The 71199-nt window shown below is 47.6% G+C and overlaps 1 protein-coding gene and 1 long non-coding RNA gene across 5 annotated transcripts; both read right to left on the bottom strand.

Annotated features, from left to right (window-relative positions):
* Window positions 1-15000: 15000 nt before the first annotated feature.
* Window positions 15001-39679, bottom strand: LBH (LBH regulator of Wnt signaling pathway). 3 transcript variants are annotated; one of them, XM_040496424.1, is made up of 3 exons: window positions 39424-39672; window positions 36694-36796; window positions 15001-15323 (listed from the first exon to the last, which is right to left on the bottom strand). In XM_040496424.1, exons 1-3 carry the CDS (start codon window positions 39447-39449, stop codon window positions 15135-15137), a joined length of 318 nt encoding a protein of 105 aa, XP_040352358.1. In that variant the 5' UTR covers window positions 39450-39672; the 3' UTR covers window positions 15001-15134. The 3 variants fall into 3 exon arrangements, with proteins under 3 accessions (XP_040352358.1, XP_040352359.1, XP_040352360.1); XM_040496425.1 differs by lacking the exon at window positions 39424-39672 and adding an exon at window positions 37122-37156; XM_040496426.1 differs by lacking the exon at window positions 15001-15323 and adding an exon at window positions 24991-25672 and having other exon boundaries at window positions 39424-39679.
* A 7859-nt stretch (window positions 39680-47538) lies between these two features.
* On the bottom strand, window positions 47539-55440 carry LOC121044304 (uncharacterized). 2 transcript variants are annotated; one of them, XR_005797244.1, is made up of 3 exons: window positions 55329-55440; window positions 54959-55074; window positions 47539-47957 (listed from the first exon to the last, which is right to left on the bottom strand). It is a non-coding gene; the product is annotated as an uncharacterized LOC121044304 (long non-coding RNA). The 2 variants fall into 2 exon arrangements; XR_005797243.1 differs by lacking the exon at window positions 47539-47957 and having other exon boundaries at window positions 54769-55074.
* Window positions 55441-71199: the final 15759 nt, after the last annotated feature.

The raw sequence follows: 71199 nt of genomic DNA, 5'->3' as shown, positions 1-71199 counted from the left end.
GAGGTCAGGTTACCCAGCAGGCCCTGATGGTGGGTACTTTGTGCTGAACTTGGCCTGATCTGGCTTCCTGGCTTGGGAATAAGGTCTTGGTATCTGAGCAGAAAGGAGAGCTCTGGGGGCATTAAGACCTGGGATGGAGGCCCACAGGCCCCGGTGTGGGAGCTAGTCTTCCCATGAGCAAAAACCCTATTTGCCAAGATGAATCTTACAAAACACCCCTAAAGGGGTGAGGCGGGACAGGGGAGTCCCGGGATGGAAGGACACTTCACAAATTCACCACAGAGTTTCTTCTGATAACAAGTCTATCCAACAAGTGTGATTTTGGTTCCAGGGACACCCTGGCTCTCAAGGGGATCCTGTGAATTCTCTGGAGTTGGCAAGCAATTTGTTGGTATTTGTGGGGAAAAAGCCTATAGGTCCCATCGGATTCCCAAAGGAGCCCGTGACCCAAAAACTACTTTTAAAACCACTGTTCCTGTGAATTTAGGATCTGTTCTTAGAGACCAGTATTGGACCTGTACCCAGTTTTCAGGGGGTAAAGGGATTCCTCTAAATGGGGTGTTGGGCTACACACATCAGGCAGGAGAGGGATGACGCTTTAGGAAGGGTCACTGCTTCATCTTCCTAGTTTCTTAAGTGAAACAGTTGGTTTTTAAACAAGCAAATTTTACATCGGTGCACGAATGCTGGCCCCAAGCGACAGGACGTCTCCTTGTTGACCATGATCTCCTCCTCCTTCCTCCTAGCTTCTGTGTGTGTAAATTGACATGCCCAAGTCCCCAGTCAGACCAGAGTATTGAGCCCACAAAAGAATGACCCCCCCCCCGCCCCAAGCCCCACTGATCCCAGTATATTTTAAGCCCCAAACAGAGTCCTAGGTGATCTGTAGGGACTCTGGGCCAGGCTGGCAAGCATCAGGCAAACGCCAGCTTGTGTGGCCCTGCTTGTCCCTGCACGGGAGGCAGTAAGGGGAAGGGTCATAAGGCGTGGGTAATTTAAAGGCTCTGAAGAGTGACTCAGACATTCCAATGGGGCTTTTCTTTTTCCTCTTTGTTGATGTGTGAAATGCAATTGCAGTCACTTTTTCCAACGAGTTGATAAACCACGATTATCTGTGGCAGCTTGTGAGCCAGGGCCATCGTGAACAACTCCACATGCCAACATTTTTCTCTCTCCCGCCCCCAACACCTAAGATAACCACCCAAGGCTAAGGCCAGAGGTATCTTGGTCCCAGGAATTGTAACAAAGGTGCAGGGTGCAAGTGGTCACAGGCAGTTGTCTGAAAAGAGTGGTCCCATGGAGGGTTGCAAGCTTGTGAGCTCAGGCCCGTCCCACCCCCATTCCTCTGTCACCTGGCATAAAGGAAGAGCAGACAAACAGCTTGTTGTGCATCAGAGAGGAGGTCATCAAGGAAGGGAAAGACCTACATCGTTTGGTGAGCACCTTCTGTGGGTCAGGAGCTGAGCTGACTGTCCCCTTCCCTCCATGTGTGTCATTTCATGTAATCCTCGTGACAGTAGAGGACTACTTGAACCTGAACGCATACCAAATGCCAGATATTGTACATACCCGATCTTTACAGCAATTACCCCAACTGCTTATGGTCTCCCTCCAGTTTACCCAGGAGCAAACTGAAGCACAGAGAATTAAATCACAGGGTCAGCAAGTGAATGGCGGGAGAGTAAGGGTCTTGAACCAGGTCTAACTCTGAAAGCCATCCTTTTGCCCCACACAAGGCTGCCTCCCATCAAGAGCTGGCCTTGTTGGCCCATGATGGCCCATATGCCCAGCTATGGCCACAGAATTGAGCCTTCCAGGGATTTCACACAATGTAGCGGCTCTTGGTTTCCTCCTTCCAAAGAGACACAGGCTTCCAAAGAGAACCTCCTGTCCTCGTCAACTGGTTCCTAATCAACAGACCCGCTAGGCAATGGCAATGGACAAGAGGAGCTGGGGAGCCCTGCTGGGTGTCACTGAGTCTGCTGTACAGTCTGTCTGCCCCCAGATGAGGAGACAGGATGATGGACCCTCAGATCGGCACTGGTTTGCCAGGGGCATAGCCCTCACCTCTGGTGGGGGAGGTTCTCTTCGGTGGCAGGACTGTTGGGGGACCTCCTCTGCACCCCCCCCCCAGCCAGAACCCCAGAGCCTAAACCTGGCTGGCGGCCATTGGGTAAAGGATTGAGAAGTGAGCCAGGACTGGGGTGGATCTTCTGCAGGCTGTTTAAAGACCTTCTAGCCGGTGGGCACTTCTCACTTCTGGTGGGAAGCCACACTGTAGTCCCGGGCTGTGGTGGTGCAGCCAGCCTGGGGTGGGGTAGTAACAGTGGTGAGAGATGGAAGTGATGTTTGGGAAGGAAGTTCTGCTGAGGGTCTGACTGCGCAGGGAAAGGAATCAGAGGACTTGGCTGTGAACAAGAGATAGGAGACAGAGAGTTTTTTCAGTGGACTTTCTGGAGCACCTGGCGGGCTCAGTCAATTAAGCATCTGACTTTGGCTCAGGTCATGATCTCAGGCTTCCTAAGTTCGAGCCCCGTGTCAGGCTCTGTGCTGTCAGTGCAGAATCTGCTTCAGGTCCTCTGTCCCTCTTGTTCACACTTTCTCAAAAATAAACATCAGGGGCGCCTGGGTGGCTCAGTCGGTTAAGCGTCCGACTTCGGTTCAGGCCATGATCTCACAGTTTGTGGGTTTGAGCCCTGCGTCGGGCTCTGTGCTGACTGCTCAGAGCCTGAAGCCTGCTTCAGACTCTGTGTCTCCCTCTCCCTCTGCCCCTCCCCTGCTCTCGCTCTGACTCTCTCTGACTTTCAATAATAAATAAACATTAAAAAAATTTTTTTAAATAAACATTAAAAAATAAAATTAAAAAATAAAACGGACTCTTCTAGTTCAGTTTGTACTAAAGACTGGGTGAGGTTTGCACTCCCCAAGGTGAGTTTTATTTAGACCCAAAAGCTTAACATTCACAAGTTTAAAAAGAGGTAGAGAGGGAGGGATAGACACTTTACCCCCAAAAAGCCTTGGTGCCGTGAAGTTAAAACTGCCACTAATACTGTGGGACTCTGAGCTACTTTCTCATCATTAAATTGAGACCAACACTCCTCAAAGTGGGCTTTGATTTGTGTGTGGCTGGGGAGGGGGGGCTAGTTCAGGAGTCACTTCAATATTAAATCCACTGGAATTAACAGTCTTTTCTTTTGACTGCTTTTAGAATTTTCTTTTGGTCTCAGTTCTAGGTTTTATTTATTGTATCTTATTTGACAGAGAGAGAGCATGAGCAGAGGAGAGGGGCAGAGAGAGAGAGAGAGACAGAGACAGAGACAGAGAGAGAGACAGAGAGACAATCTCAAGCCACAACCCTGGGATCAGGACCTAAGCCAAAATCAAGACTCTGATGCTCAATCCACTGAGCCACCCAGGAGCCCCATCAGTTGTTCTTTATTTTAATTTGTTGCGTCTAGGTGTGTATTTCTCTTCAACTTTTGAGCAAGGGGTGGGGGGTGGGGTGGCGGTCCAGGAGTCTTCTCGAATTTGTGGGACATTGTAGTTAATCATTTGTGACACATTCTCATCCATTTCCTTTTGCTGGACATTGTAACGCTTTCATGTTTTCTCATCTGCTTCTGAAGCCCCAACTGGATGTGTACCAGATACTCTAGCTCTGCTCTGTCTCTACCCAGGGTTTTCATACTTTTTTCACCTCTTTATCCTCAAAGTTGTGGAGGACGATGTTTGGCACATAGAAAGCACATGATAAACCATTACACCCTTTCCCAGTAAAGGTGGGCAAACATAATTATTTGGGCAGGTGGGGGAGCCTTCTATTTAAAAGACAAACTGGAGGAAAAAGAAAGAAAAATGAATCACTGCAAAGTATATTTATATGAAGAATGAGGATTTTTGAATGGTCCTCTATACCTTTGCTACTCAAGGCGGTTTTCCTGGGCTGACAGCATTGGCCTCACTCAGCAGCTCATTAGAAATGTAGAATCTCGGGGCGCCTGTGTGGCTCAGTCAGTTAAGCGTCTGACTTCAGCTCACGGTTCCTGAGTTCCAGCCCCGCATCAGGCTCCATTTCTCTCTCTCTCTGCCCTCCACCAGCCCCCACCCGCCCACCACTTGCTCTCCCTCTCTCTCTCAAAAATAAATACACATTTAAAAAAGAAAGAAATGCAGACTCTCTGGCCACCCAGGACCTCCTGAATCAGAATCTGCGTTTAATAAGAGCCCCAGAAAATGCGTTCACACTGTAAAGGTTGACAAGAGCTTCTCCCTCACAAACTTGGCTGAGGGTATTAGAATCGCCTGAGGAATTTCTGAAACTACTGGCACCTGGGTCTCATTCCCAGCGACCCTGACTTCACCGGTCTGGGGTGAGTCCTGGGCATGGAGAGGTTTTTTGGTTTTTATTTGTTTTTTAAGCTCCCCTGGTGATTCTAATGGGCAGCAAGCCCTGAGGCAGCAAGCCCTGAGGGGCAACTGGGCCGGGAGAAGCAAAAGAAACAGAGGTTTCCCTGCCTTTCCCAGCCAGCAGGAGTCTGTCCTGGGTTTCCCCAACCCCCGCCCTAAGGAGGCCACAGGTCTTAGAGGAAGGAATTTGCCCTGGGATTCTGGGTTCTAATCCAGTTCTGCCTCCCCTCCACAGGCTATGTTCCTGAGCCCAGTAACCGCCAGTCAAATGTAGGACTAAGTGAAAAATCCCCTTTTGATTCCTGGTGTCCTTACTGGAAAATGAGGCTACTTACTCCCTCTAGCCATAAGATCTGCTGAAGGGGGCCTCTCCCAGTCCACACCCCAAGCATCTTCAATAGGGAAGGTGTGTGTGCCCCTAGAGGGTACAGAGCACATGATTCCATTGACATGAAGGCGGCAGGAGTCAGAAGAGTGGTTACCCTTCGGAGGGGTAATGGGCAGCCAAGGGGGCACTCAGAAGCCTTCTGGGGTGTGATAGCATTCTAGATCTAGACCCGGCTGGTGGTTTAATGGTTGTATAAACCTTCGCTGAGCTATTCATCTGGGAATTGAACACTTTATGTAAATTATACCCCAATTAAAAACAAAGAGCAAGTAATGCTCACAGCAGGCCCCGGGGGAATCAAAAGTTCAAATCGCTTGACCGCCAGGAGCTGATGATATCAGCTAGTTTGGGAGCTTAAAGCAGAAACTGGGGAGAGGGGGAGAGAATGAGAGGCAGAGACCGGGATAGACGTGGACAGAGAAGGTGCTTCTGGGAATAAGTTGGCCCAAATTCCAGGCAGTCAAATTAGTCCTAGGAGAAAAGGGTGGGGTTTGGCCTCTAAGTAGGGTGACCGGTTTGCCCAGGACTCCTGGTTTTAGCACTGGAAGTTCTGTATGCTGGGAAACGTCTCAGGCCAAGGCAGGGGGGACTGGCCTGGCTCTGGGCTGGCAGAGCCCAGGGAGAAGCCCCCTGCACCCAGAGTCCCCCGAGTCATTCAGGAGGAGCCGGTGATGGGTTAGGTAGATAGGCTCTCTCCTCTTCGGCCAGAGGTGGCTGTGAATCCACCGAGTCCGAGAGATGGCGGCGGCCACCTCCTCCGAGGCCCTTCCGAGTTCCCCCATCTGCATTATATCCCCACAGTCTCCACCCTCACAGGGCCCATCAGGCTACTTTGCAATTGTTTATTTGCTTATTGGTGTTTTTCTTGGCTTTGAGCCCCTGGGGGGTATGGGTGAGGCTTCCTTGCCTTTGCACGCTGTATTCTAGCTCTGCTCAGGGCCCCTGCACCAGTGCCTGGGGGCGGGGGCGGGGGGGGGGGGGAGAGCTTTTAATCTTTTTGTGCCACGGATCCTCCCCGCAGCTTTGAAGAAGTTTTAATCCTCAGAAGAATGCTTCCAATGCATAAAATAAGATGGGGAGGGTCACAAATCTATTATTCGGAGATACTGTTATCAACAGATTTCTTTAAATGCCTTCGTGATGGAGTCTTAACCCTCGTCCTTCAGTAATGCTCAAACAGAACCCAGAGGCAGGTGTGATGTCGAGAAGCCATGACTACAGATGGTGTTGCGGGATCCCTGCCGCCCCTGGGCCCTGGAGGGGAGAAGACACGGGATTTCCACTGGTGCCCATCCGAGGTGCCGCTGGCCCGGCTGCGGGTTGCCGCCTACATTCCTACTAGAGGGAACCCCAGTTTCACTTAGTTAATGAAAATACAGGGGTATATTTTTGCCCCATCCAAATCCACGTGTGCCCCTGAGTTCTACCCATAGACTTTAGGTTAAGAAGTACTGGGTGAGTGAAGGCAAGTCAGATGTAAACTGTGGAGTGCAGTGCCCCTTGAATGTTGCTAGTGCTTGAGGGACGTGGGTGCTTCTGGGATGGGCAGGGGAGGTGGAGAAGCAGGCTAAAGCCCGCTGATTAGCTGGCAAACTCTGAGGCCAAAAGCAAACAGGGGAGCCTAGTCTCCGCAGCTCAGAGCTGGCTGCAGGCTCTCAGTAAGCTTTGTGGTAGTAAAATAACATTTGGGGAGACCCTGGCCACCTCCCTCCATTCCCCAGGGTGTGGGAGGACACAGGGCTGGTAGAGCCAGTCTCTGCAGCCTGGAGAGAGGCCTTTGGGGAACAGCGGGAGGTGCTTTGGGGTCAGCCCCATGTCAGACCACCGCCTGGCTAAGGCAGAGGCTTTGAGGGCTGCTGGGAAGGTCTTGTCCATCCCTTACAGTTCCCTCCCTGAACACCCCCCTGAGGAAGACAAGCTTCAGGTAAACCCTTCTCTTTTGGGGCAAAAGTCCACCTCGAGGGAGGTGGTACATTCAGACCTCAAGGTCTTAGCAGGAGTGATTTTTTTTTATATCACTCTGTGCAAGAGTGCAGGGGACCAAAGACCCGGGGTCGGGGGTGGGGGGGGGGCAAGCAGCCCCACTCCTGGCACCGGCCCAAGTGACCGCCAGCTGGAAAACTGCCTTCTAATTAGCAATCAGGAAATCAAGGCAAAGCACAGCGCCAAGCAGCATGACCCCAGCCACAGCCTGGTGACATTTCCACCCTGTAGACGGCATGCCCCTGCCCTGCACGGTGGGGCTGCAGACCCCATGAGTTATTTTTATCTAATGCTGCTATTGTTGGTCATTGAGTAGCTGCTGTGGTGGGTTCCAGCAGCCGTGAGCTTGCAGCAAGGGTTTCCTGTGCAGCTTCCTCCTCCTCCCTCTTGAGAGGCTCCCTCCCTCCACCAAGGCTCTCTGGCAACCTGAGGGCTCCTTGGAGCCTAACCCTGGCCTTGGAGGCTGCCAAGGGCCTGTGGCCTGCCCTGGCTCCTCCCCCGAAGCCCCACTGCCTCTGCAGAGAAGGGGGTAAAGCTGTTACTTCCAGTTATCTCTCTCACACTCCAAAGCTCTAGAAGATAAAAGCACTGCTTTCTAGCAAGCCAGGTTCTCCAAGTCAGTGGCTCTCAGAATGTTTTAACTGTGACTTACAGCAAGAAAAAGATTTTTCATGACCTGGTACACACATCGTAGCTATGTAGAAATGAAAGTTTTCAGAGAATAACAACCTTCTATGTTTGCTGCACTCTGGTTTTTACCCCCCCTGTACTGTTCTGGGTTTTCCTAGTTAGGATTCTGGTTGCAACCCACAAATAAATCGATTTCACAACCCAGGAAGGATTCATGATTCCGTTTGAAAAATGCTGTAGCAGATCGCGCTTTCTGGAGCTAGTGCTCTTTTCTGAACGAAGGAAGGGCCCTGGAGTGTAAAGAGGTCTTCTGAACTAGGCACCGTCCTGGTTTGGAGTTCTATTCATTTTGCAGAAAAGGAAGCCAAGGCTCCACCAGCCTGAGTAGCTTGCCCACAAATCAGCCACCGGGGAACATGGCAAATGTTACAAACCAGGACTCCCCCCCCCACCCCCACCCCTCAGGAAGCCAGCTCTTACACATTTACCAGTGCACCCTTGATTCCAACCCTGTTCTTTCTGGTTCCAAAGTCAGTGTTATTTCAAAGCCTGCTGACCTCAGCTTCCTCATCTGTAAATAACATTAAAAATGCCCACTTCATGGGAAAAATTATATTCCCGGAGTACATTCTGGTAAGAGGGACAGTGACTGGAAGGGAACAAAAATGCAAATAATTATCTGCCTCTGTGATGGATTTGACGTGAGGTCCCAAACTCCACCGTCTTGTGTAATTTCCATCACTGCTAAATGGAGTTTGCATAGAAAACAAAAAATCTCTCTATAAAAACTCATGCTTTGCAAAACTGTTGAGAATTAGAAGAAATGAAGGTAAATCTGTAGCCCGGTGCTCTGTAAATGGCAGCCAATGTTCGACAAGAGGGAATCCACGTTTTTCTAATTGGAAATAGCAAAGGAAGTATTGCAAATGAATTGCATTTCAAAGTAGGACCTTCTTTGCAGGTAGAAGGGAGTATTTTGACAAATATTCTGATGCATAAACTATAGCGACACACATAGCCTACATTAGTCACTAATTTTCAAAATTCTAGAATAAAGGCTTACAGCCTCGCATTTATTCAGTCCGGCACAATGGTGCCCCTCTATCTGACAGCGGCCTTGGCCTGTCTGGAACTCTCTCCCATTTGTGGCCACCCTGCTCTCCCAGGGCCACACAGGAGTCTGTATCGTCATCCTCATCATATTTATAATAATAACTGCTCTATCAGTTTCCCACGGTGGCTGTCACAAATTACTACAAATTGTATGACTTAACACAAATGTATTATCTTACCGCTTTAGAAGTCAGAGGTCTGAAATAGGTGTCACTGGGCTAAAATCAAGATGTTGGCAGGGCCATGTACCTTCCCGAGGTTTCAGGGAGAACCGTTTCCTGGCCTTTTCCATTCTCTAGGGGCCCCTGCATTTCTTGGTGAGCAGACCCTCCTCCTCAAAGCCGGCAGCATTTCACCTATGGACTTCTCTCTGGCACTCACTTTTCTGCTTCCTCGTTTCATTATAAGGACCCTTGTGATTAGATTGGGCTCACCTGGGTCATCCAGGGTCTCCCAAGCCAGTCAGCTGATTAGCAGCCTCAGTTCCATCTACAGCCCTAATTGCCACTTTTCCCACGGAACCTAGCATATTCACAGTTTCCTGAGATTGGGATGTGATCATCTTTATTCTGCCCACCACAACGTTTCATATTTTGAGTACTTACTACGTACCTGGTACGGTTCTAAGCATGTTACTTATAAAAATGCATTTAAATTTTGCCATAACTCTAAGAAGTAGGTATCCATTTCATAGATGAGGAAAGTGAGGCACAGAGAGGGAAAGTAAATTGCCCAGGCTACACAGCTAGTAAGAGGCAGGGCTGAGGTACAGATTCAGGAGTCTGGTCTCAGAGCCCATTTTCTTAAGCTATAACCACCTTTTAGCCACCGAAGGACAGATGTACAAATCAAATGCTACTTAATTTAATCCTCATTTGGTGATCCAGGCGCCCTTATGGGATGTGATAGTGCCTCAGGTCAATTAATACTGACTGTACTTTGCCGCTGGTTGAACAATTTTGGATGGGCTGACCAGTGGATTTCCAGGGGCTAAGATGTTTGACAAGTCTGCTTCCTTGCCCAGTGGGCCTCTCACAATGGCCAATAGTGATTCTAAACTCTGCTCTGTGGTATCTGACCTCAGCTACTTCTCTTTCTCTCCACTTCAGCCATTGTAGCTTCACAGACATTCCTCAAAAAAAAAAAAAAAAAAAAAAACACCACAAAAACAAAAACAATAACAACAACAACAAAAAAGTTAATTTCTACCACAGGGCCTTTGCACTTGCTAGCATCCCACCTGGACTCTCTTTCCAGTCTACACAAGACTCAACCATCACTTCAAACAGGTCTCTGACCAAGGATCAAAAAGGAGCCACGCATCAGGCCCACCTTGGTGGGTCTTCCCTCTCCTCTCCAATATTTTGTTGGAAAAAAGACATTAAAATTTTCTTCTTTTCCCTGCTTTCCCCCTTCATGGTGGTGAACAAAAGGGGCAGACTAAGGGAGTTATATTTGTAGGTAGGGAGGTGTCTTCACCTTGAGGTTCCCCTTGGCTCTGCAGTGTACAAATGACCCAGAGCAAAAAGCAGGGGACAGAAGCCAGGGGCTAGTTTCTTAACTGCCAGCTCTTTAAGGGGAAGAGAGAAAAAAGTCTTGACTTACGGGGCACCTGCCGAGTACTCAGTCTTCACATCTCTGTGCAAGATGTACTAGAAAAGAACACTGTGGATACTGGATATTAAGAAATTGACCCAGAATTACATTTTTTTTAATGTTTATTTATTATATTTTGAGAGAGAGAGAGACAGAGTGTGAGCCAGGGAGGGGCAGAGAGAGAGAGAGACACAGAATCTGAAGCAGGCTCCAGGCTCTGAGCTGTCAGCACAGAGCCCGACACGGGGATCAAACCCACGAACTGTGAGATCATGACCTGAGCCGAAGTTGGACACTTAACCGCTTGAGCCACCCAAGCACCCTGGCCCCGAATTACATATAGAGGGGCTGAGTAGGACTTGAACACAAGCCCGCCTGAGTAACACAGGAAAGTTGCTCTTCCTTTAGGGAGAGAGGAGGTGAACTGGGATAAGGGGGGGACAATATTGAAGCAATTGGCCAACCACAGGAAAAAAAAACTTTTTTTTTTTCCTGAATGAGTAATTATTGTATTTAGAAACTCACAAGGAGACAATGGGAAACAGAAGTGAAGCCTTTGTTTCTGTCCCTAAGGGATATTTGCATATGGATACGCAATTGTTTCAGCACCACTTGTAGAAAAGGCTCCCTTCTCCACTGAGCTGTCTCAGCAGCTTTGTCAAAAATTAATCGACTATACTTGTGTCTGTTTCTGGACTCCCTAGTCTGTTCTATGGATCTATTTGTCTATCTTGATGCTAATACTACACTGTTTTGATTACTGTAGCTTTGTAGTAAGGTTTGAAGTTGAGATTTGGATCATCTAACTTGCTTCTTTTTCAAAGTTGTTTTGGCTTTGCATTTCCATATGAATTTCAGAATTCAGATTGTGGATTTCTGCAAATAAAGCTTGCTGTATTTTGACTGAGTTGAATTTATAGAACAATTTGGAGACAACTGCCGTCTTAACATAGAATCCTCAGATCCATGGAACATGGTATACCTCTCTGTTGATGGAGGTCTAATTTAATCTTTCTCAGCAGCGTTTTGTAGTTTTCTTTGAACAGCTTTTGCACATCTTTTGCCAAATGTATTCCTATACTTTATATTTTTATGCTAATGTACGTGTACTTTAAATTTAAATTTCTAATTGTTCATTGCTAGTATCCTGAAGTATAGTTGAGTTTTGTAAATTGATCTTAGATCCTGCAAGCATGATGAACTCACATGTCAGTTCTAGTAGGTTTCTTTTGGGGGGGGGGGCGTTGATTGAATAAGATTTTTCTATGTAAATGATGTTATCTGTGAATTAAACCATTTTATGAGGGGCTACCTTCAAGGAGGCTGTGTTCTAATACATTGCATCTCAGGCTATTAGAAGGAAATAGAGGGACAATCCAGGATGAAGATGATAGAGGGCTGCAAGTTATTCTCAGGACAGCAGATGCACAAATCTCATGGTTGTATTTAGGCTGGGGCTAAAACGGATCCATAGTCTATCAATACTGGCGGACACTCTCAGCATAGATCACTTGATTATCTATAGTCCCCATGGTTATGAGCCCAGTTGTGGGCCGAGTGAAGGCAAAAATATCCAGCTTTATGTTGGAAAAGTGTCAGAAAACCCTTCCCACAAAGCGCCACCTCCCCTCACTGCCACCTCCATGAATCCTCCTTCCCGATCTCTGGGCCTTCCATCCTGTCCCCTCCAACCCCATCTCCAAAGAGCCAGACTGTGTAAAAATGTAAATGAAACCATTCTATGCCCTGTACAGAGAAGAAAATCCAACCTCTTTCCCCAGGTGTTAACAGCCTTCCTGGAACTATTTCCCTGCTCCCACTAGTTAAGCTCATTCCCAGCCTTCTCTCTGATGGAAGCACTCTCTCCGTGCACCTCACCCCCTTCTTCAGGTGTCCGTCTTGGCCCTCCCAACAGATACTCTCGGGGCATCGTGTTTTCCCGCCCTTGAACTCACCACACTTACCATTTTACACTAAAGCAGGGCAGTGAGGGCTGCCCTTGTGTTTACTCCCATCTCTTAATGATGCTTGTCAATCATAGGCACTCGATGCATGTTTTGAATGACCACCAGAGCTTTTAGCGGCATTTATGTCCATCCTTCACCCCCAGTCTTTGTGGATGACCTTACAAGGTACCCTGGGTGTTTCTCTTTCCTTAGAAAGGTGGCATAAAACTGGGGCTGTGTGCTAAAAGCTCCCCATGATTCTAAGCAAAACGAATGCTCGGACCTTGTCCTAGCCACTGAAATCCAAGTCTCTGGGGGTAGAACCCAGGTAGTTGCACTTTTAAAAAGCTTTCCTGGTGATTCTGACGTGCATCCAAAGTTGAGGACCACGGGCACAGAAGGAAAGGCTGCTTTCATTCAGCCAGGTGACAAGAACCATGGGTGGGTTCACCCCGGAAGGGCCAGTGGGCAAGATACGGAAGGGACCCCAGTGGAGCTCCTCTGAACTCAGCCTCTCACAAGAGCTGCATGCTGGTGACGTGCTCTGCCCATTCCAATGGAAGAAAGAAGGAAACCAGACCAGAGTGGAAAGCATTTTCAAACTTTATTTACAACTGTCACAGTGACAAAAAGTAGTTTGGAAAAAAAAAAAATGCTAGTTTCTCCCTGAGCCTCAAAAAAGAACAGATAGAAGTTACAGGAGGTTCATCTTACAACAGGCATTTTTACTGAAATACTAGGGTTTTTTTTTTTAATACGATCAGTTAGAAATACACACAAGTTACTTAACAAAAAAAAAAAAAAAAAACCAAAAAAAAAACACCCAAAAAACAAAAAACAAAAAAACAAAACAACAGGAGGCCAGATAGGAGCTCAGCCACTTGTCTAAGAGTGGCTGGGTCCCTCCAACAGGCTCGCCTCGGCAGGCCCTGGACTTTAGTTGTCAGCCCCTGGCCTGCTCAGACTCCAAACGGTCGTACAAAGGTATCTAGCGACCAGCAAAATAATAAGACACCCCCATAAACACACATATACACAAAGTAGATTTGTTATGCAGTTTACAAGCACGTTCCTAGCACACGGCAAGACCAGGACAGATGAGAGAAAGGAGCAGATGAAAGGGACACAGAAACACAGGATTTTAAAAGGCAAGGCCCCATCCACAAAGGGAGGCAGGTGCGGGATGAGGGAGGGAGGACTCTCTGCAGCCAGAACAGGACCAGTGGGAGCATGAGGGATGCCCTGGCAGTGCGGGCTGCAGGCCTCGCCCATTCCCGAGGAGCTGGAAGAAGTTATTGCCATCGGTGTGTGTGACACAAGCAGACAACACAGGGGGCAGGGCGCGGGGGGCAGGGGCTGGACGTCGGCTTCCCAGAACCAAATCCTGCTGAGGTGTTAACCGCGCACCCTCATCCCCCTGCACCCGCTCCCCGGAACCACGCTAGCCTTGAGGTATTAAATACAGCTCTATATACAAGTCCCAAACTGCGGTCCACCCAGACCCACTGGAGAGCTGCAGGGTGCCTCTGCTGGCCGTTTGGCCTCCAGGAGGATTTCGAGCTCACCTCTTGGCTGCACACTCATGCTGTGAGCTACAGGAGGTTTGAAGAGTGTGCCCTGCAGCCTGCTGCTCCAGATGGTTCTTAACCATAAGAAGCTCTAAGTCCAAGGCTAGCTTTCTCGCACAACTGTGCCCTTGCAGGGGACAGGGGAGAGGTGGGAGGGATGAGGGCCAATGCCTAGTGCTCCCTCATCATCATCAGCGTGCCATCCACCCACCGGCATCCGGAACATCGCGAGGACAAGCCAGGGATCTCATGACACCTTCAGTTTCAAACTGCTGCAAGAGAGCCCTGTTACCCCCATCGGCTAAATCTCAGATTTGGAATCTCCATTCAAGTTCATCTCCCCAACAGGAAACAGAAGGAGCCTCTCCTGCTCTCCACTCGCTCCCACCAAAAAAAAAAAAACAAAACAAAAAAAACAGGCCAGGAGCCCACATGGGAGTGGGTACCTCTGCTGGTCAGGCTGGCTGAGATTGGGAACCACCTCTGCCTGACTGCTATGCCCAGGGGCTGGGGAGGGGTGGGTGTCAAGGAGAAGGCGGGCCGGCCTGGTCCCGCAGCTCTGTGCCTCTCTCAGAACGGAGCAGGCCTGGGGGAGCAGGGGGCAGGGACCTTCGCGTCCAAGAGTCCACCCCAGTCCTTCCACAAGGGTGGGACGCGCTCCCTCTAGTCCCAAAGGGCTGGGCTGGCAGTGGGGGGGAGGGGCGTGCGCAAAAGGGAAAAGCTCAAGAGCGCTGCCTCTTAAGAAACTTCCAGATTACAGCGGGTATGTGAGCCGGCCAGGCCACGGTTGGAGGGAGGGTGGAGGAGGAGCCGGGAGTCCTTTCTGCCCACGCCTCACCTCCGGCCGGCTTTGCAGGCAGCCGGTTTCTACTGCTTTTCTTTTCTGCCTCCCGTTAACAGACCAACACAGCCAAAATAAAAGCAAAGGCTGGTGGTGGGCAGAACTGGAGAGAGAGAGAGAGAGAGAGAGAGAGAGAGAGAGAGAGAGATGAACACGTTGTTTTCTGATGCCCCAGTGCTGCTGGCGGGGAACTTCCTGGCTGCACTCCTCTGCTGGATGCTTTCTTTCAAACGTGTCTTTGCTCTTCCTCTCCTGTTTGCTCTCTTACCCCAAATGTTCCTCGCTCGCGGTGCACATACCGCGTCCCTCCCCCCACCCCCGGAGCGCACTGGAATCCCACTGCTGCCTCTAGCCTGCTCCGGGTTCAGATACCGATCTCAAAGATGCACCACTTCCCCGCACCCCACCCCCCCTACCCCTGCTCTACGAAGCTTCCTTTCTCAGAAGGCCTTGCAAATTGTCGCAGAGGGCTCCACTGCCCAGCATCTCAAAAAAAGAAAAGGAAAGAAAAGAAAACCAACTCAGTGATTTGCAGGTGCAAAACGGAAGCCATCATTTGACATTTTCAGAACTGCTGTGGCTCACTCCCTTCTTCCATGGGAAAGAACACAGTTCAGGGACAGATGCCGTCTGGTATGGCCCCCAGCGAGGCGGCGGGGACTCTATTGCTCCTTGTTGTCTTTCTCTGTGTCTTCACAGTTGTCCTGCTCGTCCTCCTGGACCACGAACTCCTCGGGGGGCCACCGGAGCTCCCCGCTCTCCACCTCGCCCTCCGTGGGCTCTACCACGATGGAGGGCAGGCGGTCCTTCACTTTGCAGGAGCGGTCAAAGTCCGACGGGTCGGGGAAGATCTGGAAGAAAAACAGAGCAGGTGTCAGATCACGCACAGTACCGGAAAAGAGAAATCCTGTTCCTTCATTTCACATACACATGCAGAACGGAGCCCCTCCGGAGGGCCAGCCACCGTGCCAGGCTCTCAGGATCCCGGAAGGGAGCCCTAAGGCGGGAGTCAGGGAGAGGCTTCTGGGGCCAACACAGAAAATTGTGTCTCAGCAGACATTAATCCCGAAGCTGCAAATTTTCAGGGCAGTGCCACCAAATTTGTGGTGCCAGTCTGTTCGTGCCTTTTCTTGTCTTTTATTTCCAGATAAAATAATTCAAAATCATGTCACCCAGAGTAAGCCACACCTGTCTGCAGCCAGCACATTACCGCCTCAGTCTAAAGCATGTCACAGGTACCTTAACAGTGAATTCCTCCCAGAGTAATGATCAGCACCTAGTAGAAGCCAGCTCCCAGGTGCTTTCCATATATAGTTTGGAACTAATACAGTTGTGCTGGAAAAATAGGGGTTTCTGATACTACCTTAAAGAATCTCAGGTCTGAAGAAGGAGGCTGCCCCAACCATACAGCCTGGAAATGAGTGGTTGTGGAATGGGATTCCAGCCCAGGTCCGTCTGACCCACGTGCCCAGGCCCCCAGAACACCCTGCCCCTCAAACAGATGAGTCCTGATCTCGCTGCAACTATAAAGTCAGGGCCAAATCAGGGTTGAGGGCATGACAGGTCCCAGTCACAGGCAAGCCAGGAAGAATTCTGTTCTCACTGTTTTCACCTGTGAGTAACTCCTGGCTCCTTGATGGTTCTACACCTGGAAGAGTCTTTTCAGAGTCCCGCCAATGAGGCTTCTTTCTTAAATGCCTATTGTGTGTCCTGCCTAGAGCTGGCAGAAATCCCAACCCAGGGGATAAAAACAAGGGCCACGAGGGGCTCTGCGGATTCCCTCTGTACTCACTGCCCTATGACTACAGCTGACCCAATTCTCTGCCCAGCAGCTTAAGTACTTAATCTGATGGGCTGCTGGTCCCTTGCCATCCACAGCCTTCGGTGACACACCCGAGAGCGGGAGAGAGGCACCTCCGTCTGGGACACTGAGGCTTACAGAACACCGATGTTGAGAGCCATGTGGCGCCTTCAGAGCCACCTCTTCCAGTCTCTCCATTTGGTAGATGAGGAAACCAAGGCTCAGAGGGGCCCAGAGACTTGCTCAAGGTCACACACCTTGTTAATGGCAAGAGAAAGGAAAGCAAAATCGGAGTGGGTGGAGACACACATTTGAAGAGAGCCTGGAGATTGCCCGAGCCGGGCGCAGATCAAGCTAGGCCCACGTCAGCAAACAAGGGTCCTCTCTTTTCAGGAGGTAGCAGAAATGCTCTCCTACAAACTCAAGGCCTTCCCGGCTTTTGTGATGCCCAATCTTATAGCACCCCAGCCCTGAGCACTGCCGTCTCAGTCACAGACCATGTCGCAGGCCACGTCATAGGCCACGTGGGGCTTCCGAGAATCACGGGCCTCAACAAAACCTCCCCAATCCCTGCAGACAAGTGATTATTAACCATTTATCCAATAAAGCCCTATTGCTGGGGATTAAGCCTTAAGCCAGCTGCACAACCAGGCATCATTAAAGACTTAACAGGCTCATAAAAAGTATGGTAATGGCAGCCAGGAGGAAAACAAGCCAGAGGCGGGGTTAGACTAGTTGGGGCGAAAGGAGGCATGGGGACAGTGGACCCACGCTCTAGGTTTTCTCTCCCTGATGGGGCCAGCCCTGCAGTTCTGCCCTTGGGCTGTGCTGTGCACACAGACCTGATGTGCTGAGCAGGGAGAGGGTCGAGGGGCCCAGTTGGGCCCCTCCTCACTTCTCACATGGAGCTGGAGTCTGTCCCATGGGGGTGAAGCACAGGTGCCTTCTGTGAATGACCTTTGGGACTGAGCAAGGGGAAGCCTGACGAGTGCAATGCACGCCACCGTTTTCAAAGCTCTTTCAGACATCCCCTCATGGAGGTGCAGAGAGACCCCGGGCTCTGTGGGACCCATGGAACGGCTAGGATTCAAACCGAGATCTGCTGTTTTCAGTGCCTGTGCCTTTTGCAAAGTGAACGGATGCCCGTTTCACACATAGAAAACTGACCAGGGAGAGTGGGCAAGACTCCGGGCCTTAACCACCCATTCAGCTGCTAGACATTCCAGCTTAGGAGCAAGGATGACCTCTGGGCAGCTAGGTCTAGAAGATGAGCTTCCCAGTCTGGACAGTTGGTCTAAATCTTCAGGACCTGAGACAGAGCTATGACATATCAAAAGGAGATGGCCGCCTGGCTCAGCATGGACCTGGGCCCCTGCCTCTTCCCTCTGATCTCAAGCCCAGGGCTGGGCCTACCTGTGACGTCCCAGCAACTGGATTCTAATTATGATCACCCGAGCCAAGTAAGAGCGAAAGGGACAAGACGTAGCAAGGCCAGCTGAAGGAGGAGGAGGACAGTGAGAATGGAGAGCATGGTCATTTCGTTTCAGGATGGGAATAGGTCTTTAAAATTAGGGTGGGGGGTAATGTTAAAATGATGATGATGGTAATAGAAGATAAGCCAGGCACATTTGGTGGGCAGAATCTCATCCTTTACAATCCTATGAAGTAGTGATCCCTATTTTATAGATGAGGAAACTGAAGCCCAGAGAAGGCAAGGGACTTACTCAAGGCCACACAGCTAGGAAGTGGCTGAATGGGGACCTGAACTCAGACCTGTAGAACCTCAAATTTGATAACACATTGTGCAGAGCCACAGACCGCAAATTCTCTCTACGTCCGTGACATTACTTCTATAACCCCAATCGGGTCCTCTCGACTGCCGGTGACTCAGTTTCTCCTTTTGAGAAGCGAAGCGACCTTCACATCTCACTAGATGTGTACAACTTCTTGGCAAACACACAGATGATAAAATGCTTTGAGGACATATGCTGAATTCAAACTGGAATGTCCTCTTTGGAGTCGTTTCAACAAGACTACAGTAAGTATTCAATCTCCAAGCAAGAGGCGGCAATACTCACATGGTAATTAAAAGAACTCCAAACAATGCCTTTCATACCAGGAGCTGCACAATTAAGTCTTTTAAGTCCTTGGGGGAAGTCTGAGCACTGAACTTCTGATACTGTTCAGATGCCAGAGAACTTTGCTCCCTGAATGGCTCAAAGGAGGCGCCATTAAAATTTTTTTTTTTCCTTTACAAAGCCTGTTAATTGCATTAAAAAAAATCACTATAGTAATCATACCTTTCCATCAAAGGTTTTATTTTATTATCAAATAATGCCAATTTATGCCTCTGAAAATTGTAGCTGTCTCCAAAGACAAACATGAGCCCAGACCAGTTTCTCATTTCCTCGCATGCAGACAGAAAGCCTTGCAAAGTGTTGCTGAGCATTTTGCCAGCACAATCTTATCTCCGACAGCTGCTTAAGAGGCTGACCCTAAGGAGGTCGAGATTTTTCCACTAAGTCATGCTTTTTAATCATCTAGGCAGCAGAAAAATGAGAGGTTGCAACTGCAACTTGACGGGGTAGGGAAGGCAGTGGAAAAAAGGACTAAAGTCAGACTTGCCAAGCACATGACAGGTAAGGCCGGGGGCGGCAGGCCAGCCTGGCATGCTGTTTGCCTGCAGGAACTGGCAGGGAATAAAGAATGGCCCCTGTTCCAAAAAGAAACTGCTTCTGGTTCAACCTCTTACCCCAATGTGCCCCTTGTCTCTGGACTAGGGAAGGGGGAAAAAAAAAAAATCCTTTTCTCTTCTCTCTGCAGCAAAGACTCATCTTCAAGAGGTCCAGAAAGGAAGATGGGAGGCTCTGAGAAGCCTTTCCCACCATAACCCCCCTGCATAGGGCAGGGCAGATCTAGAAGTATCCATCCCCAGCTGTGAGTCTCTCAGCCCTGTCCCTCCCTCCCTCTGCCGACATTGGATTCCACATCCAGCTATCCCACTGTCACGCTTGGCTGCCGGAGCTGATGGCTTGGATGAAACTAACAGACGCTAAGTTCCTTCCTTTGCAAATGGAGTGAAGTGTTGAAGTGCACACACAGCATCCCGGCCGGATCCTGTGTGTCCCACGGTGTGGGAAACAGCAGGCGTTCAAACTTGGCACGAGTGAGTTTTATAGAGGACCCTTCTCCAGGTGGCCTCTCATCCCAACAAGCCCTGACATTTTGGGAACTCAAATGGGTTCACTTGAAAGGTCAAGGGAGCTTTAGAACCCTCTACGAGGAAGAAATGGTCTGTGAGATGTAGTTTGGGTGCCAATATACTGGAATTTCTGGCTGTATGGATGAGAGCTGTCCATTAGGACTTTCTGCGATATTGGAAATGTTCTGTCTCTGTACTAACAGTAGCCAGTAGCCACATTGGCTATTGAGCACTTGAGATGAGGCTAAATTGTTACATTTTCTTTAACTTTTATCAATATAGACTTATCTATGTAAATATAGATTTAAATTTAAATAGCTGCATGTGGCTAGTGGCTACTGCACTGGGCAACACAAACATAAATAGTTAAATACGAGGACCAGGAAAACAGGCTGGTCCAGGAAAACTGTCAGGATGTTTGGTTGATGGACCAACATGGGCAGCCTCACAGCAGAGTAGTCTGGGGTTGGGGGTGAGGAATTAGAAGGCTTCTCGCTTGAATGTAAGAATTGCTGGTCAGTCGGCTCCCATTTCACCCATGGAGGGGAACTGAGAGGTAATATCAAATCTCCAAAGGCCTGAAATTTGGGGGCCTAGCTATCAACTGTCTGCCTCTAAGCCAGGTGACCTAAACCTGGCTGCCTCTGCAGTAGGGAGAGAAGAGAGATGTCTGGCACCTGGGATGGAAAATGTGAGCAATTCTGGTGGGAACAGCCCCTCCCCTGAGTGCACGCGTCCCTCAGCCATCATTCCTGACAAACGACTCACAAGACCTGGCCACAAAGAGGGTGGAGGGCTCGGCAAAGAGCTGAGAGATGCTAACAGGGAAAGCGGACACCAGCCAATGCAGGAGATGAAAGGTGGCTAAATGGATACAAAGGGCTAATTACCAGCTCTGCAAGCTGAGACCTCAGGGGCCTGGGCATCCTGCTTCTCTGTGCTGGGCTGTCACAGAGGGATGAGGTGGGGTGGAGAGGGGAGGGAGGGCAGAGGCCCTGAGGTGAATAACCTGGCAGTCCCCAAGGCGCTGGGAGGGATCTGCCTCTGAACACAAAACCAGTGAGCCTCTCCCCTCTCGGGTTCCGGAGCGGGGATAATCAACCTCAAACCTGCAATGGAAAATCGCCATTCCCACAGGTGGTAGGCCAGAAGTCTGTTAAGACTTGGCTGTTACTTTGTCCCCCATTTCTTATTACTTCTGTGACCTTGCTCAAGTCATTTTAACTTCTCTGAGCTTCAGTTGCCAGAGTAAAATGAGGAAGGAATTTCTGCTTTATAGTATCGTTGGCATGATTACATGCAGCTCCATGTTGAGTACCAGCATGGTACCCAAGGGGCTCAAAGTTGTGGTGGCTGATTCCCGAACTCTTCTCTTCATCTATAGATTGGGATTAATGTTCATTCCCATCTTATAGTGCTTTGGAGAGAATCAAATACCAGTATGTGTGAACATGTTCTGTAAACTTGGAATTCCTAATAATGGTTCTTATCAGGTAAAACTGCGGTCCCCAAGGAGCGCTTAGAGTGAGGGACTGAAAAGTCAATAGTCCCAATTGCTTGGGACGGGCACAAGTGAGCAGAACTCCTGGGTGTGCACTCACAATTCTAGGCCAGGTTCTAGGGAGAAAGGATTTTGACTTTATCACTTTTCTCCCAATGCTTCTGTTTTCCCAGGGTTTGGGTTGGGCCAGCTGGAACGAAAGCCACTGCCTTGGTCCAGGACCTAGTCTAGTCTTCAGTGGATTCCCTGTAGCTAGTGATCTTCCCATCATGCCCCACCCCACCCCCACAGACCTTTCTAGGGGCCTGCTGCCTCTCAGCTTCCCTAAGTCCGGGTTTCTTCTTTTTCTTGGAGAAAAACAATGGATTGGCCTTGTGTGTTTATTCCTTCCTAGGAGGGGCTGGTTTATAACAATGGGCAGATCTCTACCAGCATCCTGCTCTGCCAAGGGCTGAACGAATGAGCAGCAGCTAATCCAAATGAAAAGTCACCCTGCTTTTTGACTCCTAACAATATGCAAAGGCAAGAAATATGTATGTTGTTTGAAACATTTGCCTCCTGCTATTGTACCACCACCACCGCCGCCGCCATCATCATCATCATCAGCATCATCAGCATCATCAGCATCATCATCGTTATCTGCATTTTAATGACTTTTCAAAGTGAAACGTGGCTGGTAAGAACAGAAAGAATTATAGCAAAGGGACAGAGTGGTTCCTAACTGGATTCAGGGAGGAAGAAAAGTCTCATCTCCATTGGGATGCTAGTCACCTCCTTCTCTCCATCCGTGACACTTTCACTATGCTCAAATCCCCATGGCCTGGGACTACAGAATATCCACTTCACCCTCTCCTACCCTTCTCCGGTGTCTCTAATCCTATGGGAGACTTGAGGAGAGATTTAAGGCTTTGTAACAACTGTTGGATCTCCTTCCTTTGGATTAAAGATGCTTAAGCCTCCAGCCCCGAAACTTAAAAGAAAAGGAAATCCTCTAGATAAACACCATCCTTCATAAACATCTCTCAAACACACACCCATCCTGCAGGTCAAGAGTTCCAAATTCCAATTAATTAGCACTAATTGCTGCTGATAACTCTGGGTCCAGTGAGTTGACAGGGCTTTTGGAATGTTAAAGAACACTTCTCTCAAAGTTCTTCAGGGCAGTGAGAAAGAGACTGCAGTTATCTGGCATAGATGATTTCAAATCCCCACATCCTACCATCCTAAGGACTATATTAGTATTGCCCTTTAGAAAGAAGACTTGCCTCCTGGTCATCTCTGGGCCTCTAGGGATGACAGATAGCTTTTTCTCATCCCTCTCCATTGGTACAGCCAAATGTCCCAGAGCCACACCTACTCTCTCTCAAAAAGCCTAGACTGAGGCGGACAACCATTCCCTCATTTTCCATTTTGGAGACAAAAGTCTTGAATATTTGGCCTAGTCCCACAGCCATCCCACCCTTGTGTGGAGTCCCCTTCCGAACCCCTACCACATGGCTCCCAAAGACATCCCTGCATGGAAACAAGTCTCTCAAGTCTCTGAGGATTCCCTTACAGCCCTGCCCCATGGGTTTTGCTCGGCCGTCATGCAAAACCACCACCTCTGTGGCACACTACCAGGTCATTTGGCTTTCAGCCTCACAGTGTCTCCTGATTCTTACGCCCCTGCTCTAGGCATCATCCTAGGCTTTTCTTCAGACTCAGCTTCCTGGCTTCTCCTGTCCATCAGAGGAGGAGGATTCCCCAACCTACAGCTGCACTTCCACTTTCCCAACTTCTGTGAAACATCTCCATTTGGATGACACCCATCATCTCCAACTCACCTTGTCACAAAGTGGGGTCATCAGCTAATATACCTATCTTTCTTTGAGTTAAAAACATTACTTTTTCTTCCCAAATAGGAAGTTTTGCTTGATAGCAGGTCCTATAAAAGACCTGCTGGAGATTTTAGTTGGTCAGAGCTGCAGTATTGATGCCACAACATGGATACAAACAGGGCTGTATTCCTAGAGGCTGTCTACACTAACAGGGAGGCGATGGCCCTGCTGTCCTCTGATCAGACATATTCTTTCTGTTTAATCTAGAGCAGCCATTCTCAAAGCTCATATCCCAAGGTCTTTTCATGGAAGGAGTGTACATGGGGTTAAAATATTTTCTTAATACAAAGATGTTATTTGCCTTTCTCTCTGTGTTGACACCTGCACTAATGGCATAAGGAACACTGGTGGGTGAAACTGATGGCACCCTGGCAAGAATGAATGGTGTAGCAGCAAACTGTACTTACAGGTATTATATTCTTTACCACAGCACACAATAAAAAAAAAAAAGACTTAGTATCGTTGACAAAGCTGTAAAACTTAACTTTTATTAAACATTGACTCTTAATTTTTTTTAGTGTGTATTTATTTTTGAGAGAGAGAGAGAGAGAGAGAGAGAAGGTGGGGGAGGGACAGAGAGAGAGACAGAGACGGAGGGTCCAAAGCAGGCTCTGCACTGACAGCGCAAAGCCTGACGCGGGGCTCGAACTCATGAACCTTGAGATCATGCCCTGAGCCGAAGTCAGTCGCTCAGCTGACTGAGCTACCCAGGTGCTCCTAAATATTGACTCTTAGGTACATGTTGCTTTAGTATTCTATGTGATGAAATGGAAAGCCGGTAGACAGCTCGCTGCTGCTGTACTTCAGAGCACATCTCAAGGAAGAGCACGCGTGCAAAGGAGTTGCCAGCTGAACTAGCCACTATTTCCACAAAACCCCATGGTTACTTGAAAAAAATGACCGCCCAACAAACCATGGTTATTTTGACTTGGGTATCTGGGGGACATGTCCTCAAAAGTGAACAAAACAAGCATGTCACTTCATGGAAAATGACTAATATTTGTTACCAATGATAAAAATCAAACTTTCAAGCATAAATCATATCAGCCACCATAACCTTGTCAGCTTCCTAATTACTTGAAGACTTTCTGATGAGACCAGTAAAGACATGAACAAATGTGACTTTTTGACATTTTATAATGACACGTGTCAACATTTGGAAGACCTGTCTTGTTCAGCGAACGTGTGTCTTCCAAATGACCGACGCACCACATCACAAAACCAAACGTGGGTAAAAGACTCATTCAAAGTGTAAGACAGACTACTGGGTTTTTAATGTAAGAGTACAACTACTTTGTTGATGAGATTTCAGATTCCATGTTGCTACTAACCTTTAAGAAACTACCACTTGCTGAGTTTTGGTGAAATACCAAAGAAAAATATCTGAATAAGGCTATTAAGATATTTCTTCCTTTTCTTAGCTTTTCTAATATATCTGCATAGACCCGATTTTCTTTATTTACTCCAACCAACACTTATTGTAACAAATTGAATGCAGAAGCAGACATGAGAGGCTAGCCATTTTCTGTTAAGCCAAATATTAAACAGGTTTGCCAAAATGTAAAACAATGCCTTTCTTCTCACTAAACTTTTTTTTATGTTAGTTTGGTTTTGAAAACATATCTGTCTTTATTAAGAACTGTTATTTATATTAACATGCAATGGTTTTACAGTTATTTTAAAATAGGGTTTTTTAAATATTTTCTAATTATATTTGAAAGAGAGAGAGAGAGGGAGACAGTGCTTGAGTGGGGTAGGGACAGAGAGAGACACAGAATCTGAAGCAGGTTCCAGGCTCTGAGCTGTCAGCACAGAGCCCGACGCTGGTCTCAAACTCATGAACTGTGAGATCATGATCGGAACTGAAGTTGGAAGCCCAACCAACTAGGCACTTGGTTTTACTGTTTTTTTTTTTTTAAAGAATTTCATTTACTTATTTATTTATTTAGAGACAGAGCATGTGTATGAAAGCGAGCGGGGGAGGGGCAGAGAGAGAGAGAGACAGAGAGATAGAGAGAGACAGAGAGAATCCCAAGCAAGATCTGCATTGCCAGCACAGAGCCTGACACAGGGCTTGAACTCATGAACCATGAGATCATGACTTGAACCAAAATCAAGAGTCTGACACCCAACCAACTGAGCACCCAGGCACCTTGGTTTTACTGTTATTATAAAGGAGTTAATACAGAAAATTTTTACACATTCTGTTTTAATATCAAAAGATATGATCCACATAAACAAATACCTCCGGGGGTCCTAAATAATTGTTAAGAATGGAAAAGGGACTGAGATCAAAACATTCGAGAACTGCTGACCTAGAGAAAGAAAAAGCACCCTCGGGAAGATGACCACACAAGTCAAGGTTGAAGGACAGTATGTTTTCAGACTGAAAAGATTTGAGAGGAGCATAAAGCTGCCTTCAAACAGCCGGAAGGCAGATATGAAGAAAAGAGAGCAGATTTTTTAATTCCAGAGGGTGGATCGATCTAGGATCAGGGTGGAGGATCTCACCTCATCATACAACAGTCTAACAGAAGTAATAGCATCGGCCCTCTCCCCTAGAGATGGGGAAATCAAGGCCAAAAGAGGTGATGTGAGTTTCCTTAGGCGACACAGACAGAAGCCAAGCCAAGATTAGAAACCAGTTATCCAGATTTGTAGTCCATAATCTTACAGCTCTGAGAGGTTCGGAAATCCACATCACCGGCTGTGTCCAAAGAGCACCCAAGTGACCCAACGTCATGCCACTGTTGCATGCGCTCCCACGTCTGAGATGCTAGAGTGTCACGGTTGGATTCCACTTTTTGTTTGTATACTCTCTAAAAGAATTTTGAAAAATTCTGTCATTTCATTCATTTTTAAATCGACACCTAAAACTTCTGATATATCATAAACATCAATGTTTTAAAATAAAACGTTTATACCATTCTTTTAAATGTACCCAATGCCTTGTATAAGCATTTCAAAAAAATTTTTTTTAATCTTTATTTTTGAGAGAGAGAGAGATAGAGTGTGAGTGGGAGGGGCAGAGAGAGAGGGAGACATAGAATCTGAAGCAGGCTCCAGGCTCTGAGCTGTCAGCACAGAACAAAGCCAGACAAGGGGCTTGAACTCACGAACTGAGAGATCATGACCTGAGCCAAAGTCAGACGCTCAACCGACTGAGCCATTCAGGCGCTCCTGTACACAATGCCTTATAAACACCAAACCAACTTGGTGTCAACCCTCACCCATTAAAAAACTCATAAACAAGCTCTTAAATTTTATCCTTTTCTCTGCTTGAAAATGTTTCTCCATTCTACTGTTCTATAGAATTTTAACTTAATAGAAGCTTTTAGTCATGAGGTTTTCTCATACTTCTCTGCAGTAAAGAAATGTATTTATGGGTATACATTGATAGTTAATATTTGTATATCAAATGACCCTAAGGCCTGTTAGGGAAAAAAAAAAAAATCTGGATTGGCTCATTGCAGCTATTAGTGTGTAACTGATCAATAAAATACCACAAATAATTGTTACATACAAAAAGCAATCTTTTTTATTGGTTTCTTAATGTGATAGATAGGTGGGATTTTTTTTTTTTAATTTTTTTTTCAACATTTATTTATTTTTGGGACAGAGAGAGACAGAGCATGAACGGGGGAGGGGCAGAGAGAGAGGGAGACACAGAATCGGAAACAGGCTCCAGGCTCCGAGCCATCAGTCCAGAGCCTGACGCGGGGCTCGAACTCACGGACCGCGAGATCGTGACCTGGCTGAAGTAGGACGCTCAACCGACTGCGCCACCCAGGCGCCCCGATAGGTGGGATTTATGGAGCTTCCCAGTCAGTAACATTTTGAATGGACCATTTGTTTGGTTCCCTCGGGGCTTCAACACCCTGGGGAAAGTGCCTTAAAAGATTCAGGAGGGCAAGACACAAGTCCTTCTCTTAGAAAAGAGGAGGAAAAGAGCACCTGGGCGGCTCAGTTGGTTAGTCAGACTTCGGCTTGAGTCATGATCTCGCGGTTTGTGAGTTCAAGCCCCACATCAGGCTCTGTGTTGACAGCTCAGAGCCCGGAGCCTGCTTCAGATTCTGTGTCTCCCTCTCTCTCTGCCCCACCCCTTTTTGTGCTCTCTCTCTCTCTCTCTCTCTCTCTCTCTCTCAAAAACAAACATTAAAAATATAATAAAAAAATAAAACGGGTGGAAGGCAATCTTGACAGGAAAGGTAGGGAAAGAAAACCGGAGAAGCCCGTCTTCAGGAAATGCAATGTTAGAAAAGCAACAGAAGGAAGCTGAAGATGTGGAAATAGGTTTCCCGAAAATGCTCTCCGCTGTCACATCCCTTGGAAAGTTCCTGTGAACCCCAGGGCAGCTGTCCTCTGGTGTTAACACTTTGTTAAAACATCAAGTAGTACATACATAGAACATCATTAAGAAGTCATTTGGGGGGCGCCTGGGTGGCGCAGTCGGTTGAGCGTCCGACTTCAGCCAGGTCACGATCTCGCGGTCCGTGAGTTCGAGCCCCGCGTCAGGCTCTGGGCTGATGGCTCAGAGCCTGGAACCTGTTTCCGATTCTGTGTCTCCCTCTCTCTCTGCCCCTCCCCCGTTCATGCTCTGTCTCTCTCTGTCCCAAAAATAAATAAATGTTGAAAAAAAAAATTAAAAAAAAAAAAAAAAAAGAAGTCATTTGGCATGAAAACCTCTAATATTAGGGTGCCAAGGAAAATAGCCAGGAAGGATCCTAATGCTCCAACTGTCACATCTGAGGGGGCAAATGACCAAAGAAATACGGAAATCATAATGGAGTGTTAGCTGATCTTTAAGAATGCTTTCATCTAAGAGGATACAACGGTTGAAGAAAAGAAATTCCTTCATGATAACAATAGTGATGCCAGCCTTGGGAAGTTGGACACCACTGAAATTATTTATCCCTCCATGTCCACATGCACATTATGGCTCAGTTCTATTTTTTCCTTACTCATTTGTTTAAAAAATATTTTAAAAAAATGAAACAGTATCACCACACAGATGGAAAATTAGTATTGCTTGTCATAGGCGGTAACCATGAAAATACACTAACATTTGTGAAGTTTGTCCGAGTAACACCTAAATTGACTAGTCTGTGAATCCTACTGGAACATCGGCTTAGGCTGTTTACTTGTTGCCAAGAAGCTGAGGCTTGCACAGTTGTTGGGTAACAAGTCCCTGAGCACTGCGCCCAAAACTTCCATTATATTCAGATCTACTTCTTTTTTTTTTTTTTTTTTTTAATTTTTTTTTCAACGTTTATTTATTTTTGGGATAGAGAGAGACAGAGCATGAACGGGGGAGGGGCAGAGAGAGAGGGAGACACAGAATCGGAAACAGGCTCCAGGCTCTGAGCCATCAGCCCAGAGCCTGACGCGGGGCTCGAACTCACGGACCGCGAGATCGTGACCTGGCTGAAGTCGGACGCTTAACCGACTGCGCCACCCAGGCGCCCCAATTCAGATCTACTTCTAAGAGCACAGTCCCTCCTGAATTCCGAAGCAATATTTCTAAACCATGACCATTCCATGAGCCAGACCTGGAGCCCCAGAAAACCAAGATGGCCTAAGGGACTACCTGAATGTCCATCCAAATCTCATGGGTCTCCAGGCAGAGGCGACTTCACTAGTCTTCCTCAAGGTCATGCGGTGCTCCAATGTCATTAATAGAACAAAGGAGACAAGGAGAGCAATCACTGACCCATTTATATCTATAATCCAGAGTGTGTCAATCTACCCACAATGGGACAAAAATATAATCACCAGCTATTTTGCAATGCTGGCTAAATACAGCCTAAGCATCATTAATTGTTATCATCTCTGCTCAAAATAAGCAATTAACGAACTAAAGGAAGACGTACAACATCTAAACACTCTGAAATAACCAAACACCTTTCTGACTCTACCCACAAAGTTCCTCCATGATCCCAACTCTACAGATTTTACACCCCTGAAATTCTGTGTGCTAGAGTTTTCCAGACAAGAAGCTTATATTTTGATAAACACTTCTATTTGTTTTGTTTTTTAAGGTTATATATAATCCAGAGGCTTAATGATGTTGAATCTCTTTGAATTCTCAATGAATCTCTTTGAATCAGTAGCTGTACTTCCAAGAATTATTCCAAGGAAAGAAATCAGGCCTGTGCAGAGATTTATGTAAAATAATGTTCAGAGCAGCATTCTTTGTAGGAACAAAATACGCCACAACCAAAGATTCAGCAGTAAGAAGTGGCACATCACGAAATGAAACACCGTTTTACAAAGAAAAACAAATGGACACAGTCACAAATTATAGTAAGTGAAAAAAAGACTCACTAGAGCGTATGTATACGCTCTCTGTATTATATGTATATAATAAATATATATATTTGTCTCAATTTTGTCTTTTTAACATAAAGACATACAAAAATACTAGAAGCAAACATACCAAAATATTTCAGTGATAGAAATATGGTGGATTTTTCTGTATTTTAAATTTTTCTAAATTTCTAAAAGGAATAAATATTACCTTTTTAATTATAACACACACACACACACACACACACACACACACACACACAGCATCTTTTGACTTTAAAACTCTGTCCTAAGACTCTACTCTGAGGAAAATAGTATTTTATGGACAAAGATTTATATACAAAGTTATGTATAAATTGTCACATTATTTATAGGAGGAAAAACTTATACAATCTAAAAGTTTTCAACAACTGCAGAATGGTAAAAAGAATCATGTTGTAACTGTGGGACATGACATCGTTCAGTTATTAAAACTGCTGGCTTTAAAGCCTTTTTAAGACAAGTTGTAATGATGTGATGCTGATGACTTATACACTGTGAAGTAAAAAAGGCACAACACAACTGTGATTTTGGCTACGTGAAAATACAAGTGTGCTGGAAAAGAAGGGAAAAGTTGCTACAATGTGAACAGCTGTGACTCAGGCATGGTGGGGTTATGATGATTTAGAAAACAAAAAGGTTAAAGAAAGTTAAAATTCCATCACGGGCAGAGGTTACTTTTAAAATTTGAGGAGTAAGCGAAAGAACGATAAAATACGTACTTTATCGGTGAAAATATAAACTAACTGGGAAGAGGGAAAAGGAAGAGAAAATTTTCCTATAATCTCAACACTCCAATCTAAAACAACCACTATTAACATTCCACCGTCTGCCCTTTTGGTCATGAGGGAGTGCGTGTGAGTGTGTGTTTGTGTGCGCGCATGCGCACCTGTTCATGTGAGTGTCTGCGAGTGTGTGTGTGTGTGTGTGTGCGCACGTGCACACATGTATGAGTATATGAGTCTCAGCAGGCACCTCGGGGTCGGTCCACAGAGATCAGTGGCTGAGCTCAGTGCTGCCCACACCCCTTGGGCTAATAATGGTGATCTATTAAATTAGAGCTTGTACACAGGGCCGTGTCCGGAGAAAACATTTAGGAATTTGGGAAAGCAGGGACGCCTCTCAAATGCAGGGTGGATGAGTGTTCTACAAAGCAAAGGCAGAAGGTGAATTCAAGGTATACTATTAATTCTGTCTGGGAACCACCTTCAGATTCAAGTTAGGATAAAGTCAGACCTAGAAATCTAACACCTCTGAACTGAGATTTGTGAAGGCCCTCCTGGCTCAGGCCATTTCTACTCTGGGTGAGAGATCCAGAACCTTCCTTCCCATTGGCTCCAATAAAATTCATGGCTGAGCAGCAAGCAGTCAGTGCTGCCCTGGCTAAATGCTTGGGTGCCTCTTCTCTACAGTTTACCTAAGAAAGGACCTTCCGACAGTGCCAGCAAGGCAACGGATTCTAGTTGGGGTGGGGGGTGGGCAAAGGAGCCCAAACTTCCCTTAAATTCAAAATGCTAGCTGAACAACAGTCTGGAGAAACTTCTGGCAACTTTTAATTTTTTCCACCCCAGGTCTGCGCAGGAAGGAGCCCTCCCCCAGCCAAGGGGGGAAGCAGCAGAAGCAGGATTTGATTTGCCGATAAAGAACCCTCCCGGGGTGGGCTCAGGGACAGGGGAAGGGCAAGCGGGGCAGTGAGAGGTAGCAGAAGGGTCCAGCATCTAAGAGACTGGAAAGAAGTAAGACCCTGACAACTCTGAGCCCCATGTGAATGAGGGCCTGTTTTCATATCCTCTGAGGATTATTTCAGGACTCAGGCCTGAAAGATCATTTCAGAACATTCACTAGACACCCAGGAATAGCTCTTGGCTCCAGAGGCAAGATTCGCCACCCAAACTCACCCCTTTCCCTAAGGGTACAATCCTCCTTTCTATTCAACTTGGAAGACTGCGCCCATGTCAGGAAGGTGCTGATCCTATAAAAATCTATGCCGTGGGACAGCCGAGGTAGAGGGAAAGGGAGAGAGGAAGGTCCGATCGATCCTTCAGCACTCACCGTGCAGCTGTTCGCAGGACACTGTGGCCGGCGCCATAGGAACAGAGCAGTCTAAGACACAGCCCCCCACGCTGCACAGCGATGAACATATCACCACCTGAGAGGCGTCAGGCCTGACACAGGCCCTTTGACAGAAGGCTGGTTGCTTGGTTCTAGCATGTAACACGTTGGCCAGGAAAGCAAAGAAAGCCCGTTCTCTCCCTGGCCGTGCTACAGACTCACCGTTGTGACCACATCGTGTGTGTTGGGAAGGGGGGGGGGCGAGGGCGGGGGAATCCCCCAGGGGACCAATTCCAGCCTTCTGCAGGCCTCAACCCGGGGCGGGGGGGCATTCCAGACTGTAAACACGAAGTGTGTGTCAAGGCTTTGGGCATAAAAAGGAAGGTGCTGGATCCCTCATACAACCTAGAGTTGATATGAACAGGGTGAGCACTGACTCAAAGAGAGATTGCATGTGCAGACACAAACCCACTCGGAAACAAAGCCTTCCTGCTACACCCTGTGGCCCTCACTGGCTGTTTGGCATCACATTATTAAGATTTGTACTAAGAGGGAGCGGAGTGGAGGGAGTGGGGATAGAAAAAGGAAAACTTGCTGTGATTCCGGCAACATGTCGTGTCCATGGCTGGGTATCTCCGGCCAAATGCTTTGCAATTTTAGCTTTATTTCTCTCCAGGGACAATCGAGGGCTTTTTAAGATGATGATTTCCTAGTGACCATGGGACTTCCGTGAGGCCACTCAGCAGGGCTTCCAAAACCCTTGAGAACATGGTGGGGTACCACAACTGGGAAGGGATACAGGGGCATGAGGAGGAAGAGACCGAGCTGGTCAAGGAGTCACCAGGCATGGCCTCCTGAGCAGAGGCTTGTGGGAAGCGGAGACAGGGACTCACAGCTCCAGCCTCTCTGAGGGCTGAGCCTGGGGAGGAAGCTCAACCAGTCACTTGCTGCACCGGGTACGTTTGCACAGCAGGGGACACCCAGGGAGAGCCAGGCTCAGGGGTCTTCATAAAGAAAGGCTCTGCACAGAAGGTGTTTCTGAACTGCTGCTTGACTTCAGAGATTAACCCAAGCCTGTTGGCTGAGACAGGAGCTGCTGCTTCTGATAAAGGGAAGTGGTAGGTGCAGGGTGTGGGTAGGGGGGCGGGCAGGGGGAGTCGGCTGTCATTGGGCCTTGCAGATAGAAGAAAGCTAACACTCAGGCTCTCAGGCTCTCAGACTGCAAGAAGCAAAGGACAGAACTGTGGCGAGAGGTCAGCCCCCCACTCTCCCTCCTCCCTATGGTGCCAAACCCAGGATATCCCTCCCTCCTGTCTTAGGAAGCAACGGGGGGGGGGGGGGGGGCGCAGGGAAGCCCTGAGCTCAGGGGATCAAAGGGAAAGCACAGGACGCAGAACGCTGTGGTGTGTGAAGAGCTAGCTCCTTCTGATTTACGGCACATCCTCCCGGCTTCCCCGAGGAGAGCCCGCTGCCTAGCGGACTGGCAGATGGATGTCAAATGGTAGGAGTACATGACCAAGAACAGCAACAGGGATACGAAGGACAGCCAGTGAGAGACACGCATGCCGATCACAGAGGAATTTAAAAAGCTTAGGGAAGGACAGAGTTATCAGATCTCGGTCCGGATGCTTTAGAAGGGGCCGTTTTCAGAGAAAACCAAGGAGCCATACCTCTGTCTAGAACTTAGTGAGGGCAATGCAATCGCAGAAGTCTCAGCACTGTGCTGGGGGGCAAGTCAGGCAGCAAGGCCAGAATGCCCACAGCCCTTGGGTCGTGGCAGTGGCAGTGTCTATAGGCAAACTCTCAGGACCCTTCCCCACACAGGACCTGGGCCGATTCAGGTGCAGCATGAAAGGAGGCCCAGCCAGAGAGGCATTCCAAAATGCTACATCCTTAGAGCCCCCAGAGCCCAGGGAGGGCCCCGCCAGGCAGCTGCTGACCTGCTTCCTTGAACTGGGGAAAGTAAGAAGGTGTAGGCAGCAGACATTCCTGTCCCACGGGTGGGTCAGAGAACAGGGGGTCCGCAGCCACAGTACAGGGAGGCAGCTGCAGCAACTGGGGACCTAAATGTCCTCCCGGGGACCCTCCCGCTCAGCCCCAGTGAACGGGCTGCTACCCGCAGCCTGCCCAACAGGTACTCAGACTTTCGAGTAACCATTTACTCACCCACCCAGCCAGGTGTCCTGGTTCATGCCAAGTGGGTGCACAGACATGGACTTCACATACGGAACAGACTCTCTAAATAAAGTTAAGATGCACCAAGGCACTGGCTCCGCAGATTTGTATACAGGCTCACAAAATGACACTATCATCCTAGGCACGAGAGGTAGGGCTTTACCTGAACTTTTCAGAGGATAAAAAGGCATTTATCTGAAGCCTTGACAGGCATGAGCTGAGGCAGCCCTTTTAAAAACCTTAAAGTAGAGGTGAAGACGGCCAGCTTTAGGATCAGAAGACTCAACTTCACCAGAACAACCACCAGCCACTTCACACCTGCTCTGTGAAAGCCTGGAGCCAACAGGCACCTTGGGTTGGGGAGGTGATGGCTGATGGGCACAGAGAGGGAAACAAGGCATCCCCTGCCCTCAGAGACCTGGGCAGGGAGAAGGTCAGGCAGGACCTGCATCCTCAAAGCCTAGGGAAGCATCGTTTCAAAGCACACCAGCCAGAGGTGTTGAAAGAAGAAAGAGGTCCCATCTGGGGCAGAGAGATTAGGAAAGCTTCGTTCTGGGTAGGTCTGGAAGGTGGGGGAATGACTGACAAAGTCCAGTGTGCCTATTTATTTTCTGACCTTGTTTCAAGGTCGAATCACAAGCCTGAGATTCTATTTCATCTGCCAAGTCGGGATTGATGTCTCCTTCCCACTTTCAGTTCCTTGGAAAAGCAGGTCTTGGTAAAAGCCATGTACTATTATTACCCTCAGGAAGAATGCCAAGAACAGAGTTCTGAGATGTCCCGCCCCAGATCTGAGCCCAGAGGATGAGCTATCCAGCCAGCGCAGTCCCAGCCAATCCCCAGAGCTCTGGTGGGAATGCATTTCATTGGGTGACATTGGCTTTGAGGGGACCCAGAGGATATCGGTCATATGACAATTGTCAGATCAGCTCGCTGTAGAGCCCCGCACGTGGCATAAACAGGGACAAACCAAAGGGGTATTGGGACACACAACAAAGTTAGGTTAGAGGTGGAGGTGCTCTCTTGCAGTCCTAATTTTCTTTCAAGGCCCAGCCCCAAGTCGGACGTTCCAAGCCTTCTCGTTGCCATCCACACCTGGACTGACCATGGCTTTGCATTGCTTTACCAGACTGCCTATGTTCCAGTTATGGTGCACATGCTGGTTTCCCTCGGCGCAGCGCCCACCCACAGCGCACTGCACACAGCCAATGCCCAGTAAATGTGGCCTGGTTAAAGATTACACCCTCCCCCCGCCTTCTCTTCATCAGGCAACCAGAGGATCTTTCTGAAATCTTGTGACAAGAGTGCTTTGAAGTTCCAGGTAAGAGATCTTGGAACTGGACAGTTGCCCCCACCCAGGTAGCAGGAACAGATTTCCTGAGTGGCCGTGAGAACTGGGCCCTCAGGCCAGCACCACAAGACAAGATCTCGGGCCCTTTTCTCAGGCCGCATCATGACATTTTGGGAGCCCAGAGGCAATTTTGTTATTTTCCCCCTGCCATTGCAATCTCAGCTTGGCCTTCCTCACCCAGAGCTCAGCCCCTTCTGCCATCTTTACCTGTCCCTTAGGTATGGCCTGAAGAATGGCCTGAAGGTGGAGACAACAGCCCTCTGGGAAGTGGCCCTTCACCCTGGGACATGTTCAGAAGGAGAATATAAAAGGCACACACAAGACATCCTGACTGTGTTTGGAAACGTTCTGTGATGGAAATCTAAAACCCAAAACTGAAAGAAGGTCTCACCTGTAACCACAGAGAGATTCGGTCTGATTCAGTGGCTTGGAAACTGGTATCCAAAAACACCCTGGCTGGTGGGCCAGGAAACTTCTACCCTCCCACAGGCTGTGGGGCCTTTGATTGTCTGTTTCAGACCCTCTCTGGGGGTGGAGGGTATAAAACCAACCCCTCATCTCCTCAGGCCACATGAATACTTATTTCCAGCCAATGAAAGGGGCTTGGCCAGACTGACACAAAACAAAGGGGCCTTCTTGAACCTCCCAGTGTGTCGCCTACCAAGTTACCTTACCCAGACTTAGCTTTCATCTCAGCTCTTCGATCAACAACCCCACCCCCCATCACCCTCACACGCCCGCAGCTTTCTATTTGTTTCTTCCTCTACAAAACAAATGCCCTGGAATGGTTCTACAGAATGACTAGCCAGAGCAAGTCCAGATTCTAACCAAGACCAGCTCCAGGCACAGACACACGACATGTCAGAAGAGCAAGGCTTTGGAGTGCGGGTCTACTCAGTCTGAGCCTGTCTCTTCACCTGTTAAACGGAGCAAGAACTCCCACCTCAGAGCTACGGTCAAGAGTAAACGAGTAAATTTGCAAAGTGCATGGCTCACAGCAGACATTGTTAGTATTTGCTGAATGGGCCGGCCCATCACACCCTATTCATCTTCCCCGCGCCAATGCTCCCAGCACCAAGGTCTTCCCTTAAAAACAGACTCCTTCCTCTCCCACGTGCAATAACCTAGGAACTCCTCTTGGAAATATGGAAACAGTCTACTGTCCCAGAGGTATCTGAAGATGCTGTGTAGCCGGCCAGGCCAGCGCACAAGGGCATGGCAGGCAAGGAAGAGCACTGTGCTAAGAATCTGAAGGTGTTACTTGGGCCACTTTTTGAGTCCTTATGTATTCTGGATCCATCACACAGGATGAACTCTAATCTACATGCCAGCAGTCACATCCCTGAGATAGCTTGCCTTTGGGGACAGTTCTCCTCAATACTAAGTACTTTGAACATTAACTCTGTTAGCATCAGCGGGTCAACCATCAATCTGAGGAAGAAAGCAGCATGTGACACAGATATTCTTCCACCAGATCACCTTTGCCCATAAGCTACCCTTCAACAGTGATGTTTCTACTGCCCAAGGCCTGGCTGGGAAGGGAAGTTCTGGTCTGAACTGACTGCACAAATCACGTCTCCCCTTTGCTGCTGTGAATGGGAGGGTCCACAGCAGCCGGCATGACTAACCAATGACGTCAGTTCATGCTCGCTGAACCCTTACTGTGTGTCCCAGGCACTATGAATGCTTTCTCCACACCACCTCATCAAGTTGGATCTTTACCACCATTTTCCACAGTAAGGACTATCGTTGCCCCATTTTACAGGTGAAGAAACTGAGGCTTACCGGCATTAGGGGACTTTCCCAAGGTCACAGAGCAGTTCCAAGTGGCACTGGGATGCAGAACCATGTCTGCTCCAGCCCCAGCAGAAGTTGCCAGGCTCTGAAGAGCCAGAATGAACCCAGTACTGAACTCACCTGATAGGAAAGGCCATCCTTTCGGGGGTTGAGGCCAATCTCCTCCATGGATGGGGTGTTCATCATCACCTCAGTCATCTCGGCAGATCTCAGGTAGTCAGGGCTGCCAAGAAACCCAGACCAAAAGTCAACAAACACACGCACTTTCATGTTCCTATCCTTGGTGCGTTCTGCTGTCAGATCAGGGGACTGTCTGGAGGCAGGATGAGAGGTGTTCAAAACAGACCTCACAGAAAAACAAGCTCACACCCTGAGGAAGTGCCGTACAAGCCCAGGGCAGCACGGCTCTCAGTCTCAACCAACAAAGCCCCAAAACTGCCTGGAAACCTCTCTGGCAAACCTCTCTTCCCTCCTCTCCTGTACAAGTCCCCACTGGCACAGAGCAACTCTGGATTTTCTTTTAAGTGACAGAACAGAAAAAACCATACCAGTAGGTATCTGAGTCCATTTGTCTCTATTAAAACCAATTCAACCCGTGTCTAGGAGAACTGCATGTTATTATTACATAATGATAACAGGTCAACCTCAGGGAAACCAAGTCCAATAATGCTGCCTTGCTAAATTTCACGCGCGCACGCTCTCTCTCTCTCTCTCTCTCTCTCTCTCTGGTGTTCCTTTTTGCAAAATATCCCACTTAAAGCCCCAAGGGGTCAGCTTCCTGCAAGCGTCACATCTGCCATCCAATCCCCTTCCCTAGCCCAGCCACAGCAGCTGCAAGCTCACAGCTTGAAAAACATCCCCTGGATTAAAAGCCTTAAAGATGCCCAGACTCTGATTGCAAAGGAAATTTCCAGAGGGGCCAAGCTGGCCCACCAATGGCTGACATGTGAAAGTGCTTTGTACTCTGTAAGCAGGATACAAATGTTCCATTATCCCCACACAAGCCACGGGCACCTACGGGGTCCCGAGTGCACAGTGCCAAATAGTACATACCAAAGTCAGTGTACGCCCTACACAACACCCAATATTTTCGCCATCATGTCTTTACACATTGTTAGAAAAAAAGAAAGCAGGCAAGGCTTTAAGACCGACTGCATCTAAGGAAGCAGGGTTTCCTTAGATTCTTCTTTATTTTATGATGACTACATAGAGTAGAAAGAGCGCTGGATTTGTGAACAGAAGCAGGAGGTCTGGTCCAAGCTCTGTCACTCAAAAGCTGTGTGATCTTGAACAAGTAACCTAACCTCTCTGAGCCACAGGTGCTCTGTTTCTTACCATGATGCTAATAATGCATATCCCACAGTTATGCTAAATGGCTAATCTCTGGGGGGGGGGGGGGGGCGAGAAAAACCATTGCAAACTATGAAGTGCTAAACTACTATGAAATAATTCCCAATTATTTTATTTCCCTTCATTTCTCAGGGGATAATAACCCTGATGGGCCCTGACACCCACCTTGGCAAGTTTTGGGCGGTCAGGGGCACAAAGCCTCCAGTTGCCTTGGAAGTCTCACCCACATGGCACCTGCTGCTCACACAGCATGGAAGTGGGAGGGAAGGGGCGCGCATCAGGAGGGGGGTACGCAAGCCTCACGGGTGGGGGAATTTTTACTTTGTTTGGAGAGTTCATGTCCCTAAACAGAGCCAGCGTGGGGGAGGAGAGACAGAAGATGCTGGGCTTCGGGCAAGGGTTAGGGTCAAAAGTGGGGACTCCAAAGGCAGATTCATCCGGGGTCGTGGAAAGGCTGCCGCCGACCCCCAAGGAAACGGGCCCGAAGAGCGCCCACCCAGCCCCTTGCCTGGTGTAGCGGCGCTCGCTCCTCGCTCCGGGCTGTGGCGCGGGCCCGAAAAGTTGAAGCGAGAAGCATGAACTTTCCGGTTTCTGGGCTGAGCAGGACCGCGCCGAGCGGGAGCCCGCGGAGCCGGTCAGCGGCGCCCGCACCTGAAGGCGAGCTCCGAAGCCGCCAGTGCTCGACCCCTGGCCGCTCCTCCTCTTCCCCGAGGCAGGAAGGAAGCGGCAGCCGGCGCGGCTGGGGGCCTCGCTCCGCAACAAGCGCGGCGCCCGCGGCGCATCCCTCCCGGCCCAGATCCCCGGTCCCTGCGAACCTCCTCCTTCCCCTGCCCGGCCCCGGATTCTTCCAGCCCATCCGGCGAGGGCGGCTCCCCAGCCCCAGTCCCGGCCCCCACAAAGCCGCATCGCGTTTTACGGGTTATAGAGAGGAATGAGACCGAGAGGGTGCAGCGTGTACTTGTACTGCTGCTTGTGACTTTAACCGGGTTCCGCGTGGGGAGAGCAATTTTCCCCACCCCTCGAAGCTCTGCAAAAGCCGCCCGCGCTGCACCAGCTCGGCCCCGCGGCCGCCGGCCTCGACGCCGAGACTTGCATGCAAACAAAAAGAAAAAGGGGAGGGGCCCGGGGAGAGCTGGAGCCCCCTGCGCCGGCCCGGGCGCGTGCCTCCTGCAGCCCTCTGCATTAGGGTTTTATTAGCGGGGTTCAAGCTTGATTCCTGGTCCCCCACCCCCACCCCACCGCCAGCACATACACACCCTCGCAGCCGTCACTTAAGTGACGGCTTCGAGTTCACTCCCTTTGTCTGGATGCTCTCGGCACCCCCGGCCCCCGCCCCCACCGGGGCAACCGTGACGTTGACTCCTTCACGGGTTGGGAGGCGGGCGAGTGCGGGCGTCCGCGCCGCCAGCTGCCCTCGCACCCGAGCCCGCAGGAGCAGGAGCCCGGGCCCCGCAGCCATGGCCGCGAGACGGATGCCCGCCGAGGGCGCAGGATACTCACCAGTGAATGGGGAAATATACAGACATGAAGTCCTAGGGGAGGCTGACCCACGCCCTTGTGACTTAAAAACGGTCACTGCGTCCCGAGTAAGGGTGTCAGGGGCGCAGACAGGCGCGGCCGGCGGCCGAGCGCAAGCACTAGGCGTTCGCGGGTCCGCCTTCCGGAGACAGCCCCGCTGCCAGCGGCGTCCGCAGTGCACACGGAGCTCTCGGTTCTCCACCGAGCTCGCGGCCCCACAAAGAGCCCGGGAAGCCGTATTTATAGGGGCGGGGGGCGTGGCTCGGCCCCGGGAGACCCCGCCCCCTCTCACCCACTCCTGGAATAACGTCACCAAAATCATGAATGGCTTCAGCTCTCGCAGCTCCCGCGGGCGGCGGCTCGGGGGCGCGCTCAGGCTCAGCTCCCCCGAAGGCCGTGGTTTGCTTCTAGCCGGCCTCCCTCCCCACGACTCACACACGCACACACGCGCGTGTACACGCGCGCGCGCAACACGCACGCACCAGGGTGGGAGTTCAATGTCAACGCCGCTTCCCGCGGACGAACCCGCCGGCGTCCGCGCCCCTCTCCGCGCCCCCCTCCTTGCACAGTCCCCTGGGCGCTCCGGGAGGAGGACTGTGGGCTAGAGGAGGGCGCTGGGCGGGTTCCGGACGTGACCGCTCGGCCGCCGCGCTGCGCGGTAGGAGGGCGCCATCCTTCGACCCTGGATGCCTCCAGCGCCTCCTTTGCACCCTCTCCTCGTCCCCAACCCAGAACTCGGGACTCCTCTTTCGGCGTTCAGCCCCCAAACTAGGCCTCTCCCGCGACACCTCGATCCCTGCGCGGGAGGCGCGTCCCTTCCATCTCTGGCAAGCTGCGTGGAGATTAGAGCACCGCTGAAAAAGAGGCGGTGGGAAGGTGGGAGGGGACGCGAAGCTGGGGAGAAGAGTTAGCTTGCGAGGGGCTGATTTGCAGCCTGCAGATCCGTGGAGGGTTTTATTTGTGTGAGAAAGGATGTGGTGTCGTCGTAGGGTTTTTCCACTGGACACCTACACACACCGTGGCGCGGGGCATGGGGTGCAGGTGGGCACTGCGCAAGCCCACCCCACCATCCTTGGCTCCCAGATCTGCTGCAAAGAGCAGAAACAAAGAGCTTCAGCCAAACCCCTCCCACGCTGCGCAAGAATTACAACTCCAGGGGTCTGTCCAGGTGGTCAGGCTTCGCTGTCCCCACAGCCAGGATGGGAGTCTGCCCCTCTGTGGCTGGAGCGCGTTGCTTCACACCTCTGCTTCAAAAACTCCTGTAAAATGGCTTTAGAACCCTGATCTATATGTGTACAGGGAATTTGAGAAAGTGTGTGTATGAAGACGAGGAAGGGGGAGCTATCAAAAACTTGGCAAAATTGAACGTGCTTTTGAAGTCAGCTCCTTGAAAGGTAGTGGACGTATTAAATCCATAGATATGTGCTTAAAAGTGGAAATACATACACTTATCTCAGGTAAAGGATGGTAGGATTGATGGTGAGGGTTTAACAGTGGCAGGACCATGAGGAAGCCCAAATAAAAATAAGGATAAGAATTAAATAAAAATAACTTTGCTATTTTTAGTCAGTCATATATATACAACCTAAGTTATAAACAGTGTACTTCCTATGAAAACACAGCTTCAAGCCCCTCCCCACAAGCTGTTCCTTTCAGCCAGAGAAATTCAGGAGCTTCTCCCCACCCCAACTCCACCCAGTAAGATAAATCACAAATTGATTTATGCTGCCCAGTACCACCTTCATGCTGCTCCTCTCCAGGTAGTGTCCTGATGGAGGTCGATGCTTCTATGGACACGTGCTAAGCAGAGACGCTCCAGTATGGGGTTACTGCTAACAGCTGGGTGGGGGGGCAGGAGGGGCGTTCATGCCTTTTGCATAAGGTGGAGAAATTTCTGGAAGGCTGGGTGTGACATGTTGTCATCTCCGCAGCCAAAGGAGAAGCCAATGCTTGGAGAGCTGGTTTCCAGGTTGAAACTTGACAAGGCCTGAGGTAAGCCCTGGGAGAGCAGAACCAATGCCCTCTGCCATTTCTCCCCGGAAGCAATCCCTGGCAAGACCTGGGATGAAAGACTGACTCACCACTTTTACATACCAACAGTGCCACGTTACATGTTTGTGATTATTGCTTGTGAGGTTTTCTTTACTCAGAAAGCTACCCCCGACCCCTGCAACACACACACACACACACACACACACACACACACACACCCTTAAAGTGTCAAAATGGCCTCATTTTGAAGAGGTTGGGAAGTAAGGCCTCTGCCAGCAGATGTCTGGCCTCCTGCAAATTTCCTACATTGGAGAACCTTCAGGTAACTAACTACCTGATGCCTGCTCTTGAGGAAACTTTGTATTATGCCATTTTAACTAACTTTACCTCTTGTCAGTAAGTTGGAATGGAAAGCAAGCCTTGGGTTAGAACCCCAAATCTACACTTTCTGTTTCCCCACTGGAGCCACAGTGGTGCATTCATTCACATGAAAATATGGGAGGCAGGGGCTAAACTTCGGCATAACAACTATGGCATTTCTCGATCGTAATACTTTTTGTAACGCCTTGCAGTTTTTCAAAGCATTTTCATGATCTCGGCTTTCGGAAGAATGTAAGAAGATTACCACAGTACTACATACAGTCCCTAGCTTACAGTGTGCAAACGGAGACTGGAATAAATTACGGCACTTGCCAAAGATCACACAGCTACTCTGCTACTTTGCTCTGGATCAGCTCTGTAAAGACACAGCGTATTTGAACATGCTTCCCAATATCCTGTGAGATAGGATATCTTCCTTCTGTCCCTACTGCCTTCGACTAAATAAACAGAAACACCAGTGAATGAAGTTAACATAGAGCCCCAGAACCTTAGAGCTAAGAGACCTTCCAAATCACCGAGTCCAGTCTCCTCATTTTACAAGTGAGAAGACACCTAAGAGATTAAATGGCATGTCCAAGGTCACCAGGCTATTGAATGGTGTAGATGGAATCTGAACGCAGGCCTGCAGACCACTGGGCCAATGTTTTTTCCACTACCACTCTATGTCTTGCGCTGCCTCTGCCGAGAAGTCAGCAGCAGAAGTGAAACACAGGACCTGGAGTCTCCAAACCACATCAGCCCACAACTGACATTCACTGAGCTTCTATTATGTGCAGCCTGGCGAACTAAACATCCTTCTGCACTCCCTCCGTCTTCCACCTTTGTCCCCGGGAACTCACGGGTCCCAGTGCAATTCTGCTTCAATAGAAATCCAAGTGTGATCAGCCCTGCCTTGCTTTCCAACATCACATACATCCAGTTTCCCAGCTCTTTCTCTTTCATGCCTAAAATAAAAATTCCTTTATATATTGTTAGAGTTCCCTCTGGCACCACTGTGCCAGGTATGCAGGCCACGTAGCTAATTAGTCATTAAGTTAAAAAGTCTCCATCTAAATTAATTTAGCAATCTGGTTCCATGCTTTATCCTCCCCCTGCCTTGCAAAAAGACAGTATTGTATGTAATCTGCCTAGCAGTGGTGCCTCTGGTTAGCCGTAAGGGACTTCATGAAGCAGCTAAGTACACTCAGATGCACATTTGTGCCTCGCAATGACTTTAAGACATAGGCACTGTTCCATTTGTCAGATGAAGGAAGAGAGGCTCTGAGAGATTAAGCGGGCCATGGCCACACAGCTCGCAAATGGCTGAACCAGAATTTGACTCTGGGTCTTGTTGGTTCTAAAGCCTATGTTTTCCCCACAATCCCACATTCATCCTGGCCCTTGTGGCTTCATTGATTTGTTTTAACAGAGAAACTACAAACTGAATATTACAATGTTAGTTCCAATGGCAAAGACCAGGACTACTGGAGTCCATCCAGTGAGGTAGGGCTGGTGGAATAAAAACATTTCCCACCCACCCTGGGAATCTGGGAGCTTCTTAAAGATATGTCAAAGGCGTGGGGTTAAAAAAAAAAAAAAGTGAGTAGGAGAAGGGGAGTTTCTAGCCAATTTTTTCAGTGAAACTCGTTTGAGTACATAAGAAATCTGAAAGGCAAGAATGTGTGTGGGTTGATGTAAGGATGAAACGAGATAGAGTTATGAAAACACTTGGTAAGCTGGAAAGCACTGAGCAGATACAGGGCTTGTTTTTAAGGTGCTTGGGGGGAAATATGGGGTTCAGCAGAGTTGATTGCATCTGCTTTGGTTTTTCACTCAGTTCAACCACGGACTGCCCCATTTTCCCCTGGAGTCCCTTGACTGAAGCTTCCAGCTCCGGGTGGGACAGACAATGGAGGCAAGCAGTGAAGCTCTGGCCGGTGGGTGCTGTGGTGGCCCCAGTGTCCCCACGTCACCCCTCACCCCTCCAAGAGTTCCTCCAGTCTTCGGTGCTCCGCAGCACATGTCCAGCTGTGTTCTGGACGCATTACGAGTGAGCAAGGCCTGTGTGTGGGCATGCTTCCCACCTCAGCCGTCAGGGAATCAGTCCATGCACAAACAACCCAAGCCCACCAGACCAAATCCTCTAGCCTTTGACTCACTTTGCTGTCCGTTCTCAGGCACATTGCATGACTGCTCTCTTAGGAGTCCCAGACTCCTAAAGCAATAAAGCAGGCAACAGGAATCTTTTTAGCTCTCAGGACACTAATAAGGCAAAGAGAAATTGCTCTATAAATGCTCAGGGGAAAGGACTTTGCATGCTATCATCAGGGCTCTGAGGCCCGACATAAAGCATGTGGGTACTCTTGCACTGTGCTATCTTGGGGGGGGGGGCTCCTTCTTTCCACCCAGAATCCCTTCACCCCACCTCCCATCCCCCAAAAGAAGGCTGGGATCTGCCAGCCCACAAGCTTTTGCCTTCCCACATATCAAAGAGATTCGGCCCTGGCATTTTCTTTATTTCTATCAAGGGGCCTTTGAACCAAGGGGATTTTTAGAGAAAGAAAACTCTATGGAATCTTTAGGGTCCAGGCTCTTGAAAGAAAACACTAAAACTGGAGCCAGTTCAAGGCACTCGTGTCCAATTAAGGAAATGCTCACATTCCGATCCTAGCTCTGGCTCTAGCGTGCTTTCTCTCTTTCCACATCTACACAGGAATGCACTTTAACAGCCAGAAAAGAGGTACCTCTCACCAGGACATATATCATATAGCACAGGGATCCTTGGGGTGGGCTCCAGCAGGCTGCTACCTTCCCTGAATTAGACAAAGAGCACAGACCATGGAACCATCCAAACTCCCTTCACACCCCCCTGTCTGCCCCTCCCCCAACTCCCCCTATGTCACCCACAACTCTGGACCAGAGAAACTCTGGCATACCTGTGGGTTAGGAAAACACAATAGTTTCTCGTGAAGGACAGGACTTTCGGTTTTCTTTTCAAGTAGACAGGTTGTCACCCTGCTTCCTCCAGGGGCAGCGGCGTCCCTCCTGGCTTCACACCCGTGGCCCCTCCGTGGAGGAGCAGTGAATTATGCACCAGCGAAGAGCTCCTTCAGACCTCCTGTGCCAACTGTAACCCGAGCTCACACCAGCTCGCTGGAGCCCTAGGTGTGTTTCACACCCACAGAGTGCCCAGCCTCGGGATCAGATAGCTGGGTCCATGTTACACTTTCCTGCCCTTTTTCAGCAGCAATTCAACCAGGCCTTAGGCACCTACCGTGTGCCAGCTGCTGGTGGCTCCACGGAATCACTTAGGGGAACTTGGGCTCTCCTAAATCCATCACCCCTCAAAGCCACCCAAATAAACACGCTCTACGTGATAACTGGGTATCTGCCAGGCTGACACAGCTTTAAGACAGATTCCTTAAATTACTTTAGTTATACCTTACACAATCATAAGGCGGAGGAAAAACGGCACACATGCATGCAAGTTTTGCATATGAGTTTGCATATAAGCCCCCTCGCCTCTGCCTCTCCTACCAGATTTGTTCCCCTTGAGCTCCTTATATAATATAAAGAAATCGAGGGCTGCCTCTGGTGCTTGGCATGGGGTCCATCACTGGGGAGACTAGGAGGACCAGATGTCAGCCCCCTCTGAGGCCATAAGATAACCACTGCAAGTAGAGACAAGTGACCATGGTGGGGGCTGTGATTCCTCTCCTCTTGGGAAGAGGGGTGCTGACCACCAGAATATGAGCTCTATAAGGGTAAGGACTGAGTCTGTTTCATTAACTGCTCGACGTCATCACCTAGAAGAGTGCCTTGCATGTAGCAGGTACTCAAGACATGTTTGTTGAATGAATGAATGAATGAATGAATGGTATCAGGAAAAGCTAAAGAGAAAGGATGCCACTGAGCCAGCCTCAAAGGATGGGTAGAAGCCAGAGAAGGGCAATCCTATCTACAAGAACAGCAAAAATAAAGGCCCGGGGGTGAAAAAGTGCCAGGGGTGTGCTGGGAGCTAGGAGTGAGCAGAAGAATCTTTATCTTGGGAGGGAGCACTGGAGCCCCCCATCACTCCAAATGTGCACGCTGAATGGAAAACCTATTGGCTAGTAAAGGTCCTTGCACTCTGCAGAATGGACTGTGCACAGAATTTCTAGCAGGAAAATGTCCCTCACCTCTACACTGAGTTAACATCGGCATTTCTTTTCCAGTTAGGTGGTGGCCCAGGCAGAAGTGTTAAGTAGGTCAAATTGAGTTTATGTGAACCGTGTCTTCTGAGACTTCCCCTTTCCACTCCCTCTCATTTCACACCTCTCTCTGACCCGCCCTGGGTGCCCACTGATCTCCAGACACCCGTGCTCCCTTCATAACGGCCTCGCAAGCTCCAAAAACGTGCTTTCCTTTCCTACTCGAGTATCCGTCTTTCCAATCCCTGATCCAGGCAGCTGCGAGGTAAGCACACTTGACCTGACACATAAATTCACACTATGGTGAGAGAGAGACACCTACAATGCTTCCAGGGCCTCCGTGGAACAATGGCATTTCCGGCAGGGTAAATGGGTGAGAGGAGGGAGTTCCGTGGTCACAGAGACTGGTGATGATTGATGGCAGAAGTCTGCGGGGAAACCATGCCAGGGTAAGACAGAGCAAGAAGCGAACAACTCAAAGGTGGGGGTGGGTGCAGCCAGGGGGCTTTCCTTCTGGAGGGATCTGACTGGAATCCTTGCCCCCAGCTGTCATCTGGCAACAGCACTCCAGTGGATTAAACCCAGTGATCAATGCGAGGGGGGAAATGGTCTCCCTCTCCCTTTTTGCCAAGAAGGTACAGAGCTTCGGACTGACGGGGACTCCTCTGAGTGGGCCCCAGGCACCCAGTGCACCTGCCCAGGCCCCAACCAGGCCAGGCAGCCCAGGTGTGCACCAGCGGAGCAGTCCTGCAGCAGCCTGAGCAAAGCCGACGACAAGCCTTGACAGTGAGAAAGGCCATATGCCTTTTCACATGCTTAATGAGGCCCTCGGGGCAGCAGAGGCTCCCACACAGGGCTTCTTAGCCTCGTGAGCATGTGGACTGGTACAGTATGGGTTCAGGCAGGAGCCGCGTCAGCTACTGGGGACGGTGGGGCAGCTGGGCACCCTCCACCCCCACTTCTGAAGCCTGCACCGCTGCAGCAACCCAGCCTTGCACTCCCCACCTGCCCTACCTCATTCCTTTTCCTCCTGGCCTTCTCTTGGGAAACAAATGAGAAAGATGCAAGGAGATTCTCCCAAGACTGTTTTCTAGCTAGATGCGTGCTTAAATGCTCTGGATGTTACTATTGAAAACAGCTAAAGAGGGCATTATGTGTGCTTGAGTCTCTCTGGAGTTTGGGGGGGGGGGGCATTCCTCACTCGCAGCCACCTGCTCTTTTGAATTGCAGAGCGCTTGGAGAGGCACCAGTGAGAGCCTTGACTCACCTTGCTTCCAGTTTCCCCCTAGAGGGTCCCCTACACAGGGGTCATTCTCGTTTCATTGCTTTCATCTGCAGGACCCCAACCTTCCGCAATGCTTAATAATTCTTCAATTTAAAAAGAAGAAACTATACGGATGTAAATTAAAAACATAAAATGTTTAAAAATTAAAAAAAATAGATACCAACGTCCCTGGCAGAGGGGGAGAATGTTCTCCCTCTATACCTCAGAGTATGTTTTCAAATTTACAAAAAGCTCATCTTAATGATAGAAATAGGTCCTACAACATCAGAGTTAATGTGGTATAATGTGTATGTATTTTGTTTTATTTAAGTGTTCTCTATAGCAAGCAGATTAATAGTGACTTGCATTTTATTTCGCACATATTTCTTATTCATGGCTTTGATTTCCAGTTGTATATTGGGTAACATTTCCAAACAACGTTTTCTAACAACAATAAAATGTTTTTCACTAATAAAAAACAAAAATAACAAGAAGAAACTACAAAGACTCATCATCACTACAAATTATGATGTTGTCTGGCATTCTCAACAAGAGAATGAACAGGCCTCATCACTTGGCCTCAGTCTACTCTCCGTAAAATGGGCCTGACGTTTCCTGCCCTCGGCTCACTGCGCAGCAAGGACGTACTAGGGGCGAGTTCTCGGCTTCCTCAGCAGAAAGGTGCGATATTAAATCATCCTCCATTGGATCTGCTCGAAGAGGAAGAGTATAGAGAAGGGAAAGTGAAACTCACATTAATTACTTCATTGTATTGCTTGTGAACAGGAAAACAAGGGCAGCAGCCCTCTCTGGGTTTCTGGGACAGTGAGGCCAAGCCAGTTCTCTTAGAAGAGCAGGACGCTAAGTCTAATGGTTGATATCCCATCTCTCCCTCTTTCCAGCACTTTCTTGGAACATTTGCCCTGGCTCTCGTACTTGCCGTCACCCTGGCTACAAGCATCCTGGCTCGTGAGCCACTGTGGCAGTCCAGGGAGGTTATACTAGCCCTCACCAGCAGGTATACGGTCTCCCACACGCACAGCCTGCCGGTCTACACACGACGATGTGGCCATTTTAAAGCCATTTGTATTACAGAGTATTTCTCAACACCCTGGTATCCAGTGCCAATGAATCACCCGGCTCTCCTTTTGTCGTCGGGGCTCCACACGTCCACGCAAGCACTGGCACTTACGTGCCAGCAACACCTCAGAAGCTGACAAGTGCCGTCTTCTGGGTCCGAGGTAGGGAAATCACACTGACCTGAATCCAGATAGAAACAGAGACGTCTCATCCACCTCACATTGTTTTACCACCTTTGTTTGTGTGTGGGTATTTGCGACAAACAGCAACAAACACTTCCCAGTGACTTCGGGGGAAACAGGTGTGAGGGACTGGTGTGATTTCAACACACCCAACACTCTCTTCCTCCTACAGAGCCACGCTGGGGAGCAGGGGAGGCCTCTCAGTGATAGGAGCCCACAAGGGGCGGGGTGCTAGCCATCGGACAGAAAGGAGGGGTGAGCTCGAGAGGGGGTTCTGTAGGAGGCTACTGCAATGGCCCCAGGGGGAGCTGGCGCTCGCAGGAGGGGCAGGTGATGGCAGAGGCAATGCAAAGGTGGAGGTTTCAGTACTTGTTTGGATGCGGGAGCAGAAGAGAAAGAGAATTGGAGAAGAGGGGTTTCTTGAGCCTGAGCCATTGCAAAGCTGGCAGCACCTGGTGAAAAAGCAGAAGTGCAGAAGGGGCTGGTCTGGGGAGAAGGGGGTCCGGCCTTTCAGGTGGGTGGGGTTCCCAGGAGATGACCACCCCTGAGCTGTAGCAATGGCTACATGCTAACACACATTCCACACCAGTTCTCTCTTTCACTCTTGGGTCCATGGAAACCCAAGCTTCTGTTCTGAAGGCCTGGTGCCTGGCCAGTCTGGGCGCTGTGGGTGCTTGGATGCTGTTGTGGATGGGTTCTTCAGAGGCAGATGTGGAGACAGGGTTTGGGACCAACACCCAGGAGAGGCAGGGGAAGAAGCAGGCTTCCAGAAGGAAGTCTAACGGAAATGCAGACTCCACAAATCTCGGCCAATCCTATTGGGAGCTTCGGAGCAAATCTTACCTGTCAGAATGCCCAGCATTGAGACAAAATTCCAGTGCCTTCTTTCCTCTGCCTTGTTGGGTCCACAGTGTGGGCTGTCCCGGGGAAGGGCATGACCTTGAGAGAGATGGCTGTCTTTGGCTGGTGCCAACCTTAAATAGCTGACAGCTGGAGGCCGTCTGCTGACCCCACTCACCACAGCTGGGCCCTGGGCCCTCCTCTGGCTGGGGATCCAGGTGGCACATTTCTATTTCTACCACAGATCCCAAAGCTTGCAACTCCACTTATGGCCTCACTTCAGTTTGCCACGCATGCATCGCAGAGGCCTGCGGGCTCAGGGAGTCCTCAGGGAGGGCACAGACGAAATGCTAGTTCATCTCCATTTGCGGGTGACAGAACTAAGGCCCAGAGAGAGGAGTTGCCTTGCCTCAGCTGTGACAGTCAGTGAGTGGTGAGCTCAGGACCAGCACTTGGTCTGGGCCTCTGGCTCCTTAGCCTGTGCTCGTTCTCAGAAAGGAGACTGCTCTGTGCCCAGCAGATCATGGTGGGGACACCACTGCTCCCAGCCTGGGGATGGGGCTGTGGTGCCCCTCAACTTGCCCACCACCATCTGCAGGTTTGCTGGGACATCGAGGGGCTCACTCCCCAAAGCATGGAGTGAAGGCGACACCAGACCTGGTGAAAAGACTGACTTTAGATTTCCAGAGGGGAAGGGCCCAGGGGGCCTCAGAAGTCAGCTCTTCAGGTTCTTATTGTGGAAGTAAGCCAGCTCAGCAGGGGCAATTCTGGATTCTTCCATAATTGCTCTTTGTGGACCACGCACTGTCGTGTCCATGAGCCTGCACTGGGGTGTTCTAGGAAACATCCCCACAAAGCAACACAGAGCTGGCGTCGAGGCCACACTTCATGACGTTCCACTGTGTCTTCCGATTCTCCCCCGGGGACCCTCAGCGCCAGGAATGGATGCACCTCTCTGAAGGTCCTGCTGCTTTTTTGCACGTCGTCGGTGCCGTGGGTGCTTTTCTTTGCACTTTCACTCTATAGGTTAGGGAGTTGGAGCCTGATGTGAGGAAGCCTTAGTCCAAGGACACAGGACCTCACGGTATTTGAGGAGGTATTAACCACATCAGGCTTTTTCCCTTTTACCTCTATTTCCCCCCAGAATCTCTCTTATTTTGTTTTCAACTTTGTTCTATTTTACGTGGTGTCTGTAAACTCCCTCAAATGCTCTCTAGAATGATGTAATACGTAAACAACAATAGTATATCTGACTTCTTTGGAGGCCTCCAATGCGTTTTCTGAGTGTTTTCTTCGGTGTAACAACTCCCCAGGATGGAGTGGTGATCAGTCTCTGGGAGGGCCTGAACTTGGCCTTCCCTACCCTACAGTGCAAATCATGGTCACATCTCCAAACTGCCGTGGGTGAGGTTCAAATGCTAGTGGCGTCCTGGGGAAGCCTGACCTGTTGAGTGGCCACCAAAAATCAGGTCTTCCGACTGTCTGCAGGGGAGTCTTTCATTGTCCCCGCTTTGCTATGCATAGTGCCTGGCCAGGACCGGCCAGGAGGGCTGCCTTGCTCCTTAAGATCTGGACAGGATGCAAGTTCATACCTGGAGGCTGTCTGGCTTTTGTAAGCGCACATCACAGTGCTTCGAGATATTTAATGTCTCCAGGCCAGTTAGTCAGTCCAATTATAATTGCCATCACTTTGGTGTTCCCACAGGCTGGGGCAGTTTTGTTTTTTTTTTCCTCTCGCAATCCTGACTGGTCCTAAGAGGCAAAGAGGCATTCTTTCCAAGCTGACACATCAAAGCATCTGCTCCAGGTATTAAGAGTCTCAAACGGCATGTCGTAGGGGTGAACACATGAGCACCAGAGGGATTTAAAACAAGGCTTGTCCACCCTTCTGACTTGCTGTCTCTACGGAGGCCAGGACTTGCTAGGCCAGATATTAATTCTAGGGTTCCTGCACTCCTGTGCTTGGCTCTCACAATTCTGTACAAAAGGAATTACTCATTCTCGGGTATCAAGAGGGCAAATCACCACGGGCAGAATCACCCAGCCTGACTACAGGGTGTTTATTATCCTTTGTCTTCGGGTTATTTCAGATCACTGGGAAGGGAGGGAAGTTAATGAAATCTCTTGGAAATGACATGTATATAGCACGAATTAACCTCTCTTAGCCTCTATTTCCTCACCTGTCAAGGAGGGGTGGGGATAATAACACCTCCCTCACGGAGCTGGCACGAAGAGGACAAGAGCTAGAGGCCAGAAACCACCTGGTCCAGCACCTGTCACAGAGTCAAGATGGAGCTCCTTAAATAGTAACTATTTCGACTGTGTAAAATGCACACAGTCATCTGCACCCTAAGACTTTGTTAGCTCTCAGTGTGGTCTGTAGACTGGCCCGGCAGCTTGTTAGAAATGTGATTCCTCAGCCCTGCCCCAACCTGCTGAATCAGAAGCTGCAACTTAACGAGATCCCCAGGTGACCATATGCACATTACAGTTTGAGAATCATCGCGTTAAGGAACGTCAATTTTACAGTTGAATCCGGTGGATTGGATGGCATTTCTCTTGGCAACCAACAAAGTCAGTAATGAGCCCGTCAATCAAATGCAGGCAATATTTACCTAACACAGTCCGCTCCTGGGGCCAGTCTGACTCTGCGGTGGCTCTGGCCAGCCTGCTCTTCACCATGCTCACCTGCCTTCTGCGGTCACCTGCGAGGTGGCCAAGGCTCCGGGGAGAGGAGAGCTCCTCATATACTGGGCAAGCACAGATAAGGTTTCTCACAGCCCCACCTGAGTGCCTGTGCCAAGGTAAACTTGCTCTCCAGAATTGCTCCCTGACTGGAAAATGTGTCAGTCTATTTATTTCTCACTCCCACTGGAAAAAAGGTTGGGGAGGGGGGGTGCAGGGAGTGGTTGGCCATGATATCATTCTTTCCACGGAACTTCTCAAAGGCATTGCATTTCACGGTGACTTTCAGGCCACTTGTGTTTTGCTGCATAGTATGGAACAGAACTGGCCGGGAGCCTGAGTTTCTCTTCCTTCTCCACGGCACTGTGCCCCCTCCTCCCTACCTCTTTCCGGGGTTTTCACTCCCTGTGGGTTTTGCAGGCAGCTCTCGAAAGGAACCTGAAAGCCAAGACGTGGGTGAGAAAATTTTCCTAGCATATCTTGCCGAGGTGACCTGTATCTGAGGACACAGTGGCTGGTTGGTGGGGATGCAGGACAGGTGTTGGCTCCAAGGGGCAGGAAAGGGGACTGCCTGGGGGCAAGGCTACTCCCTTCAGACACATCAGAGAGTTGGGAATCAAGAGCAAAACAATTTTTCCAAAAGCCACACAAAGAGTCAGCACCAGTTGGGGGCCACTGCATTCATCACCATTCTTGTTTACACTTCTCTGGAGAAGAGCTAAGATTTTCCAACTGGGTTTCTGGTTCCTACTAGCTGCTGAGAGACGCTGCAGGCTAGCACACAGCACTGGAGGGAACCTGGACTCAGGCTGGGAGGGCGAGCGTATCACTCGTCCCCTTTATCAACATCTCCTGTAGGTTCACATTGCTTCCAGCCAGAGTCTGAGGCACTTATTAAGACAATAAGAGAGGGGCCTTGCACAGACCTGTAAAGATAGTGAGCTATGGCCTGAGAACTATGATTAATCCAGCCTAATTTAAGAACTATAAAATTTTTATTCATAATTTTTCAACATGTAGATAAAATCAGAGACCAATACAGTGAACCCCTGTGGATAAACTTCCCAGCTGTATCAGAACAGACATGGTTATGCTGTCCTAACAAACATCCCCAAATCTCAGTAGCTGAGAGCAATAAAGGTTCATTTCTTACTCATCCACCTGTCCTCCATGGGTTGTCTGAGGATATCATGTCCGCTCAAGGACTGGGGAAGAGAGAAGCTTTGACTCCGTGCTGCTATGTTGGCCAAAACTTTCATGCACTGGCCCCTGAGGCCAGAAACCTAAGTCACATCCACTCCAGCTGATTGGCCAAAGTAAGTCTCCAGGCCACGCCTAACCTCAGAGGGGATGGGACATGTAATCCTACCATTGCAAGGAAGGCAGAGAGCCGGAGATATTCGGTGGGCAGAGCTAATGATGGCCACATCAGCTTTAGCCAATATCAGCATATTGCCTTATTTGCTTCCTGTCTTTCTACTTCAAAGACAGCAAATATTAGAGATACAATGGAGTTCCCCTCTGGACTCGTCCCCAGCCCGTCTCCTCCCTCATTTCCCAGAGCTAAGCACTGTTTTATTTTTTAAGTTTACTTATTTATTTTGAGAGAGAGCGAGAGAGAGCTTGTGAGAGTGGGGGAGGGACAGAGAGGGAGAGAGACAATCCCGACAAGGGGCTCCATCTCAAGGCCATACAATCATGACCTGAGCTGAAATTGAGAGTAAGATGCTCAACTGACTGAGCCACCCAGGTGCCCCTAAGCACTGTTTTGAATTCAGTGTTAATCAATCTCATGTGTGTTTTTACGTTTTTTACTATTTTTATTGCATTTTTATGTATCCAAAAACATTATAAAGTATTATTATTCCCTGCCAGCTTTTAAACTATGTATGTGTATATATACAATATCATAATCTTCTGCAGTGTTCATTTCTCCCTTAAAAATGTGAGATTCGCATTCCAATTGTGAGATTTTTATCTATGCTGACACATGCTAGACTATATTGCATTGTATAACTGTAATATGATTTACTTATCCATTCTCTTATTGATCTCCATGCTATAGCAAGCATCTTAATACATGTCTCTTCGTGCTCACATACAGGACTAGATGCCCAGGAGAAGAATTTCTGGACATGACCACCTACAACTTTCCAAAGTACTTGTACCAACTTACAATCCCACTAGCAGGGAATGAGTTTCCGTGATTTAACAGCTCTGCCAACACTTGGCGTTGGCCGACATAAATTTTTGCTGATCTGGTAGGTGTAAATGGTATTTTATCAATGTTTTGATTTGTATTTCTTTGCTTTATAGTGGAAGCAAGAATCTTTTTGTATTTCTATTGACCTTCTGGGGTTCCTCTTCTACAAATCAATAGTTTATATTCTTTTCCCATTTCTCTCCAATGCTATATATCTTTTTCCAATTAATTTGAGAGGTTTCTTTATACATTACACTCACTGCAAGTACCTTCTCCCAAGCTATGGCTTGTTTTTCACTTTGTTATAGTGGCCTTTTCTTATGAAGAAGTTAACTTTAATGTAGTCAAAATTATCAAATTTTCACGTTTTCTATTTTTTTTAAAGAGAAATTGCTCCTTATTCTTAAGGTCATAAAGAATTTTTCTACATTTTCATCTTATGCTTTAAAATTTTTCCTTTTGTTTTTAGTTCTTTATATAGGGTTGATTTAAGGGAGAAATCTAATTTTGTATTTTCCATATGCACAAAAGTTGTTCCTAGGATTCATTTATTAAATAGACCACCCTTTCCACATGGATTTGTAACACCATCTGTAACTGGTATTGTTTCCAAACATGGGTGGGCCAGTGGCTAGGCTTTCTGTTCTGTTCCATTGGTTTATCCTTTTGCCCAAACTCTGTTGTCCTCATTACGAAATATTTTGATAATAAATCTTGATACCTGGTAGGGCAAGTTGTTCCACGCTCTACTTTTTCAGAATTGCTTCTCAGTTATTCTTGGACCTTTTGCTCTTCCAGATCCATTTTGAGAAATCAATTTCTTCCAAATCAGATTGTCTGGTTCCAAACAAAACAACACAAAACACCTGTTAGACTTCAAATAAAATTCTACTGGTGAATATGACACCTTTATGATTTTGAGTGTTCCTATTCATCTTCCTTTGTATGGTACCCACTTACGATTTCACAGCCCTTGATAAGACCCTCCTTTCCTCCTCCACTCCCCCCTCCAACCCTTCTGAGTTTGACTCAAACATCGCTTACTTCCTGTTTCTTACTACAGCTTCACTATCTTTATTTCTAGTACTCACCTCTTTCAAAGGTTTCCTAATTCTTTTTTCAGTGTGTAATAGGTAAACCCCAGACATGCATTATAATGATAAGGGGGTAAAGGAGAGGGTTCTCATAGTATCCTGGGAGGAGATATGACAGCATAATTACATATGAGGGGGTACACAATAATCTTTTCTGAGCTTTATGAGGTAGCATGGGTAGTAGTTAAGAGGCCAGACTGCTAAGTTTGAATCCGAGCTCTATCATTTACTGACTCTGATCTTGGGCAAATTACTTAGTATCTCTATGCCTTAGTTCTCCCTTCTGTAATGTAGGAGTAAAAATATTAATTATCTCATAATATTATTATGAGAAATAAACAAGTTAACATATTTAAAGTACTTGGGATAGTGCCTGGTATATTGTGTTTTATCTATTATTGTCATTACTAAGATAGGATTTCCAAAGCACATCGGGAATATGGCTAGTTTGAATTTTCAAATTAGACAATGTCAGAGTAACTCACTAATCTTAACACTGAACAAAGAAGTTGCTCTTAGTAAGCAGAAGGGCACCATCCACATAATTGAAGGTTTAATCATTAGTGATCCACAGTGGCTGCTAGTTTAGTGTTAACTATGTTGTAAATTTCACAGAATCAATGAGTTCAGAGTTGGGTGGTACCCAAGATAATCCAATCCAATGTCCCACCCATGCTTAAAGCCTCTTAAAATAAAGCTATACAAAAGGAAGACTGTTATGAAAGAAGATCAGAAAGGCACGAATATTGAAAGGACATCAAACTTATTTTAAAAATAAAAAGGAGATGGTAGGAAATCACATGACTCAATAAAATTTCGAAGGTTGCTGGGAGTGGCCATTAAGAGAAGCCAAAAGAGAGGGTGTTTCTAAGAGCTGGTAGCCTAGGTCCAGGAAAGAGAGTCTTATCCAGAAAAATATCTGTATGTTGGAAACCAAGGGAGTATTTGTCCAGATTCTACATTACTACGTATGTGGGCTATTTGAGGGGTTTGGAATACGTCCTTCTCCCTCATGACCACCAGGCTGCCAGGGGACCTGACATTTCCACCACTGGTGCCCTCTTTGATTAGGACTTTGGCTGTCTATATAAGTAACCCATGAGGAGTAAACTTAGATCATCTAGGAGACCCTTAGATTGAATTCCTCAGCACAGGCCTAGCTGTGAGCAGGGTCATAAGATGTAGATATAGTGAAGGAAGTTCTGCTGGGCAGAGGGGAAGGGATGTGGGGTCCTCTTACAAGCAATGGATGCCAGACTGGAAACTCAATGAGACCAGAGGAGGGGAGCAGGAGGGGTGGGTGATGGGGTGGAGAAATACAGCAGAACTTTGGGGCTAAGCATGTAGGAGGGGAGAGTGATGAGCCTGGAGTTTCTGCTCCATCTGGATGGAAGCTGGCTCTTACTCCCAGAAGTTTCTTCCCAATGATGTGGAAAGCCACAGACCTGTAGGGAGTCTTGACCCCCTCCAAGGAAGCAGGATTAAATCCAGGACTCCATATTACCATGGAGATTCTCCCTTCAGAACTCAGACCTGAGGGCTAGAAGCTCTTATGTGCATTGTGATATGTCCCTGATGATAGCAGCACCTGGTTACGTGCAGCTCTTCACACTTACAAAGCACTTAAACATCTCTTTTGCTGCTCTTTATACCCTTACAAGCTGGATGAGGCAGTGTCATTATCCTCACATTATAGAAAAGGAAACTAAGGGTCAAAAAGCAGGACAACTTGTCATAGGTCCCACAGCTGGACAGGAAAAAGTCAGATCAGCTTCACTTCAGGATCCCCACTACTGTCAGAGTACAGCTTGAGGCCAGAATTGGTTGAGATATGGCAGTCATTGTCTCAGAGCATGGCTGAGCTAGGCTGGCTGGCCCAGGTGGTTATTCACACAGGGAGGGATCTGCTAAAGGGGCTGCCACCCTGATAGAGGTTATGGGTGCATGAAGCTTGGTTGCTGCCCTGACACCATAGTACCTCCTGCTCCAACCCTATGGACTCTCATACTCCTCCATTCTCTTAACTTCATTCATTCATTTATTCATTCATTCATTTAACACACAGTGGGCATTGATGCACTAGGAATACAGATGGAAAATTAGACCCTATCATTGCCTTTCAGAGTGTGATGGAGCAAGGCAGTACCTAAACAGACAAGGGCAACAAATGTTGACTCTCTTTTCAGAGAGGAAGGATCATGTAGTGATTAGGATCATAGACTTTGGAGACAGATGGGAAAATAAACTATGGAGAGAGGATATACTTAAAGGTATCATAACCAAGAATTTCTTATAAATAATGAAAATGGATAACTTCAGATTGAAAGGATACAGTATTAAACAAGATAGATAAAAAAGGAATTCACACTTAGATACATTGTAGTGAAATTTAAGAACATTAATGATGGAGGGAAATTTCTCAAAACATCTATAAAGAAAAAAATAGATCAACTAAAAAGGAAAAAGAATGACACAAACCCTCAATAACAGAACTGTACACAAGACAATGAAGTAATATTTTAAAGTGTTGATGGAAAAATAATTCAAACCTAGAATTTTATATCCAGCTAAAATACCATTTAAATATAAGTAAAATAGGGGCGCCTGGGTGGCTCAGTCGGTTGAGCGTCTGGCTTCAGCTCGGGTCATGATCTCGCAGTCTGTGAGTTCGAGCCCCGCATCAGGCTCTGTGCTGATAGCTCAGAGCCTGGAGCCTGCTTCAGATTCTGTGTCCCCCTCTCTCTGCCCCTCCCCCACACATGCTCTGTCTCTCTCTGTCTCAGAAATAAATAAACATTAAAAAAATTTAAAAATATATATATAAGTAAAATAAAAATAGTATCAGGTATATAAGACTCCAGATAGCCTGTCCCCAAACCCCTTTTTGAAACATTCTTGGAGCTAATTTTTTAGTGTAGGAAGGAAGCTAGAAAAAAAAAACTTCCAGAATAATCCTGAAGAAAAAGAAGATGAAGGGGGAGGAGAAGGAGGAGGAGGAGAGGAAGGAAGGAAGGAAAAAGAGAGAGAGAGAGGAAGGAAAGAAAACATATACCTAAGGTCAAAAATCAGAGAAATAGAACATAGCAACAATAAGACATTAAATAAGCTGGTGTTGTGAAAAAGATTATAAAATATACAAATATTTGACATGACAAATACATGACAAAACTAATGGGGGAAAGAAAGATAAGATATAAACCTGTAATAAATACTGAAAGAAACCACAAACATAGCAGAAAGTTTTAGACTAACAATATTATGAAGACTTGTAATTAGGAGACAATAAAATTGATATAATTTTGGCAAAATGTGAAATTCCAAAATTAGAACAAGAATAAATAGCACACTGAGTTATAAGTATTCAACTAAGAATTACAATACAATCAAAGACCTCCCTCTTCCTGAAAAGCCCTAGGCTCAGACGGTTTTACAGAAAAGTTCTAGCCACCTATTAAGAAGGAGATAATCACATAAGATACATAAACTGTTCCAGAAACTAAAAACTGGTTTCTCTTTTGTTGTAAGACTGGTGTAAGCTTTATTACAAAGTCAGATAAGGATTGTAAAAACAAACAAAAAACTATCAGGCTATTCCATATTTGAATAAAGATATGAAAGTTATAAATAAAATATTAGCTAACTGTACCCCACAATGTATTTAAAGAGTTATGACCAAGCAAGGTTGATTCTAGACTATAGGAACCTGTAATATGAAGAAGAGAAACTATTAAGGTCATTTTTACCATTAAAGAAAAATATCATGCATTTTGTGCATTTAAAGCATTTGATAAACACCTTGGAATTTTAAATCGTATATTTTCTCAACTTGATGAAGGCTAGTTATTGACTACCTACAGCAAATATAGTACATGGAGAAAGTTTAGATGCATCCCTGCCAGCACAGGTACTTTCTATCCCTCCCGTGGATGAGCAGAGTACTAGAGGCTTGGCCAAACAATACAATCAGAACAACACATAAGAGCTATAGGAAGGAGGGAGAAGTATGACCGGCTGCACGGAAAACTGAACATAGGGGCACCTGGGTGACTCAGTCAATTAAGCGTCCTGACTGTTGATTTTGGCTCAGGTCGTAATCTCAAAGTTCGTGAGTTTGAGTCCCAGGTTAGGCTTGGTGTGGATGGCATGAAGCCTGCTTGAGATTCTTACTCCCTCTCTCTCTGCCCCTCCCCTGCTCATGCACACTCTCTTTCTCTCTCACTCTCAAAATAAATAAATAAACTTAAAAAAAAAAAAAAAAAAAGAACTACCATAGGATCCTGAAATCCCACTTCTGGTTATACACTTAAAATAAATGAAAATAGGATCTTGAAAAGAAATATACATTCCATGTTCACTGCAGCATTATTCACTATAGCCAAAATTAGAAACAACCTAAGTGTCCATCAACAGATAAAGATGTGGTATATATATGTAAACATGTACACACACAGGAATATTATTCAGCCATGAGAAAGGACATCCTGCCATTTGTGACAACATAGATGGGCCTTGAGCACATTATGCTAAGTGACATGAGTTAGAGAGAGGGCAAACACTGTGTATCACTTACATGTGAAATCTAAAAAAGGTGAACTCATGAAAATAGACTAAAATGTTTACTGGGGATGGAGGGTGGGGGAAATGGGTAAATGTTGGTCAAAGAGTATAAACTTCCAGTTACAAGATGAGTAAGTTCTAGGGGATATAATGCACAGCATAGTGATTATAGTTAATAATACTGTATTATATACTTGAAAATTGCTAAGAGAGGAAAACTTAAACGTTTTCGCCACAAAAAAGAGATGGTAATTATGTGATGTGATGGAGCTGTTAGCTAACTCTACGGTGGTAATCATTTTACAACACAGAAGTATAAAAATCAACACTCCTGTATACCTTAAACTTACACAATGTTATGTCAATTATATCTCAATACATCTGGGGGATAAAACTTGAGTGTGCATAAAAATCACCTGGAGATCTTATTAAAATGCAGATCTAATTCAGTAGAACTAGATGTACCTGATATTCTGCACTTCTTACAGGCTCCCAGGGGATGGCAATCCTGTTGGTCTGGGGACCACATCCTGGGTAGCAATACAGTAGATCTACACTGTCCAATAGGCAACCACTAGTCCCATGAGGCTATTTAAATTTTCACTGAAATTAATTAAAACTAAAATTTAGCTCCTCCGCCACATAAGCCACATTGCAACTGCTCGATAGCCACATGTCACTAGTGGCTACCATATTGAAAAGCACAAAAATATAGAACATTTCCATTAGCATGGAATGTTCCATTGGACACCACTGCTCTGTCATTCAACTATTAGAATACGTAAAACTATTACAGAGGATCAAGATCAAGGCAAGAGTATCAATGATTTACTGTCAGCCTTACAAGGAGTTAACTTGGACCTTTAGGTGACAGTTGAGGACTGACCTAAAGTGACTGATTCTGAACATCATCGTCACTGCCTTGGATGCAGGAGTCAAAAGCATGTATATACAGTAAATAAATAATACAAAATGAGCAGGGAAACGCCTCCAAGCTGAGAATTCCAGTCCAGAGTAATATAAAACAAATCAGAAGCCAGTAAGAATAAAACAAATGAAATAGGTACAAGTAGCAAGTTATATATTTTGGGATGGCAGGAGTGGGGAATGAAGAATCACTGGGAATGAAGCAGAAGAAGGACCAGAGGTTAGGGCTGAAACAATACCAAAAAAGAAACACTTATTAAAAGCATCACAAGCACAGTGGTGGTCAGAAATGTATCTGGCTCAAGCATCCAAATGAATGAATGAATGAATGAATGAATGAATGAATGAATGAACAAATGGACTCGCCATCCCATCAACCAAATTGGAGGGAGTGCCAGTTTGGGGGCTAAGAAGGGGTGTGGAGGAGTGGAATACAATGAAATTAAACCAAACAAGAAAGGGTCTTTGCACAGCTTGATAATGGTGATAATAAGTCGAGAATGGTGTGCTTAGATTTCTATACCAGAAATTTATTTATTTTTTTAATTTTTTTTAACGTTTATTTATTTTTGGGACAGAGAGAGACAGAGCATGAACGGGGGAGGGGCAGAGAGAGAGGGAGACACAGAATCGGAAGCAGGCTCCAGGCTCCAAGCCATCAGCCCAGAGCCCGACGCGGGGCTCAAACTCACGGACCGCGAGATCATGACCTGAGCTGAAGTCGGACGCTTAACCGACTGAGCCACCCAGGTGCCCCCTATACCAGAAATTTAAAAAGAGAGAAAGATCAGATGGAGAGGGATGGAAGGTCTCTGTTAGTGGTAACATTAGTGCAAGGTGATGTCTTTAGGGCCCTAAGACCAGGTCCTGAGTTTGTTTTTTAACCATTGTATGACTTTAGGGAAATCAGTTAAGCTTGACAGATTCTTCATCTTAAAAAATGGGGTTAAAGGTATATTCTGGCCTACCTGCCTCTCAGGATTGTTGGTCTGATGAATAAAATCATGGATGTGACCTGAGGTTGTGCCCCTGGACAGAAGCATAGAGAGTTGTGAGCCGTCAGAGGGCTTCCGGGTGTGTGGTCTCTCTCTGGTGTTTCAGTGCTGAGCTATCCGGCCTGGAGGGACTTTGCCCACAGTCCCTGGGGTGGAGGGAGCTGGGTCACATTGCTGACCCTCAATTTTTCTCAGCTGCTACCTGGGGAGGCTCAGGGCTTTCCTCTGGGGACATAGGATCCCTGGGGACCGACAGCCCATTTGCAGCACACCACACTGGGATGGAGTGTCCTGAAGGCAGAGCAAGCCCTGCCAGAGAATGCGGGAAGTGGCATCCCCTTCTCCCTCTATTTGTCACCTCAAGGCCAGCCAGCGCCTCTCCCCCAGCCCTCCAGCACCCATGTCCACATGACCACCTTGTCAGCAGCTCGCATGCCAGTGAAAGATGATGTCAGGGGAGCAGCCTGTGAACTCACGTGAACCAACCTGTGTGCAACCTGCAAGTACACTTTATAGTTGGCAAAGTGCTGTTGCCCTGATTATTCCCCTCGTCCTATGAGGCAGTTGTTATGATCTTTTCGTGGATGCGGAAGCAGGCACAGAGGGGAACGATGACTCAAGCTAGAAAACGGCAGGCTGACGATCCGAGGTTTGGATTGTTCGTCTTCAAATCCTGTGCGGGTTCTAGAGTCTTGTGCTGCTGCACGTCTCCTGGGGGCCTCCTCCTGCCAGATGGGAGGGCTCTTTTTTCCATGCCTCTGGCTCTCCAATGCACACTGCCTGAGATTGGCCTTTCCCGCAGTCCACACTGGTGCGTTCCTGCTCTTTGTTTAGGGCTCTCAGTGAAAAGGTCTGACTGTATGGACTCCCAGGCCCGCCTGGGTTTTAAAGGATGTAAGCATGGAAGATGGCAGGCTTCTGCCGCCTCCTGGTGATTCACGAGCATTGCTAACCCATTGTCGAATTTCACCAAATACCTTTTCTTCTTCTTTGAGATCATTTTCTTTCTTGAAGATACATACTCTGGGGAATTTTTCAGTTTTTACTGTGTCTGAACAGAATAAAAATCAGGATATCATACTATGAGCCACAGATAAAAAGTCAGGAAACCTGGACTCAAACCACTTGTCTTTGTGGGATACTGGGCAAATCTTTGAGCCTCAGTTTCATTATTTGTAAAGTGGGAATACTATCTACATCTTGGAGGCATCAGGAGGGTTGAGCCATGGGACATATCAGTGTCACAGAGCAGGGCTCAAGGAAAGTCCCGGTTATTATTTGCTCATATTCATTGTTTTGCAGGATTGTCATAGGTCCTGCATTTGCAGGAGACCTCTTAAACTTAATTCAAGTATTTCAAAGAATTGTAGAATTGGAAGGCGGTGAAAGCAGATCAAAAAGTGACTTTCAGAAGTTCTTTGTAAGGCTCCTTAAAAGTAGTTAACATCCCAAGCACTGCTCAAATACTCCTGTCCCAACACCTTACCTCATATCCACCAGGGAAAGTCACCATCTCAAGAAGCAGTCCATTCCTTCTCTGGCCAGCTCTGCCTGGGAGCAGGTGCTCTCTCCTTTGTGGGTAAGAACTTCACTTGACCACACTTGCTGAGGCCCAGAAGTGAGGTCAAAGGGCGGACTTAGAGCCTATTTTCTTCCAAAGTCCATTTGCTTTACTCTTCGGTGGCTTAATTTAAGTTTGGGGCCACCTGGTTTTGCCTTTAGTAAAATATCTCACTCATGAATTTCCCCTCTGTAGAGTGGCTTTTGGAGTAATAAACTCCCATCTTACAAAGCAAGAGTTCTTGCATGGGTCTCTTGGCCATTCATAACTCGGTATAGAGTCCCTAACTTGGTGTCTACAGCAAAGGAGTCAGGACTGCCTTCGCTGAGAGGTAATCTGGGGACAGGCAAACCTGGATGGGGTGAGGGAGGTATAGCAATGGGGGGACCAGTTGAGACCATCTGGGAAGAAGGGCTCCCAAAGCTGGAGGTTGGAGAAGTGTTCAGAAAAGGAGTAAGAGAGCAGTGGAGAAGGTGGTTACAGTTAGTTGACAGTTTGGTAGCAGAGCTCCTGAAAAATCATCTCATACTCAGCCTTGGCCACTTGCAGGAACCATTAAGAAATCATCCAGTCCGGGATGCTGGGTGGCTTGGTCAGTTAAGCGTCTGACTCTGGGTTTTGGCTCAGGTCATGACCTCACGGTGTGTGAGTTCGAGCCCCACGTCAGGTTCTGCACTGACAGTGCAGAGGCTGCTTGGGATTCTCTTTGTCTCCCTCTCTCTGCCTCTCTCTCTCCCTCCCTCTCTCTCTCTCTATCTCTCTCTCAAAATAAATAAATAAACTTTAAAGAAATCACCCAATCTGGAAGGCTACATAACTCCTTGGGTTCTTATTGAACCTTACTTATGTATCTTCTGGGATGAAGGGGAAAAGAAAGGAAGGACCATGGAGGACCAGGTTCCCCCATCTCTGTCTCTTCTTTTATTTGTATGTTACAGCAACATTTCCCTGTTTCACTGCTTACGGGGCCTCTAGATAAAATTAGTTCTGCATGTTTTATCTCCCCCTAGATGGTGGATGCCTTCAAGGTAGGACTGGGACTGATTTACTCATGTCTCTGGAGCCTCACAGAGTGCCTGGAATAAAGCAGATGCACAAAAATGCCTGTTGAATTTAAATGGCCAGGAGGTCATCTGAGTAGTTTAAAGTTGGAAACTTGACATCATTTAGTCTAGTAGTTCTCAAACCTGGATGTGCATTAGAATTGTCCTGCGAACTTAAAAAAAAAAAAAAAAAATTAGTGCCCTAGTCTCTACTCAGGCCAATTAAATCAGAATCTTGAGGGCAAGATTTTCATAGTTTAAATACCCAGAAAGCACTCACTACCTGAAGGCATGATACAGTAAATCCTTTTATAAAACTGAGAAATCACTTTCTAATGCACAATAATTATCCATTGTATCATGTTTGAGTTATCTTGTAATGCATTCTCTTAAAGTTGAGCCTGTGTGTACAAAATACATAGAACTTGAAATTTTTAAAAAGGAACCAGGAAACATATAAGGGGAAAAGCTAATTTTCACTGGACTTTCAGAGACTTGCCCATTCACAGCATGGCAAAAGATTCAGCATAATATCATAATGCTTGAACTGAATTTCATTTAAAAAAGTTTTTGTTTTTATTTGAGAGAGAGAGAGAGCGCACCTGTGTGTGCATGCACAAGAGAATCCTAAGCAAGCTCTACACTCAGCGTGGACCCCGACGCAGGGATCCCATGACTCTGGGATCATGATCTGAGCCGAAATCAAGAGTCAGACGTTCAACTGACTGAGACATCCAGGTGCCCCTGAATTTCATTTTTTTAAAAAAGAAGACAGATAAGTCAAAGGGATGGAATAGAGTGAGAGAAAGGAGACTCCACCCTTCATTAAGAGTCTTTGTGTGACCTGTTGGGGCAGATGCTGTCCCACAGACACCTTCTTTTGAAATCTGTGTATATTTGAATGTCCTTATGTTTAAATGGGGTAGAAGGGATACAAACCTAAGTGTGGATTTTAGTTATATTCAAGGATCTGTTAAGAGAAGCTTGTGTGGCCAGCACCTTCCCTGCACAGACCCAGCTGCAGGAAGATGGCAGAGAGGGTCTACTGATCTCAGCACTTCAGTACTTGAGCAGGGTAGGGACAGGAAGTACCCTGGCACCTGTTTCTCTAAGTGTGGTCCTGAACCAGCGGCATGGACCTCATCTGCTTGTTGCCTAGAACTACTGATATGAATCTGAATCTTAACAAGATTCCTGGGTGATTGATTTACAATATGTGAAAGGTTAAGAAACACTGCCTTGAAGGATGCCCCATTCAACTCCTTCTGAAGCTTGCCCCTGGCCTCACATGGAGAGGCTTGATCTTTTCTTATTTGCCCCAGTAGCCAGTATGTAACTCTTCCAATATTTGAACAACCTTTCTGAGCCCTCCTGATTTTTTTTCTCTTTATAGGGGAAAAGAAAAAATAAATGAAATAGCTGTCATCACTGATCTTAGGCCCAGAGGGAGAGAGGAGAAGATCAAAAGTCAACATCTGTGATTCTGCAAATAGAAAATGAAATGTTTCCCAGGCGAGCTGGGAAGTAGCTCTCGGGTGTTTGGCTGGTCCTCTGTGGTCCCATCTGAGGTGACTGGGCTCCATCCAGAGCCTTTAAAGGGAACCCCGGGGCTGCCCATCGTGGGGCAATAGGAATGCTTAGCCAAACTTCTGGGGAAGCTTGAGGCAGATCTGCCAAGGCCCAGGCACCAGCCAGGTGGGTCACTGACAGCTCTTCTGCTCACTGGAGAACTTCCAAGAAGGAGTAGGATGAAAAGTCCCCTGATACAGGACACTCTGTACAGGTAATAGTCCACTTACCTCCTCTCTTCATCCCCAGCTCTGAGCCAGCACCTTGTCCTTCCTCTGTCTGGGGACCATGTCTACCTAAAAAATGAGGTAGAGTCTCAAGCCTTCTTTCTGTCTTTCTGGAGTTCTTGTCAAGTTGTTTCTCCGAAAGAAAAGCCAGAGTGCTACAGAATAACTGAGCGGCCAGCATTGTGGGCTGGGGACAAACATGGTGGGTGGAGGAGTAAGGGGTTTAGTTCCAGAGACTTGGTCTCCCAGAAGTCCCTGTGATCCATACCTGGACAGGCATCCCCATCAGGGCTCCCCCACCCTTTTCCAGTGTGCCCGTCTTTTCGTCTTTGACAGTAAGGCTAATCTGTTCTATAGGACAACATGCTGCATACCTGTTCTCCTTCACCAGCATACTTGGCCTGCACCTCTGCAAGGCCTACCTTCCCATAGCCAAGGACCTCCAAACAGGCTCACCTTGGCTCACATGCAGTTTCGCTTTTCTTGCTCTGGATTCTGGCCATGGGGAAGCCTCAGAGGCACTGGCCTCAGGGACATCAATTCCTCCCGGAGAGCTCCTATAGGGAGGGTGTTGGGCAGCCAGATCTAGAACAGTCCCTGTGCTATGCCATGAGGTGTCCTCTCTACACTGGACCTCCTCTCCAAGAAGGTAGAGGAGACTGGGAGGAATTCAAAACTTAGGGGCCCTGGGCTGGAAGCTCATTGCTGCCTGGGTTTGTGCCTTAATTAAGAAGCAGAGTTGGGGATTACTGAGCAACTATTCATTTCTGACCTAGTACCCCTAAACAAGCAAAACTAGGTGTATTCCTGGCTTGAGGGTTAAGAGTGGGGGAAAAAAAATTCCTTGCTTTCTTTCGATATTTTTTTCTAGATGTTCAAGTTATGGTTTATTTGGGGATAAGTCTTTAAATGTTGGCACTCCTTAACCAATAATTCCATCTTCCTGAGGACATATTCAAGCATATGAACAAAGGGCTCCACAGATGTTCATGACATTGCCACTTATGATAGCATAATGTTCAACAAAGTAGCCTAAATGATCCATGAAAATATCATAAATGTTCAACACCAAGGAAATGGCTAAATCAATTATTATATAGCTTTATGGTGGACAATGATACCCATTAAAAGTAATATTTTCCAAGAATTTTAATGACTGGGAATATACAAGAATCATGTTAATAGAAAAAAGTGGGATTCAGAACTGTATAAACATTAATTATAATTGTGAAACTATATATAATATAGATGCGTATATATATGTGTGTATATATAATATAGAAAAAAACACCAAGCCTTAAGTATTAATAGTATGGAATCTGTGGATTATTTAAGTATGGTCTTATTTGTTTACTTGTTTCCTTATCTAATCTTTTCATGTTTTCTTGTTGGAATTAAAAAATGTATTCTAGGGGTGGGAAATTTGTATCAGGGCCCTCCTTATTCCCTGTGCAATCAGTCCCCACCGTGTGGGCTGCCTGGGGCCTGGCTCACCTACTCTGTGTGGAGCGGCAGCTGAGTCCACTGCCCTTCTGCTCCCACCAGGCAGTCGTCTGCTTCTTCAAATCCAAGCCAGCTGTGTGTGCGGCTCTGAGGGCCACCGGCCAATCCTGCATGTCACCTGCATCACTGAAAGGAAGCGAGACAAATCCAAGTTCCAGTTTCTCTCCCAGCGTCCCCATCCATCTTTGTGGCGTCTGGTTTGTCCTTTTCCTCCCCACTCTGTGTCCATCCTCCCTTCCCAATGTCCATCCTAGGGACTTTGGGCCCCACACTGGATGCAGGAACAGCCACATTACGTAGACCGCTCAACCAACATCCACAATTGCATGAGGTCTAATCCCCCCAAATGTCTATTTTCTATCACTCATAGAGGTTCTGCCTCTCTGATCAAACCCAATGGGTATAGGGAGGAGCCCAGGGACATCCAGACAAACACCCCCGAGCCAGGCTTTGATACCAAGACACACTACAAAGAACAAACTTCTTCTATAACAGCATGTCCCTCCTCTTTTAATCTCCGATACCCAGGGCAATCTGTTCTATGGGACAATTGGCCCAATTTCTGCAGCAAGTCAATAGCATGGAATAAAAATAGCAGTGAAGAATGGGGGAGAATGGACTGCTAGGTTATAAGAGAACTGAGAGACAGGATATCTAATGTAAAGCGTAGCTAGATCCTGATGAGAATAAACCATTTTTAAAGAGATAGTTTTTAGATAAATCTAAATCTGGTTAGATGCTAGATGGTGGATATTAAGGAATTATAGCTTATTTTGGTAGGTGTGACAGTGACATTGGAGTTCCATAGGAAAATTTCTCCCTTTTGAAATACGTTCTGAAATGACACAGTCCTGGTGATTTGTATTAAAATATTTTGGCAAAGAAAAAAAAGGAAAAAAGGATAAATGAAGCACGTGTGGAAGATTTCAGATGGTTGCTGATCTCAGGTGATGGATAATGGAGGTTCTTTCTACCATTTGCTCTTTTGTTTGGATATGTCTATGTCAGCCCTGTTCCCTCTGGCACACGGTGGGGTTTGGGCATAAGTCTTTAAATCTCTCCAGTTGATTCCTTGCCTGGGAACAGAGTGGGGAGCTAAGCTCAACTCTTGATGCTCAGGTTGGCGGTCCCCCAGTCGTTGCTCCATATGTCCTTTTCCCAAATGTTTCCCAAAGCTCATGGGTCAGAGAAGTGCAGTTATGGTGTGTCCCTTGCCCTGTGGCCTCTATAGTCTGTGTGGCCCATGAAGAGGAAATAGAATGTGCTGTTCCCAGCTGAGCTGGAGGGAACTAGTGTCCAGGACTTTCTGTGGTCCACAGAGAGCAGCAGCCTCTATTTCCTCCATCCCAAGAGCAGCTGCTCCAAGTCTTGACATACAAATTCAACTTTGTTTGGGTTTACATGGGTAAAGACTCAGTCTTCTGCAGACCAAGAGCCTATGCATTCTATGCCTGCTGTGGTTAGGGCCACTGCAATGATGTGGGCGCCGTGTGCCCGGACTGTGAGGGGCTCTTTACGCAGCATCTCATGACAATAAATGGAAGGTTCCATTCCACCCCTGGCCGTGCCCTGCCTCACCGATTAACAAATATTTATTGAATGCAAGGGCTGGAAGCGAAATTAGAAAAAATGATAACTCTCCATCTTAAAGGTGTGAAAAACTAAGGCCCAGAGAAGTGTGCTGACCTGTTGGGAATTTCTTGTTTTGACCAGCTGCAATCTGGATACTTTCCTGGAGGGGGGGGGGGGCAGATTCCTGAGATAGCTACAGGGCAGGGACCTGTACCCTGGAAACTGGAAGCTGAGGGAGGTTGGGTGCTCTGTACCTCAGTCCTGGCAGGTGGGGGATGGGCTCATGAGCCCTGGGAGGTCACTCCTCCCAGGTCAATGCTGCCGCCTAAATCCTAGGGGGTAAGATGAAGGTGTGAGATGAGGCAGGAGGGGGTGTCAGCAGCACGTGTCCCCGGCAGTGGTGCCCACAAAGCTAGTGGCAAGTGTCCAGTAGGGGCAGTGTCCTAAGCAGGCCATTCCCGGGGCAAGGTTTCACCTGTGCCTCGCCTACCAGGGCCAGGTTCTCCAGGCTGCCCCTCAGTTCTCTGAGCTGCCTCCTCACTTGCTATATTAGTTCCCTTTTACATTTCATTTTATTTTTTTACTTTTTATTTTTTTTTTAGTTTTTATTTATTTTTGAGAGAGAGAAAGAGAGCAGGAGAGGGGCAGTGAGAGAGGGAGACAGAGGATCCGAAGTAGGCTCTGCACTGTCAGCACAGAGCCTGATGCAGGACTTAAGCCCACAAACTGTGAGATCATGACCTGAGCTGAAGTCAGATGCTCAACGAACCGAGCCACCCAGGTGCCCCTTACTTGCTGTATTAGTTCCTATTGCTGCTGTAACAAGTTACCACAAGTGTAGTGACTTAAAACAACACAAACTCATAATCTTACAACTCTGGAGGTCAGAAATCTGAAGCAGGTCTAATAGGAATAAAATCCGGATGTTAGCAGGACTGGATCTTCCTGGAGGCTCTGGGGAGAACCATTCCCTTGTCTTTTCCAGCTCCTAGGCAAAGCCTTTTCCTGCATTCCTTGACTCGTGGCCCCTTCACCTGTCTTCAAAGCCAGAAGAACACCTTCAAATCTGCTTCTGACCTCTCCTTCCAATGTCACATCTCTTTCCCTGACTGTGACCTTCCTGTGTCCTCCTATTAGAACCCACCCAGATAATCCACAATAATCTTCCCAATTTGGGATCCTTCATTTACACACATCTGCAAAGCATATTTTGCCATGTGAGTTGACATATTCACAGGGTCCAGGAATTACGACCTGGATATCTTCCAGGTATCATTTGGCTGACCATGCCCTCCAATAAATTCTTATCCTGTTTCAGAAAACCAAGAACCCTTTCAATTACAGTGGACCCTTGAACAACATGAGGCTGGGGGGGTTAACTTCTCACACAGTTGAAAATCCACAGATAACTTTGGATTCCCTAAAAACTTAACTAATAGCCTACTGTTGACCAGAAGCCTTACCGATAACAGTCGATTTGCACACGTTTTGTATGATATACTGTATTCTTACAGTAAAGTAAGCTGGAGAAAAGAAAATGTTACTAAGAAAATCACAAGGAAGAGAAAATACATTTTACAGTCCAGTACTGCATTTATCGAGAACAATCTGCATGTAAGTGGATCGGTGCAGTTCAAACTGTTGTTCAAGGGTCAGCGCATTTGCAACTGAAACTCCTGACCGGCACTGTCACCACACTTGGAATTGTTAGAGCTAGGACTGGAATCTGCTTTCTTTGAAGAAAATGGAATCTACAGAGAGTAACCTCCACACTGAAGAGCATCTTTCCCAGTATCTTGCAAACCTGCTTGACTCCCATTACCCACAGTCTCTCCAGCCAGGAAGGAGGCTTCGCTTGCTTGGTGCTCCACGGGGTCCCTGCGTTGGCGATGCCTGGGGAGATGACACAGAGCC

Source organism: Herpailurus yagouaroundi, unplaced genomic scaffold, assembly GCF_014898765.1.
Source record: "Herpailurus yagouaroundi ecotype Mexico unplaced genomic scaffold, PumYag 188, whole genome shotgun sequence".
NCBI lineage: Eukaryota > Metazoa > Chordata > Mammalia > Carnivora > Felidae > Herpailurus > Herpailurus yagouaroundi.
This window is presented reverse-complemented; position numbering and strand designations above follow the sequence as displayed.

Bases quoted from the DNA above. Each gene is read 5' to 3' on its own strand.
- LBH (XM_040496424.1), bottom strand. From the start codon at position 39,449: ATGTCTGTATATTTCCCCATTCACTG. The intron at 36,797-39,423 runs GTGAGTATCCTG...GTTTCTTGGCAG, and splicing joins GTATATTTCCCCATTCACTG to CCCTGACTACCTGAGATCTG. The intron at 15,324-36,693 runs GTGAGTTCAGTA...TTTTTCTTCCAG, and splicing joins AGGATGGCCTTTCCTATCAG to ATCTTCCCCGACCCGTCGGA.